This window comes from Primulina eburnea, chromosome 10, assembly GCF_022965805.1.
Source record: "Primulina eburnea isolate SZY01 chromosome 10, ASM2296580v1, whole genome shotgun sequence".
Lineage (NCBI taxonomy): Eukaryota > Viridiplantae > Streptophyta > Magnoliopsida > Lamiales > Gesneriaceae > Primulina > Primulina eburnea.
In genome coordinates this window covers 6205293-6276574 of record NC_133110.1, presented here as the reverse complement: position 1 = coordinate 6276574, position 71282 = coordinate 6205293, and the positions used below count along the sequence as shown (strand labels likewise).

Below are 71282 nucleotides of genomic sequence, written 5' to 3'. Positions count from 1 at the left end.
CAGTCACATAATATCAAATTGCGTCTATAATTATTTGACAAAATAATTAACATTATAAAATATATATAATAAATAATAAAATTTAAACTAACATATACAGAAACTTTAACACTCAAAAAATTACTGCTAATAAATTATTAGTGAAATTGATAATATGCAATTAATTATCACTCTAACTTATAATTTAAGTCAAAGAAAAAGTAACTCCTGCCTGTCCTTTAGGTTCTTTCCTTGATAATAGTTTGACAAAAAAAATTGAATTATATAAAATAATTATAATATTGAATTTTTTATATTTATTACACTTTTTTTATTTCAATGTCAAACGGATAATATTATTAATTAATGATTCAATAAATATTTCCATTGAATTTTGATACATTCTGATAAGAGAATTAAAATTATAAATAGGAATATTTATTTAAACTACACTTCCCCACAATTAATGTTCTAAAGATGGATCGCTAGTTGCCACCAATATTTTTAAATTATAATCAAATAATCAGTGGTTAATTTTAAAAAATATCGGTGATAAATTTAGTGAATTCGAAGATTTTTTTATACCTTTAAAAAAAAATTATTATACAAATACATTTGAGATATTTCAATATTCTTGTATATATTTATATTAATTTAATTATTATAAAAATAAACTCCAATATAAATATAATTTTTAAAAAATCTGCAATATAGAATGGTGCTCAGAGATTGTAACTTTTTTTAGAACATTTTATTGGTATCTACATGCATCGTACATACTTCATATTTAGTTATTTTTAAAATTTGAGACAGATATCAGATGCAACGAAGATATATAATAATTTCATGCGTTATTTTTCGCACCAAAAGGTTAAATTGCAATCACAAAAACCATAAAATCCAGGACACCCGGGGATCACAAAAACATATTGTTCATTTCTAATTATCAACTAGAGTTAAAAGTTGTCTACAAATTCAAAGGCGATGGTTATGATTTATGAGCCTCCACCATTTTCCTTGTCAAAAAATACAAAATAAGTTTCGAAAAATTTAAGTTCGTGCTTACTATAAATTTGAACGAGACGAATTGAAGTTACAAATTATTTTATCTTCTCTTTTTTTTTTACAATGGGATTTTTTTTAGTAAATTATATATATCACACTGTAAAATCTCGATATTACTAAAAACCTAACAAAATCTATTAAATCTTCATGTTTTTTCCATGGCTCGCGTCGCAGCGACATTGTCCGTGTCAGAACGACTTGAGCAATGGATTACTCAATATAATGGTGTTTATAGAACCAAAGAAGAGAAGGCGTTGCGATTTAAGATTTTTAAAGAAAACGTCGAGTTCGTCAAGGCATTTGCTGATCAAACTAACGAGGAGTTCAAGTCGCTAGAAATGGACTGAAGATGCAACATTTGGCAAAGGGGGAATCGTACACTGAAACGACCTTAGATACGAAAATGTAAAGTGTTGGGCCACCTATTATGGATTGGAGAAAGGGGCTGTCACACCAGTCAAGGATCAAGGCCAATGTGGTAGTCATTTTCAATGCTTCATTTGCTTTCCCAAGTTTATCATTGCCAAAAAAAAAAAAAAAAATCCCAAATTGTATTCTTTAAAATATTTGTGGGTTTATTGTGACATATCACTAAATATAAAATAATAATCGTTGACTGCAATAATTTTTTCTACTGAGTAAAAAGATCGAATTATGACGTTTGAGTTGTTATATAGTCTAAAATATTTGAGTTGTATTATGACCACTGACTATAATTTTTGTTAAAACGACAAACGTTCGATTCTACAATGATCAGTATTCTAAAAATCCCGTTTAAGTGCGCTTACGTTTGAAGCTCGAAAAAAACGCCTCGCTTCGGAGAAAAGCGAAAAAAGCGGTTAAACTGTAGTTTGACCGAATTATGCGTAATTAAGACGTTTAATTAAGTGTGCTTAAGCACAATTAATCTCATCTATTTATTTTTACATTTTTTTATTTTGAACATATGTCTTTTTATTTTAAAATAATAAATTAAGTTTATAATTTAGATATCTATTTTTAAATTTTAATTATGATTAAGCATGTCTGATAACGATTTGACAAATATTTAGTATTTTTTCATGTGGTCTAGTTGGAAAAACAAATAAATATTGTAATTTTGATATTTTTATGCTTTTATAAATATGAGAATTAATGTATCAGACTTAAATTTATCATATTTATGTATTATTTTGTTTATTAATTAGTTTGAGATAATTACAATTACACTAAAGATAAAAAAGACTTTTTCACGCTTAAACATATGTTAATCTCGCTTAAGTTTGAAAAGTTTAGAGCTCGACATCCGCGCTTCGGGACGCTTCACGCTTTTTAGAACATTGACAATGATAATAATAACCACTAGAAATACAATGTTTATTGTGAGAATCATTGTAGTATAGAAAATTACATCGTGTGTATTTTTTTTTTAAAAAAATACAGTAATTAAAAGTGCTTGATTTTTAAATATGATAGATATATTAGTCTATTAATATATTTAAAGGGTTTAATGTCTTTAGACTTTTCACTCGGTCCGGTGCAATTAGCCTCTTAAGTCTTAACATTACATGACTTATCGACTATGATTTTAATGGATTGGTGTGATTGATAAGAAACATAAGTTATCTTGAAATGTTTTCTCTAATACAAAGTGTAAATGTGATTATGTGATTGTAGGGTTCTATGAATGAGCTATATATTGTTTTGTCGGGCCGACTTGTATGCACCCGGATTCCACACCATATACATGCATGTACAATTGTCTTGAAAGAAATATACATGTTAATGTTGATCACGAAGTGCAGGAAGTTGCTGGGCATTTTCGGCCATTGCAGCCACAGAAGGCATCAACAAGATATCAACAAGCAAACTAATCTCCCTCTCCGAGCAAGAAATAGCACTGCGACAAAACAAGCAGCGACCCTAATGTGGATACATGGAAGATGCCTTTGAATTCATTGGGACAGACCTAGATAATGGTGTGACATCCGTTGGATATGGGAAGACGAGTGATGGAACTAAACATTGGCTAGTTGAGAATTATTGGGGGGACTAGTTGGGGTGTGGAAGAGTACATTATGATGGAGAAGGATATTAGGCTAAAGAAGGGATCTGTGGGATAGTTATGGATTCCTCATATCATATTGCTTGATCGTACGACGCCACGCCTCATCACCAAGAGTTCAACTTATACTAATAAACTTGATTTGCATCAGTGGGATTTGGATAATTTTCACTAAGCTGTACTTGGTATCGATTCAATGTATACTTCTTCTCAGATGCGCGTATACATGAATGCGATTGTGGCGTATTTGTAGTTTCTTTTGTATGATCTTGTTTGAAGCTTTCAAGGTTATGTGCTCAATTTATGTTGCTCGAGTAATTTCTATCAATTTTCTGTAAAACACAGTAAATAGAGCAAATTTTATTAGAGAACATAAAAACTCATACAAGCTCCGATTATTTGTCCCAACTGGGGTCTCCCCTAAGTCCCTAAACCCCAAATTTCTTTCACTAAACCCCAAATTTCTTTCATTTCCGATATAAAAAAAAATATTACAAAACTACTTAGACTTGGACCTTAATAGTCCATCTATACATTTCCTCCTCCGGAACTGGTATGCTCAAAGTCACCAATCCTGTTTCAGCTTTGTAGCTAAACTCGACATCCATGTCATCCATAATGCATTTCCGGGGCCGCTGAGAACAGTAGACTCCAAAGAGTCCACTTCCCCTGACTTTAAGTGTGACAGTTGCTGCTGCTGGTGAATCACATTCAGGTGCTTCCTGGAAATCAAACTGCTCCACAGCACCAGTAGAGTTGAACATATCCAGCAAGCCAATTGGTGCAAATGAAATGTCTGTTGCGATAGTCTGTGTCACGAAAAGAGCTAATTAGCAGTGAGGCATAGCAGATGATAATGTTTTTTTTAGTTTGTGCTAGAGCAGCTCTCACCTTTATGGGACAGAAGTGGAAGAGCTCATATTCAAGAACTTTGAGTGTCACTGGCAGAGATGCGCCTTTTGGCAAACGGATAATTTCTCCTGATTTATGGGCATAGACTATTGCATCTCCTTTCCAATCCGATCCAGCAATTTGAGATAGAGCATCGACATCAGTGGCTCGAACAGAGCTGGTCAGAGTTCCAGGGGAAGCATCATGAATGCGTGTCTTCTTTGCTGTCTTGCACCAGCCAGCACCTTGGCAGTTGAAGACTCCTACTAATCCGGAACACTTGTTCACATTCCAGATTTTGAGTAAGCTGCACAATAAAAGGTGGGCAGAGGTAAAATTTTAGTTATGGTAGGATATTTAGGAGAGATTTCAGACATTTGGCTGGGAGGTGAAGTCACAAACCTTGTTCCATCTCTAGCTGGATCAACAAAGAGACAGTCCAATGTCGGTCGTCCAGGCAATTGAGCACGAAGAACGGACCCATCAGGGAGAACTAACTTTTTCAAAAGCTCAAAGTTGTGGTTACCAGGTTTGTCACTGATGGACAGAAAGCATTTGAAATTTAAGAATGAATTTCAAAAAAGGTATCGAGAAGATAATCAGGTTAAAAATGAGATTTACCTAACATAAATTGCACATCCTCCAACTGCTCGAGCTGCGGCATGGTACTCCGCAGCTGGGTGCAGGCTCTGTAACATAAGTGCACAAATAAATATTCACACACTATACAAATTAAGATATAAAATACACTCGAATTCCTTTTAACAAGGTTAAAGAAATTCATTTAAACTCACGTGGAACATATCCCAATCCGGCTGCATAAATTCTCCCAAGAATATGGTATTGTAAGCTACGGAAGAAATGTGGATGGTATGTGAAGCAGGATCACGAGGGTAGAAATCATCAGAAGCTCGAACAACTGCAGTCTGCTTGGCACTATAGATACCATCCGTATTATGACACATGCATGCGATGCATCCATTATCAGGAAAGTTCCGTGAGATGGAGGCTTCAAGGGCCTGGTGATAGCTACGAGTGAGAGACACTCTGCCACCATGACCAGCACCGAGAGTCTCGATGATGTTCTGTACGTCAACTTTGACTCCATCTACTCCACATGCCGCTAAATAGGCATGAAGCTCATTGTAAAAATTGAAGACCTTCTTAGGGTGAACCAACCCTAAGCCGTGAACGGCAAGACTATCCATAACCACATCTGGTTGGTTGCCTAGTACACCAGGAGACTGCACCGGATAGGCCAAAGCAGAGTCGTAGTGTTCCATACCAGGTCCTGCAGGCTGCACTCCGCCCCAGTAACCAGCTAAGGCATGCCATACATAAACATACCTGAAGATTTAAGTGACGACATAAAAGATTCAACACCACCTCCATTGTGTGACTATTTGTACATTAGGTAAATAACAATAGAAAATGGCAAGAAGATTATGTCCCCTAGAAATAAATACATTGTCGGGATTCAAAAACGTAAAAAAATTGCTTTGAATAACAACGTATGCAAAATCACGCGCTGTGAGTAGGGAGACTAAGTTGGAGAACTTACTTAACATTGTGATGCTGCTTGGCATCTTTCACAACAAGCTTGAGACCTGGTTCTGTTTCTTTGTTTTGCCCGTTTTTCTGAAATTTTGTGTTCTCTTTAATTCCTGTAAGCCTGTTTGCAAACCTGCAAAATTAACATAAAGACATCGCCCCAGAAATGTTAAAGCGAGCAAATTCCATCTTCTCAAATCATAACATAACTTGCATACGGAAAAATCATTCAGTTAATTGTAATAACTTATAAAGAAAGCACAAATCTTCTTCACACGATTGATAATTTGAAAAAATGTCTTACTGAGCTCCTTCTTGTACAACACAATTTGAGTCGTCCTTGACTTCACTTCCAATCTGTTGCCAGCCATCGTCTATGATCAAAAAACGAGGAGGAGTTCCTCCCTTGGACAAGCTGCGACAATAAACAAGAAAACAAATTTATTGTTTAGAAATAATCCATCAAAATATGCTGTACGAAGGACAGAGAAATATAACCAGATTGACCTGTTTAGTCCTTCTTCAACACCCTCTGCAGTGACATCGGTGTAAAAAGCATCCCATGTGCACCATCCTAGCCAGTCAAGGAAGGAGGGTAGCTACAAAAGGTCCAGATATGCAAGCATAAGTTGTACTGCTAGAATCTCGATCTCGATCCAAAAAATAAGTTCTAAATAAAGCAGCATAGCATAATCTCACCTTCTTCTTTTCACGATGTTGAAAGGTTTGCAAGTATTTCTCCACAGCTCTGATTCACGCAAAAATTGTTTTCCTCAGGTAATGAACAAAGGGTGGGCTAATGGTCATACAAAGAGAAAATGACTTACTTCACTGCCTGGTTAATAACTTCAAAAGGATTTGTACCAGCATGCATGTAAACAAGGTGCAGTCCTTGGTTTGTTTCCACAGCATTATCACCTGCATCAAATGACACGACAAAAAAAGTTGTTTTGCTTCTTTCTACTTGTTTTTCTCTAGTTATCTCCCCCACAACCCCAATGAACTCCATTAAGACATGCATGTGATAACAGGGAGCGATTTCTCCATCTCAGTGGTGTTTGCCTTGTTGCCAACTCCACTACATATACAGCACCATTGATGAATAGATCTTAAGGCCTAATGTGAATTGGGAAAGCAGAAAGTATTTCTCCGCGGGATATGCACCAAGTTTCATGTATGCATATGCTGACACATCCAATGCTTTCTGGTTCCATGAACTACTCACCACTCTCAAGGCAGATTTCCAGCTCATTATTCTCATTGCCCTGAAGAACAGCACGAAATTGCCCTTCAAGGAGAGGAAGGAAAACAGTGTAAATAGTTGGAGCATCTTCACGCTCGCCTTCGCTCGCGTCTTTGCTTTCAACCAGCATGAATTGAGTCTCCAAAGGTACGTCCTTCCCACAAGTACCCATTCTTTGAGTCATCCACCAGAGCTTGAAACGAAACAAGCACATAAAACGGACTCCCCTGTGACAGAAGAAGTCGAGAATTAATTTTGTTCGAACTCTTATATATATCACATGAAAGGAATAAAAACATATTCAAGTTTTTTCTTTAAAATCATCTGACAAGCCATGTTTCCTTTATTTAATTACATTTTTTTTGTTTTTTGAAAAACTACTTAAAGCGCATTGTATGTCGTATATGGCCAATTACAAATGAAAATGCCAGTCTACCGATAGAACATCACCAAAAAGATACTATATAGTTTGCGGAACAAATATTAGAATAAATGATGATATTGGATAAATATGCTCACTCTAAGGCACCAACGGGGAAGACATGGAGGCTTTTGCTGTGAGAAGTCGTCGCACCAATGAACGCCCCTGCAACAAGTCCAACGCCTGTCCCCGGGGTAAGCACGATATTGTCAGGCACTCCTGTGAGAACGGTTTTCCCATGAACCACAAGGTTCCCGTCGTTGACAGATATCTTCGGTGTGACCGTCATCTTTTGTACCTTCTAGGACTGCTTAAGAATATACTGCATAGCCAGAGAGAAGATCACATAAATTATCATACAAACCATTGCCATCTTTGAGCTAACAACACTGAACACCTTCTGAAATTTGATAATCAAATAAAAAACAGAGAAAGCAGAGGTCGAATAATCAAAATGATCCTTCAATCGACTCAAAGGTACAACACAAGCTTGACGCACCACCACCACACTCCTCCCACAATGCATACGCGTTATCAGAGACCGACAGCAGGCAAAGCTAAAGCTCGCTGTGCAATCATTCCGAAGTTTTAATCTTATATACTACCAAAAACAAAAAAAGAACATCGAGATACACAAAAATCAAGTCTCCAGTAACAAAATCCTGAGAAGACGGCCTCAGATGAGAAAATCAACTACAGCCCAGAGCAATATACTTCAAAAAATCCACACTTCCACAAACTCCAAGTAAATTTTTCAATCCAAACGAAATTAAAATCTTGAAAAACACCAAAGTTTTACCTATTAGTATCCTTTAACCTCCACAAGAAGCGGCTTCAGAAGCCTCAATTCTCTGAAACAAACAGCGAGAAAGTATGGAATCAAATGAGTTTCACAGAAAACTTCCCGAAAGATTAAAGGATAGCGAGCGAAATGATCGTTCAACAGTTGGTGCGAGTTTGAGGTCGCTGAAAGCCAAGGTTTATATAGTCAGTTCGGTGGTTAAACATCGAACCATTTCCCTACCCCGACAAGTAGTTTTACGACACGTGGATTAGATCTGCCCAACACTTACCTCCAAACGTGTGACTATTCAAAGCCCAAATATATGTATGTATAAGGTTTTTCAGAAATTTATTTTTTTTCCGGGATAATACCTATTTTCGTCCTTCTCGTTAACCGCTTTTCCCATTTCAGTCCCTTGTGATTTTTGACTGCTTAATTAATCCTTCATGTTTTCAAAATATTCCCGAATTGATCCTTACCGTTAGTTTGGCGTTAGGGGTAACGTTGACTTGACATTAACGACGGTTTTATAAAAACCGTCGCTAAGTAGCGACGGATTTTCAAAATATTAGCGACGGTTTAATATTTTCATTAAAAAAAATAATTTTAATAATTTTTAAAAAAAAACTTAGAATCGGACTATGCTAACAATATTAATAATCTTAACACACACTTAAAAATTTACAAAAAATTAAAGCGAAAATGTTAACTTAAGTCGAAACTAAAATCGTGTGAGAGAAAAAAAATTTAAGTGTTGTAAAGTGATGTGTATGAAAATGGAAAGAGAGTATATTTATAGACAGTTTGCGACGGGTTTTGGTAACACCGTCGCTAATAGTGACGGTAATATTATTAACCTTGAAGTATAGACGGTTTTGCAATCACCGTCGCTATTTTACCAAAAGCATAAAGCAAACTGTCTATAAATATACTCTCTTTCCATTTTCATTCACATCACTTTACAACACTTAAAATTTTTTTCTCTCACATGATTTTAGTTTCGACTTAAGATAAACTTTTTCACCTTAATTTTTTGTAAATTTTTAAGTGTTAGTTAAGATTATTAATATTGTTATCATAGTCCGATTCTAATTTTTTTTTTAAAAAAATTAATAAAATTAATTTTTTTATTTTATGGAAATAGTAAACCGTCGCTAATGAGGGACGAGTTAAAACATTGTCGCTAATTAGCGACGGTTTTTTAAATGCCGTCGCTAAATAGCGACGGTTTAAAAACTCCGTCGCTAAGTAGCGACGGTTTCTCATAACGCCGTCGTTAATTAGCGACGGTTTAATATTTTCATAAAATAAAAAATTACTTTTATTAATTTTTTTTTAAAAAAAAACTTAAAATTTATTTTATGGAAATAGAAGCGACGCTAATTAGCGACTGCTTTTGAAAAACCGTCGCTAATTTCTACCATTTTTCACAAGTCAACGTTAACCTTAACGTCAGGATAACGGTAGGGATCAATTCGGGAATATTTTGAAAACATAAAGGATTAATTAAGCAGTCAAAAATCATGAGGGACGGAAATGAGAAAAGCGGTTAACGAAAAGGACGAAAATGGGCATTATCCTTTTTTTTCCTCACAAAAACCTACTTTTTTTTTTTTTGCTTTCCATCCTCACAAAAACCTATTTATTTTTTCTTTCCAAAAAGAAAATAAATTTCTGCCTTTCCACAAAAAAAAAAACTTGATACATACATATATTTGGGCTTTGAATAGTCATACATCGGTTTCACGAATTTTTATCTGTGATATGGGTCAACCCTACCGATATTCACAATAAAAAGTAATACTCTTAACATAAAAAGTAATATTTTTTTATGGATGACCCAAATAAGATATTCGTCTCACAAAATACGACCCATGATACCATCTCACACAAGTTTTTACCAAAAAAAAACTTTTAAAATTTTCAAACTTTGTGATATTTACAATGAAAAACTATTTAAAAAGCTTAGAGAAAAAAATTAGGTTTAAAATGTCCTAATTTGTCAAATGATAAAATCATGAAATTATAATTTTACAGACATTTATGATCTCGATCTCGATTTATTTGCACATTCTATCCAATTATTTCATTAATTGTGAATAATTCATCCATACTTAATCTTGAAACACATCCCTACTTTTCAAAAACATCTCTTTTTAACTTATATAAATTGAAGCTTTGTTTTTCCACATAAATAATTAGATATCTCTATTCAAATAAAAGTAGGTTTGTTACGTGACCATCTCATTAATCTATATTAATGAGACGGGTCGATCCGACATTAATCTATCATAAAAAAATAATATTTTTGACATAAAAAATAATATATTTCTATGAGTTGAGTCGAATTAGAGATCTGCCTAATTAAATTGATTTGTGAGACGATCTCATAAAAGTTTTTGCGTTCGAATATTTTATTTTTACAATATATTTTCTTCGCGTGTGCTTTAAATAGATTAGAAGAAACAAAACCTCTAATTTCTTTATAAGATAAACATGGATATTTGAACCAAATCGTTTAAATATATATATGATCAAAATTATAATATTTCCTATATTCAAATCCAACGAACTAGCAAAAATTGTGCACCACTCAACTTGTATAATATGTGGTGTATTATACAACTCGATCAGATTTGGATATACTTTATGTTTTGAAGTATGCCAATAATTTTTAAGGACGCCCAAAGGCCAAAAGTGTGCGCGGCCATTTGTGTCGGGTGAAACTATTTGTTATGTTCCCAACAAAAGCTTTTTATATTATGGAATCATTAACTCTATTGATCAAACAAATACTTTAGAATTGTAATTCTTTATTGATCAAACAAATACTTTAGAATTGTAATTCTTCCTCCATATTTTGTTAGTAGTTTTCTTGTTAGACGGAGAAATATATATCATGAAACAGATCTATTTCGTCTATGTTTATAGTTATAAGTAATATTTTTAGCATAAAATATGGGTCAGATCGAATATCGTGTCACAAAATAAGTAGATCTCACACACGGTATTACGGATCTTTATTCAGGTCAATAATGTTAATATTTACAATAATAAGTAATATTTTTGACATAAAAAGAAATTTTTTTCATGAGTGATCCAAATAGAATATATGTCTGATCAAATTAACTAGCGAAATCGTCTTTGCTTGTTTTGAATTAGTGGCTCATTCAAAGGCTAAGTTGTAGCTTCGTTTTTTTATTTCATTTCATATGCGTCTCTATGTTGCGTGCAATTAACGTACGACTTAAAAAAAAAGTCGATAGCTTGTGTTAGTTAGTTCCAAAAATTATATCATTAATATGATTGATTATATTTTGTGCACTCTCAAATTATATTTTTTATTTATTCATCGACATTTACCATCATCTAGTATATTTTTAAAAAAATGACAATTTTTTTTTCTCTATTTAACTGTAACCTTACGCTAAACTCTAATATTTGGATTTATGTCAATAATTGCGTAAAAAATAAACTAAGTGACAGTTTTTTCTCTATTTAACTGTTACCTAATGCTAAACTCTACTATTTGGATTCATGTCAATAATTACGTACACTTGCTCCGAGTGGCGACACTGTCGTCTTTGCTTACACATCTCGATGTATATTCGATCATATTATAAGAAGAAAAATATTTCAAATATATCATATAATTACTTGAACTTTAAAAAATGAATGTCACGTTATATTTTAATCTCCTGTTTTATTAAAATTAAAATGTTGTGGAAATATATAGTGAGAGAGAGGCACTTGCTCTCCGGGGAGAATCATTTGACAGGTGTTATTGATTAATCACTTTGCAAATGGTCCCTCTATTATACTTATAAATTATAATTAACGAGGTCCATCTGTGTTGCCACTTACCAAAGATTCCCATTACGTATATGTTTTTTTTATTCCAATCATAGTGTCATTTTTAGTATTAAAAAAAAGGAAATTAGTCTAAGATCCAACGTTTAACATTTTTTACAAAAATTATAGTTGATGATAACGATATAAATTAAATATCTTAAATAATACATTAGTTCAAATATCACGTTCTGATTGTTCTAACCAGCATGAACAGTTATTGAACACATCTTCTTTACAATAGTTGCATTTCTTGCAATCAATAGACTCGAACATGTGACATTGACTCTAATATCAATTTTAAGATTGAGCATTTGAGATTTTATCAAAAGTTATAATTTATAATAACGATACAACTTAAATCTTTGAAATTATATAACAACTTATGATACTCACGGGAAATTTAGGTCCGCTTCCAGCAAGTGTCACTAGTACAGACGCAGGGTTTTGAAATTGTCTTGAGCCTGAAATCACGAAAAAGACCGTTAAAATGGGGTCAGGAGGGTGTCCTGACGTAGCCACTCCGACGCTCAAGTCAGTGACTGAAGATATAGATGAAGATCATCTAAAGGTGCTGCTGAAAGTAATATAGTGAATGAATCATAATACGCTCAAACATGATATTTATAGGAGAATACATGGCTTGTCATGTGTCCCTCACCTGTGGACCTTAAATATGAGCAGAGAGTTTGGACCGGATCTTGATGGGCTTATACTTGGGGTATCAGCTTATATACCATGTTTTTCGATTAACATTCTCAACAAAAATAATTATTGTAATCGAAGAGAAATCGTGTCCAACTCAAACGAATCAATCAAGTTAATTTTATGCTTCAAAGTATTAATTAAATAATGTGTTTGGATTGAACATATAAAAAAATTATTTAAGTAAGTGTACGATAAAATAAAGATTTTTTTGGGAAGGCAACAGCTGGGATGAAGTTATATTAAAATATTATTAATGATTATTCTGTGCAATAATTAAACAGTAGCTTTCAATTTTTATTATTAGTCGTAAAAGGAGTGGTGGATGAGCGACTCAATTCCTTCATCACACATTTGTCTTTTTTTTGTCTTAGAAATTTCGACTTCTCCTCTTCTATGTCAGTTTAACCTAATAAAAGCGTACCACAGGTGGGCAGATTCTTTATTATTATCAGCTACTTTGTACATACGATGTATACGTGTAAATTTTTTTTTAATTATAGAATGATGAAATTGAAATTTGACAAATTATCAAAAGATTAAAGTGTTATTTGAATTGTTGTAATTATAAAATAAAATAAAAACAAAAGTGTAATATTAGTATAACATAAGAACAAAATGACACAAACTTGTGTGAGACGATTCTCACAGGTCGTATTTGTGAGACAGATCTCTTATCTGGGTCATCCGTGAAAAAGTATTATTTTTTATGCTAAGAGTATTACTTTTTCTTGTGAATATGAGTAGGATTGATTCGTCTCACATATTAGGATCTGTGAGACAGTCTCACATGAGACTCACTCGAACAAAATTGGAAGAGCAAAAAATAGGCCAATACACTATTTTTGTCTCTATTATAAAGATTCTTAATAATAGTTTATTATATTGTATATATTTATGTGATATCGATGTAATGTTATTCATATGTGATAAAATATAAAAAAATTGTGTATCTAATATGTGAGTGTCAATTTATTGATGCTTATATAAGTGTGCATGATGGATGTACAGTATATCAGAACTATTATTATTAATATAGTATGTATTTGCATATTTATATAATTATTTTTGTTATTAATTTGATTTATATTAAAATATGATTAATATTATAATTGTAAAATTGATGAAGATTATATTGCAATAGAGGAGAAGTAATATCATCCTACCATTTTGGGTGGTCTAAGGCCTTGAGCTATATAGACATAGATAAAGTTTAGGGGTTTGAATAAATAAAACATCCTATAAAATGAAGAGTCGAGAAAAAAAGAGGGAAATTATCGTTCGAACTCATTTTCTCAAAATCAATCAAACCAATCTGTCATTTGCTCATATTGATGAATTTCATTTGTTTTTATTTGAAATCCACGTTTTAAATTATCTAACGTGATATCGAGTCAGTTTGAAAGTTATGGCTTGCTTGGATTGTTGTATTTGATTTCGTGGCAGAGATTTGATTATGAGAATGATTTGATCGATGAATTTCAAATATCAATCATCTCGTGTGTGTATATCTGGAAGTCATTGAGAGATCATTTAAACGAATGATTTGAAATGACTTCATTTTTTGGATTAATTTGAAATCAACCATAATAACTAAAAATAATAATTAGTTGTGCGAACACAAATTAATTAAAAAAATTGAATTTTGTTCATGTAAACAAGACAATAAATTTGAAATCCATCATCTTCCGTTTATCTCTAAATTAACTTTACAGTTTAAACTATTTGAATTTCGATAACACTTGACATTATCTGATATAAAATAAATAAAAAAATTATAGATAAATTGTATATTTTTGGCCTGGATCAAAAAAAGAAAAGAAATTGCCCGATTGATATTTGAGTCGGCAATCAATCGAAAAATATGTAGTAAGTGAACAAAGTTCAAATGACAAAGCATTTGGTAAAATGTGCGTAGGAAATTTGTCCACGTCATCCTATTTATAATTAATCATGGAACATGTTATTTCGTATATATCACTTCAATAATAGATACCTGAAAGTCCAAAACAATGTTCAATGTTTCCTTGTCACGATTGATTTGAGATTGGAGAATTCTAAATTTTTTATTCTTTGATTTGTTTTAATGTAATATAATTCATTGTGATAAATGAATTACGTCTATTTGTTTCTGTCCGTAGGTTTTTTGAATTTAATACTGAGTCGATTTCATATAATAATTATAATAAGGTAAAAACTTGTGTGAGAATGTCTCACGGGTCATATTTGTGAGACGGATCTCTTATTTGAGTCATCCATGAAAAAGTATTACTTTTCATGTTAAGAATATTACTTTATATTGTGAATATGGATAGGGTTGACCCGTCTCACAGATTAAGATCCGTGAGACGGTCTCACATGAGACCCACTCATAAAATAGAGCTGAACTTGAAATATTGTTTCTCAAATCAAACTTATTTATCTGAATGAGATCTAAATATGAGTAATTACACTTCATATGTCTCAATATATATATATATATATATATATATATATATATATATATATAAAATAGTTTATATAGTTGAGACAGACGAAAAAAGAAACATATATAATTGAGACAAAAGTTGTATAAAAGTTGTAATATTATTTTATAATATGGCGGTCTTATTTCTTAAGTATGTTGACTTGTTTGGTTTTCATATAGATTAAGAAAATTATTGGACAATAAAAAGTAATATTTTTTCATAGATGGTCCAAATAAGATATCTGTCCTCACAAAATATGACATGTGAAACCATCTCACACAAATTTTTGCCTTAAAGTAATTATGTTTAAAATTTTTGTCATACTAAATTAAGATTGTCTTTTAAAATCACCTTTTTTAATTATAATTTTTTTCCCAAATTATAGTAATTAGTATTATTTTGCTCTTATATACCAATTAACATATTTTTATTTTGGATTTCTTCCTAGTCATTGTCACAAGCAACTCACACTCACGTGCGTGATAATTCGCGTTCACAAATTTTTAACGTATTTAATTTTTAAAGAAAAATTATACTTAAATTACTGATTATGATTAAAACATCATTTATTTATTTTTAAAATATACTAAAAATATGTTTGTTATAATAACTTTTATTGGATGAAAGAAAATATATTTCTGTCCATCTATTAAAATAACGAGTATAATTATTCTAAAATATTAACTAATCCATTCATCATGTATTATAAAATTTTATGACACCAAAAATCATTAATTTTCAACCCAAAAAATTTTATCGACCTTAATTAAAATCCCAGCCAACAAATCATTATTTTTTTTAGGGAAAAAAAAACCCCTTTAATTTTTTTTTGTGTGGTGAGGTGAACAAGGTACTATTACTTAATGCAGTTATTTGTTGAGTCACGCGTGACCAAAAGCACAACCCGTGATTGCATGACAGTTGTTTTCTCACGTTCTGTCCTCCCTCAAACTGGTACGTACGTACATGCCACGTCGTTCTGTCATCGACCAATTGAATAACATCCTTCTTCTCTCTTAATTGGGTTTTTCTTTTTTCTTTTTAATAAATTTTTTCGTAAGTCAGTCTCACGAGTCAATTTTATAAAATATATATTTTATTTTATATTATTTATTAAAAATATTATTTTTTATATCAAATATATTACTTATTATTGTAAATATAGACAAAATTAACTAGTCTTATAGATAAAAATCTATGAAATTGGCTTGCAAAAGACATATTTAAATATTTGCATGCCTTTATTGATGGAATGAATCGATTCATTGAATGTGATGTAATACAACAAATCACAATTTTACAGATCACGTGGCCTGCCATAATTTATCAAATATAAAAGCACTTTACACCGGTTAGTTCGATCTTGGGTGTGGGGCAGTGCTCATACCCCATATCAATAGTTGAGATTCCACTTCATGAGAAAAAGAAAATTAAAAAAATTAAAAAATTGGGCCAAAAAAAATTCCAGCTCTTAGATGTACCCCTGTAGGCACTGCCTGCAGGAGTAGGATGAAATAATCCCTTTACACCTATGTTTTACGCGGATCGAAAATCATTTCTCAACTTGTCGGAGTTTCGAACTAGCGACGTTAGGATATCACAGCACGGGATATATCATTCGAAGTTGAGATATTCTAACTTTTAATTTAGTGTCAACATAGAATAGTTGTACTCCAAAAAAAAATTAGGTCGATATGTTTAGCACCACAGATACCTTTATCTCATTATAATATTAGGTAGTTGTTGTAACATATATAAAATTAGGTCGATATGTTTGGGATGTGTTTTAATCACCGACTTTATTTTGTATGATTGTTCTAGTAAAGTGGCGTGGACCAAAATGTTGGGTGATTTTGGTTTACATCGTTTTCAATTGCTCCATAACATGCAAAGTTCTGTTGATTTCTGCTTAGGGGTGTCAATCGGGTCGGGTGGGTAGGGTTTCGGGTCAACCCGGGAATTTTTTTTTAATTTTCTTCAACCCGAATCCAAACCGCACTCGAAACAACCCGAAAACCCCCAACCCGAACACGAACCCGTCTAACCCGCCTAACCCGTCTAACCCGCCTAACCCGAATTTTATTTATTTTATTATTATTTTTTAAAAAATAATGAAAAAAATTCGAAAATAAAAATAATAATAATATTTTAATTTAAACACATAATGACAATATTTTCGATTTAAAATTGAAAGTTTATTCGTAGAAAATTTAAAGTATATTTACTAAATCAAATAAACAATTGTTAAAAAAATAAAAAAATACACAAAATAAATATTAAATGATGAAAATTTATCATATAAATATACAATAAATTTTGTTCAAACACACAATATATAAAAATATAAGTAATATTTACAAAAAAGTTTTCGGGTCAACCCGCGACCCAACCCGAAACCCGTATAACCTGGAACTAACTCGAACACACCCACCGAACTCGACCCGAACCTGAAAAACCCCAACCCGAACCTGATTTTTTTCGTGTTGGATCGTGTCGGATTGACGTATCGTGTCGTATTTTGACACTCCTATTTTTGCTTGACATATGCAAACTAATTTCTAGATTTGATCATGGCAATCAACACCAGCATGGTGATTGATTATGGTTATGCATAAACGTCTAAGTTTTCTATGTTAATTATTTGTCAAAACAATTATATCACGAGTTTTTTTATATTCACATCTCATGTACTTAATATGAGTAGCTCTTTTGTGAGACAGTCTCACAAATCTTTATCATTAAGACGGGTCAACCCTACCGATATTCACAATAAAAAGTAATATTTTTAGTATAAAAAATAATATTTTTTCATAGATGACCCAAATAAGAGATACTTCTCACAAAATAAGACTCGTGAGATCGTCTAACACAAGTTTTTATCACTTAATATATCTGACATTTTGTATCGACATTGACATTCAAGCATTGGAAAAGTGAGAAATTTGATGTACCTTTAGTAAGATTTGAGATTCAAATCTGAATAGTATTCGGCTCGTTGACTTAAGTAGGATTAATTATTAAGTTTGTGATGAGATTTGCCTATGCTATTAGATATTTATTTATTTATTTTAAAAAACATATAATAATTAAATTCCTAAGTTTATTTAATTGCTTTGCTTGATTTGATAGAGATGTCCAAAATATTAAACAGTTCCTCACATAACTAGATTTCCGGGACGTAATGTGCTAAATATCTTAATTCCTTAAATATTATAAATATCTAAAATCATTTTTTTTAGACAAAAACTTGTGTGAGACGGTCTCACGGGTCGTATTTGTGAGATGGATCTCTTATTTGGGTCACCCATTAAAAAGTATTACTTTTTATGCCTAAGGGTACTACTTTTTATTGTGAATATGGATAGGGTTGACCCGTCTCACGAATTATGATCTGTGAGACGGTCTCACATGAGACTCACTCTTTTTTTTTATTCATCTTAATTGGCCTGATTAAAGTTAATGTCACGTCTTAGTTTTTTTTTTTTTTTTAAAAAAACGTCACGCATTTTTAGAAGACGTGACTAACTTAATTTTCTCTTTAAAAAAAAATATAGCTATCAAAGATGACCAAGGACTGTCAAAGATGACCGACAACCTTAACTAATTGTCTCCTTTTCCCCTCTGTTAACCCCTCCACATAAATTTATGAAATAATTTGAAGTTTTATGTATTTATGAAACAATTTTGAAGTTTTATGTGTTTTTGAAGTTTTATGTGTTTTTGTAATTAACATTTTGATTCCAACTTTAATATAAGGTATACTAATATAAATTATTTATGTTAAAAATTAAGTTTATACATGGAATTATTATACATGTTAATATAGTTTTATATGCGTTATGCATCATGCATGTTGATTTTTTAGTTATTATTATTTTCTGTAAAATATTGTAACATTATTTATTATAATGAAATTATAATTATCATTATTTTTTTATGAAAAATGATAAGAAAATTAATTTTATATGTTGATTTTGTTATTATTGTTAATATTCTATATATTTTTTTTTAATTATATGTTACAATAAGAATAATTTAAATTTAACGTGATATTATCATTATACGTTGATAAAAGAGTCTATAGAATATATTTTTTTTTACGCTTTTGAGGTTCACAACAACGAAAAGTTTAAAATTTTAAATTTATTTCGTATAAATAATTATCTCCTTAATATGATGAGAGCAGAGCTCCAACTGCCTCTATCTATTTAAGCACTTCATGAAGAAAGTCTTTCGTATCACATGGATCTAGATGAAAAAATCAAACAGTTCGATAAGAAAGAAGAAACGATGACTTAAATCTTAATCCGACCAAAGACCAACATCTGATCTCTCAATCGATCAGATTCTCAAAGAGGTTTTGCACCAGAGACAAGGTGAACATATTAAGAAAGACTCAGTGACCTCTCACTGTTCAGAAGCTCTTCCTAAAATTTTGCTAGTTACAACAACAAAGATGTTGCAAACTCTGGACATCACGATTATTCATGAAATAACTCCAACATATGTTCTAGATACTGATGCACTGATCACACTGGCATATCAAGGCAATCAGTAGCAATAATTGATATCAAGTCTGGCGTTGCATCCCCGACAGAACAGACATGTGTCTCACCTCCTCAATATATAGATACAACAAAACTCATCAGTCAGCTCGGCTGCTTTCCTATTTCAATCCGACGAATGTAGCATCTTTAACTCAGCTACCATCTATTACATTCGTAGCTGAGTTAAAGCTGCAAAAGCTACCAGCTCAAGAAGAAGAAGAAGAGATACCAACAGAACAGATATCTTATGACCCTAAACCGCATATACCTACATCTATTGAAACAGAACAAGAAGTGCCTGAACTTGAGCTAACACAAAATTCTCCACCAATCTCACCTCCAAAGTTTCAGGACAAGATCAAGGATATAATCCATAATTTCCACAATTTGAAATGCATTTCATTCATCAATCACTGATGAATTTATATAATGACATCACTGGATTTAGGGCAGATCAGATAAAGTCTTCTTTGAATCTTGATATTTCAAGACAAATCTTTCTAAACAGATTACTGAAGTACTCAAGATTATGAATATGCACACTCCAGTCAAATATCTAAATTTAAACATAATCAAACATGCATACTGCTTATCTTATCTGTTTAATTGAGAAGCAATAAGTTGTGCTGACATGACATATTAAAACCCTAAGACTCATATATCTGAGATGATTACATTTTATAAGGTGGAAAGAATGATGTCAAAAAGGGAGAAAATCGAAAAGAACAAAACAAATCTAAACCTTTCTCCTCAATATCTCGTCATAGGAAGCCACATTGTGGAAGTTCTGGTGGTAGTAGTCATGGTCATCATCACAACAAGAAGATCTGTAATTTTTTCATTCCAGTTAGTATTCAAAGAATTTGAAATAACCGATAATATATTGGACAAAACAACAAGGACCCGTGGCTATATTTGCATAAAATCGGCCACCTACTACATTTATGAGTATCAGATATATTTTTTTTCGTTAGGGACCAACACTATAAGTAAAGAATGCATCAAAGCTGAAGAGCTCTCAGAAAAACTACTATTGCTTTATCAATCTTCATTAAGCATTCAAATAACACAGTATCCCTAAAAAGATTCATCATTTAGATGTTCTTGCACACACGCACAATTTCTCGTCAGATCGATTAAATTGTATACTTTATATTCTCATTTATCTTTTTCACACGAGTGTTGTTGTATTATGAGAATCAGTTATAATTGTCAGAATCATGTTTCTGAATTTATCAAGTTGAAGAAAAGAGTGCTAGGAGTTTTAGCTCATTAGTGTTCTGGTATTGAGCTAAAGCGAGTTTGTAAAAGTTATTATGCTGATCAAATTTTCTAGTGGAATTCTTCTGGAAACATAATAAGGAGAGACGTAGAAGTTTAGCATTCAAACTTCTATAAACAACTTCTTTCATATTTATTTGCTACTATTTACTTGTGCTGCTAAGATTATCATCTGTGCTGATAAGTGCGTCGGAGAAAATTGAAATATTGTTTTTAATTTCAAACTCACTAAGTAATCTGAGCAGTTTCCGCACTTAGAACAAGTGTCTAGTAGCTCAAATTACTCTGTCTGATTAAAATATTGGCTTAAATTTTTATTACAGATTAAGCTTAAAATTATCTGACATATCTTGCATAATAGTTCATTCAGCTCTTCTAAATTATTATCTTTGATTCTAATAGTTAACCTAATACATTCGAACATAAGTAACTATTTCAATCATAAACTCAACGTTCAATATGATAACATAGTAATTAGTTATATTAACACAATAAATTAACTTAATTCAAATCAATTCATACATCAAATGTAAGTCCAAAATTGAAATTTTATCCGTAAAAATTTAATGACTACTAAAAAATTAATGTTTTAATTGCATTATTTTCAAGTACAAACTTAATTTATTAAATAATTATCTCATTATTTGAAGTAAAATTAAATTAATTAATATTGAGCTGCTCGAACAATTTAAAAATTTTAGTTACTCGAAGCCTCAAACAATGAAAGAAAATAACATAAATAGTTCGTGCAAAACTTCAACAACAGAATCGAAAGATTCAACCTCCAACAGGAGAACAATACTGAGATGAGATACAAATTAATAGTGCAAAAATTCAATTTTTTTTTTTTCCAAAAAATATTAGTCAAAGTCTTTGCTAAAATATACACGTCATCTTAGATGGCATAATAAATTACATTTTCAAATTATCTACATATCTCTTAATTTAATTATTTATATTTTCTTTCATGATAAACATCGAAAAATCCCAAAACTACTCACATTTTTTTAAGAAAAAAAAAGTCGATTCCCTTAATTAATATCAAGCCATTTCCAATTTCCAACATATTTTTTTTTATGAATAGGTCTCTTGTGAGACGGTCTAGCGAATTTTTACCTGTGAGACAAGTCAACCATACTGATATTCACAATAAAAAGTAATACTTTTTGAATAAAAAGTAATATTTTTTTTATAGATGAAACAAATAAAAGATCTATACACAAAATACGACTCGTGAGACCGTCTCACACAAGTTTTTTCTTTTTTATTTGTAATAAGAAGAATATCTATATGATAATTAACACCATAAATATAATTTTATTTTGTTTTATATATAAATTTTAAAAAATAATCCTTCTTCAAATTGTATGACACGAATATCATTATTTTATATATGGCACATTATAATCATTCAATCATTAGATCATAATTCAAGCTTATGCTTGTTTCTTTAAAAAATACTTCATTCATCGAATCTGAATAATTATTGTAATAATAATATATAAGTGTAACAATATTCAAACGATTACTTGCGATTTAAGTCTTGATATAATCAATTTAAGCCCTTCTTTTTCGGGTTTTTTCAAATTACGTTACATGTGTTAATTTCGAAAATCTTCTCGATTACATTACTTGTCGGAACTAAATTCCTATATATAATTTTAAATTTATATTATCTAAACTTAAAAGTCTTTCTAAAGTTATGGAATATAAGAACTATACACAACAATAAAAAACATATATTTTTATGATATGTTAGACATTGCTACCTGCATCGATAAATCATATTATGACAAATCGTTGAGATGAAATAATTTTCTTGTCAGAAAAATAATTGATTCGTTATAACTATAATTATAACTATAATTATATCTTGCTGTCGTACAATTTAAATATTTGAATTATATTATTATCATAAAATATAGATTTTTATTTATTTCGATCCATTTATATTCTTTTATATTCAGAATGATTGCTTATAGAAAACTAATTATATATTATTGATCAGCATTTAATAATTCAAAATGTATTTGTCATCCACAATCATTGCGAGGCTAACACCCATGATTTATGGTGACTTGACCCACCATTTGGCATTTGTACATGTAACAAAAAAAAAATAAATAAATAAATCCGTCCACATTTGTACTTATCGCAACCTACGCTTTTGAAATTTATCGCTACAAAAATTATATCACGTCCATAAATAAATATAAGAAACTTACACGTACCATTCCATTCAATAATTGATTTGCCAAAGAAGCAAAAATCAATTAGAAATTTACGTAGAATAATGTTGTTTATAAGATGATATATATCGAAAAATCATTGAATTGCAGATATGGATCAGAAATTTGGTGTCATGGGTGATTAAGATCATTTTTATCACTCGTTCGATCCAAATGTATGTGATGTATATGATAAAGTAGTATTTGCAAATGTTTAAAAAATGTTTATGAACTTTTCTTTTGAAAAAAAACACGTATTCTAATTCGCATGTTGACGTAAAATACCAACATCAAGAAATGTTCAAAGTCTCTTGTTTATGCACATTTTGTTAAGATTGGAACTTGAATCTAACACAACCCCAAACGCTAACTCAAGGGGAAGGATTGTACAAGCCCATATATACAATTCACATGTTATCTATACAACTGATGTGAGACAATTAACACACCTCTCTCACGCACATGAATGAAAATCTGGAGCGTAGAGTTTACAAATGATCCAATTATGAGCATTACGAGTGGTCAATTATAGGCAGTCTAATACTTAACGGTGGAACCCGGGCTCTGATATCATGTTAAGATTGGAATTTGGACCTAACTATAAAAAAAAATGATGTTAAAATTCTCTTGTTTATGAACATTTCCATACAACAAGATCAAACTTTGTTCATTGTCAAAAATTTATGATTAGTGTCAAATCTTACCTCACCTGAATATTTGTTAAGATTTAATTGAATAAATTTTCGAAAATCTACAATTTTTTTAATTGGTTATCGAAAATCAATATCAATATTAAAATTAAGGGGAAAACCTATCTTTGTGATCAACAAAATTAACCAACTCGAATGAGGTGGAGTTGTTTTGTGTTATGGTTTGGGTGGTATGAAAAGAAATTTTATGTCGTAAACATGATGCAACAACGTTAAATCGTCCTATTCTGGTTCATCGGGCTCCCATTTTGCTTATGGAATTTCAATTAGCTATTTATGCTTCTTTGACTCTTTTTCGTGTATTTTGGAGTTTGGTTTTATTCTTTTTCGTGGCTACAAGAAGAAGTATTGAACGATATTCGCGACTAATATATTTTTATGAAAACTTACATTTCAATGTCGATCTTATATTGACGATGAATTTCTTATATCATCTTTCACCTCTTTCATTTGTCCAATATTTTCTTATATTGACTTTTGCCAGAGCCGGACCTCTTTTGAGGTCAACCAAGCCATCGTCTCATGGCTTGGCTCGATAAGAGACCCAAAAATGTATTTTGCAACATCAGCTATCGTTTGGCCGAATTATGAGATTAGAGGGGGTGAATGAATTATATTAAATATTATTCAAAACTTGAGTTATAATATATTGTTCTTGAAATATTCAAAAATGAATCGAGTATCGAGAAATTATATTGAGTTTGATTTTAAACTGAGCAAAAGAAACTCAACATAACTCTCTAAAATCGATTAAACTTCTTGTAAAAAATTTGAAAATAATGCAAGTTGAATGTATAAAAATAGTAAATGATTTGTATGCAGTATTTTGGTATTTGAATGAACACGTAAAATGCTTCAACAATGTCTGCCAAAACAACAATAATTATATGCGAAAAATAAAGATGCACAAATTTATTTACGACTTTGTTTAAAGACTATCACTCAACTGTTCTATGAAATACATCTCTTTTCTTTGAATGAAATCTATTATATATATATATATATATATATATATATATATGTATATATATATATAGACAGGTAAATTTAGGATCAACAGGTATTATGATATCTCTAAAAAATTTCCATAAGGACTTTAAAAAGCTATGCATTTGTCTTAAAACAGTCTTCTCCTAGTGATAAAAGCGCTCTTGAACATTCCCAACTGAAGCAGATTGACCATCATATACAAAAATAATATTACATTTTCATATATATCAACTCCTCTAGTTGGTTGTGAGTTATATTTTTTTAATAGTTTATCACATAGTTTATAATACATGTGTTTCTTCATTTTAAGCATTTCAAAGCATTGTGTCTTATTGACATTCTATATATATGTCGTCATTGCGACCTTGATAGCCATAATATCTTACATTTTTTTAATAGTATATATATATAACATAATTCATATCACTACACAATGACAATAAAACAATTTTTTTATTAGAGACATGTGTATTTATAATGAAATCGATAAAAAAAATTGAATCATTAACGCATTAGAGTCATCTGATACGTTTAAATCCGAACTTTCATACATCATGCATGTGAAAATGTATAATTAAAGACAAAGATAGGACATAAAACAATATGAAATATATGTTTTAGATTCTTGTATGAAAAAAATTTGAATATACTATGGAATAAAGTTAACTCATGTTTGTCTATTTTGCTTTTTATCCAAAACTCTTGTGGTTATGAAAACTACTTGCTGCCACCATACCAAGCAAATTGCATAAAACCTCCAAGAAATTTTCAATGCTACATGAATCATCCTTTTATGTTTAAGATATAGACTTTGGAGTCTCAAATTTTCGGAGCACAAAATCAAGTTGATTAGCTAGCCTAATGGAAATTTGACCTATTTTTTTCTCAATTCGCGTTTCTTTTTACCTTTTTTTGTTGCTTAAACTTGACCTCTTCCATCATTGAATTTTTCATAACTTCTTGATTTTCAACATTATTATAAATATCATTTCGAAACTCTCCATCTAACTCACATATCAAGCATTTGTATTATTATTCAAATTATTATGAGCCAGTTGATCCTTTGACGTTGCTATTTGCACCATTTTCAGTTGTTATAAAACCTTTAAATACATATCCCAATAAATATAAATTATAGGGACCCTTAATTTAAATTTTCTATACTCGGGATTTCCTGTATTAAAAAAATAAACAAAAAATGATAAATAATTTAAAATGTATTATAAAAATGATGTATCTTAATATTCTCCCCACACCAATTATTATCAACTTACACAATTATCTCGTTATATTCCCAACCAAGACCACTCTCATTATTTCCAATAAGTTGTGCCCACAATGAGAAATATTTTCTCATAGCATTCCGTTATTTTTTTTAAATTGTTTGTGATTCAAAGACGATGTCACCGATCTATATCCTTGAGACAAGTCGACCCGATCCATATATGAAGTGAAAAGTAATACGTTTGGTTTAAAAAGTAATACATTTTCATGGGTTAGATCGACTAAGAAATCCGTCTCACAAAATTGTTTTATGAAACAGTCTCATATGAATTTTTATATTGATCGATTTACTGCGAATCAAAATTATAGAAGTTGAGATCTTGGATGATTTTGCTAGGCCAATCGTGATTATTACTATTATTGTTGTTGTTGTTGTTGTTGTTGTTTTCTTCTAAAAAAAATAAATTTTAAAATTTTCAACCAGGTGGAATAAGACCAATACTGATAATAAAAGGCCCATCCTAAATATCATTTGGCCATGTCCACTTAGAACATCAAACGGGCTTACCTGGAATCTGGTACTATACTACTATACCGGGCTGGTTGGCCCTGGATCTCCCCGAACCGGGTAGATGTTACTCAATCGAATATGGGTCGATCCTGGGCTTTTCATATTTGCAAAAAAAATATTTTATTGAAACATGCGAATTGCTTTTAAAACCTAGTTAACATATTATCGAGGCATCTTGGGAAACGACGACTTTAAATTTTCACATGTAAGCTACTCGCCTTTTTTTAAAAGAAAAATTTGCAAGGATATATTTTCCAACTTTTATGTTGTATTTGGATTAATCATGATGAGAAACTAATTGATTTGTTTGGCAAAATCCATTTGACGATAAATTTCAAATTTCAATAAGTTATTTTTTGAGTTATTGAGGTGGATTTCAAATTCATTTCACAATGGATTCGTTTCAAATCATCTCTTCAAATGTCTCCCCAAATTCAAATCTTTCGTTCCAAACATAACCTATATTTTTGTTTTACATTTATGTTGCCTTTGGATATGGAGATTGAGATTGATATTTGAAATTTACCTGTAGAGTGGATAAAATTAAAACAAATATATTCTATGAATTTGAAATCATTGACTTCAAATTCATCGAATTAAATGCAATTATTTTATGTTTGATGAATGTTGACTAATTTCACAAACGTATGAAATATTTTAAATTTGTATTAGGGGTTACATTTTATTTAGTTAATGAAGTAATAGGATAATGGAGTGATGCATATTGACTGTTTTTTGCTATGATTTTGCAGGTTGAGAAATAAAATTGGATACTATATAGTAAAGTGTTTGGTTAATTCAATCGATAAAAAAATAGTTTTTGTAAATATTCGGTCACAAAACTCTCCTGAGACGGTTTCATGAGTCAATTTTGTGAGAAACATATTTTAATTGGGTCATCTATTGAAAAATATTACTTTTTATGCAAAAAAATATTACTTTTTAGTGTAAATATGGTATGGTTGATATGTCTATTGAATAATGATCTATGAAACTGTTTCACAGTAGATATACTTATATTCATTTTTGTAATATTTTATTGTGATATTTTATCAAATTATATTTGAATTTTTTATTTTTTCTTTATTTCATGTCCTTCGATAAATTTTAAAATTATGATATGACAAAAATATAAACAATTTAAATAACAATATGATTTTTCATTAATTTTTACAACTATAATATCATCATTATTTGAATATAAATCAAATTAATTTTTTAAAAATATTTTACACAAATGCACCACCACATGCACATGTCTATTAGTTATATATAAAACATAAAAAAGTATCAGAATTTAATTTATAATTTGAGATCTAACCTCCTAAGCTCCGTCATTCCAAGGGGATTCTTCCATTTTCTCTCCCTTGCGATAACCAAGCTAACCCTGAATAATACCGATAAGGATATCTCCCCACCGGTTCGGAGAATTCTCGCTGCATTCGCCAAGGAAAGAAACAGTGTGAGCTGCTGCCAAGCCTGTACCGAAGAAGGAGCCGATGAATTTGAGAACCAGCTTTGTAGTTTACAGTCGTAGGTTTTTAGTTCTGTAATAATAAATAATTGGGAAAATCAAATTGTAATATGTTACAAACAAAAGATATCTGTTATATGACATTCGTGTTAATATTATTGAGGATGATCCAAATGAAAACGACAAAAATTTATGTCAGACGGTGATCTCACGAGTCGTATTTTATGAGACAAATTTCTTATTTGAGTCATCAATGAAAAAATATTACTTTTTATGCTAAAAACATTACTTTTTATTATGAATTTCGATGAGACCGTCTCACAAGATACTTAAAGAAAATGATCTAGAGAATTGTGACAAAATTGACAATTTTTATTATCTTTTCTTTTTTTATAAAGTTTAATTTCATACCTAGAATTTTTTACTTTTTTTTTTTTCAATATTTTACCCTAGCATATCTGCCTTTATTTTATAAATTGATGATTGATGATACATGAATAAATCCCGAAAAATACAATCAAATAAAGGCCAAATTTATGTTATATATTTTATTACATTTTTTTTGGTGAAGACAAACCGAAAGCCGACATGGTCCAAGAATTCCAGGAAGCTTTTTAGTCGACCTCTCTCTCACGCACAAGCAAATATACACACGGTCTCTCGAGTATTTATAGTCGTGGCCTCCCGACATTTTCTTCGCAATTTCTTCACCTTCTTCGATCAATCAAAACTTTTCTCTCTTTTGTTGAACACTCTTTTGTTTTTGTAGTTGAATCAAATCACCGTCTCAAGAAAATCCCCGCCAAAAGGTAAAAGTTTGAGCCCATCATTATTTACGTAAAGTGCCTCTTTTTATTGGTGTTTTTCAGTTTTTATTATATTTAATTCGATAATTTGACCTTGTGGTGGTCGCTAGGTTGAGGTGGGTTTTCTTTCTTCTTCTTGTAATTATGTATGTTTAGGGATGTTGCTTGCTAAAAATTTTATGGGTTGGTTTCATTACTCTGTCGCATGTTCGTCCGAAAATCAAATGCAGTTCTCGCGTTCTTCGTTGAAGTCGGCGCAATGTGTTTTGGGTCGTTTCTTTTTTCAATTTGTTATTTTGTGAGGTATTAGATTCTTTGATTTCGATCTTTTTTTGAGATCGTATCTCGCATTTATTTTTTTGATTTAGGTCATTTGGTATCGATATGTTAATAAAGGTTAATTCGTAAAGGGGGTTGAAGGGTTAAATTTAATATGACCTTTTGATTTTCAGTTGTATTTGAAATTTTTTGTTTGATACGAGCTTCAGATATTAGATTTCTCCTCTGATCTATTGCTTTGTAATTTTACATATTCAGATTCAACCTTGATTGGGTGGATCACCTTTATCAATGGTGAGATGATGTTTCGGATCTTGTTCTTAGTTTTTGAATAGGGAAAGTAGAAGAAAATAACGCTTTTCTTGTTAAAATTTTGTGGCTCGACTTCCCAATGGTCGTTGTAAAACTGTTATTATTGTGATCAGGGAGAGGCTCCAGCTTTCTTCGTAGACGATCTCCAGGCTAATTCCCCAAATGGACATCACTTAAATTGGAAGGACAATGAAACCTCAGTCACCATCGATGACAATAGAACTGTATGTTGCTTGAAATGAATAATGTTCTTAAGTGTGCTGTTTCTTTTCTCTCATGGGGTGACGAGTTCTTAGTTTTGTATTTATTGATATAGTATTTCATTGATGCGACAAAAAATGGAGCTTCTTCGGCAGTTGGAATTCGGGTTTTTGATAGATCTATGGGTGAATGGTATGGTTTTACCGTACATATGGTTATGGAAGTTAGTGTTGTACCCTGTCATTTTAGAGAGGATGGTTTATGCAATCCTCTTTGCAGGCTGATCCCCACTGTTTTAGGGACAAAACCTGAGCCGTCTAAGGGTCACTCGGCTATTCTCTTGGATGAAGAGCGAATCTTGTTTATCAAGGGGAACTCTGCATCTGATGATTGCTTTTGGTTTCTTGAGGTAATGTAGATCATGTTCTTATTGCTATTGTTAGTTGTCGGCCGGATTCTGGAAAATTGAGGGGGCAAAGGGTGGCTAGAGATCTATATTTTTAGAGAAATTACACGTAAATTATTATTTTTTACTTGAGATGCACTCACCCTTATAGGGTCCGTTCCTGGTACCTTGAGAGTAGGAGGATTATACAATTGATGGACTTATTGCAGATAAATCTGTTAATCTTATACATAGTGTGGTAAACTCTGAAATTTTGCAGGTGAATACTCCTTTTGTAAGGGATCAGAAAATGAGATTAGGGACTGAAGTGGTTACCTGGAGTAAAGGAGTGATTGGAGAAACCGAAAAGCCAATTGTTATTAGTGGCCCTTCTGGTGTTGGTAAGGGTACCCTCATTTCCAAATTGATGGAAGAGTTCCCATCAATGTTCGGATTCTCTGTAAGCCACACAACTCGTGCTCCAAGGAGTCACGAGCAGAATGGCGTTCATTACCATTTCACCGAGCGAAGTGTCATGGAGAAAGATATTGAAGATGGAAAATTTCTCGAGTTTGCAGCTGTCCATGGAAATCTCTATGGGACAAGTGTAGAAGCGGTTGAGGTGGTTGCGGACGAAGGAAAGGTATATAAATTCTTGGGGAATTATTGAACTTCGATACTGTGATTTGGTGTTCTATAGGAATTTTAGTGCCTAATTCTTGAGTTTTTGTGCTTCTCATGCTTTAATTTTTCCACCTGAGAACAATATGATTTCATATGCAACTCTTAGTAACCAAAGAACAAATTTTGGAATCAGATTTGATTATTATTCAGATAAATAAAGCCTTAGCCCTATTATATTATATTGTGAATGTAGGTCTTCATGCTCAAATCATGGAAATTATGCGTTGTGTTGCATTTCTCTCCCCAATATCTTTTTTCTACTTTAAAATTCAACAATAACTTTATACATATGGATTTTTTGTATTTCTTTGCAAATGTAAAGATGGTGGTTCGTGTGATTTGATGTAGAGATGTATCCTTGATATTGATGTTCAAGGGGCGAGGTCTGTGAGGGCCAGTTCTCTTGAGGCCATTTTTATCTTTATCTGTCCTCCATCATTCGAGGAGCTTGAGAAACGCCTTCGAGCAAGGTGCTCTATACTTTCAGGCGTTTTGAATAGTCTCTCTGCAGGCCTTTTTACTGATAACAGGTTGTAAAAAATGTGACAGGGAGACTGAGACAGAAGAACAGATCCAGAAACGACTCCGAAATGCTAAGTCGGAGCTTGAGCAGAGAAACTCGCCTGGTCTCTTTGACTATATGTTAGTTAATGATAACCTTGATATGTGTTACGAGAATCTTAAGGTAACGGTTGCATCTTTTTGTTAATGATCCATCCATCAAATAGAAGTTGTCCTAACTTATTCTGGAATCTTCTAGAAACTTTTGGGTCTCGATAGTGGCATCAAGACCACCAAGAAACCATGTAAGTTTGTTCCTCTAGTAAGTCGTTTAGTTCAAGTTGTTTATAATTGATATTTGGAGTTTTGCTTTGTTTCAATCCAGTTTCTGAGACCATTCTTGTGCCACTACAACACAAGACATCAAAAGTAGAAAACAAAATCCTGATAACTCATGCTGCTCCCGAGCAAGAAAATTCAGCTGTTAGCACGTATGTTTACACCTTTTATGTATAATATTTTAAAAACTAATCGTTACGCCCCAAAAATCCATGGATCACCTCGTGTATCATCCGGATTCGCCCTTTTCATCGACGCAAGTCACATAAATTCTGATTCATGCAGCATTCCTTGTAGGTTGGTACTGGATTTATCATCAATCAAAGGTGGGGCACCTGGTCGGACAAGGGGCCTGTACATGAACGTGTTAGTACCATCCAAAATGGCGTAAACGGTACCAAAACGCCGAGTTTTGACACCTCAAATTTATCAACTGACGAATTTTTCTTCCTAAATCTTTTTAATCCATTGTTTGATGCCATTTACTTGGCTCGAAAATGATTGAAATTTCAAGACTGAATCTCAGCATAGCCAGACAATTTGAGGGTATAGATTCTAAAAGGAGAGATTCTCGTGAATGTTGCGGCTGTGTAGGTTGGTTGGTTGAGCTAACATGCTATTCCTAATTGTTGTCTGATGGAGACACTATCACCCTCCCTTGGAATATCATAAATTAGAGAAATTTCATTTGCATTTTCTTGTCTCTCTCTCTCTCTCTCTCTCTCTCTATATATATATATATTATATATATATTTATATATATATATATATATATATTCTTATTCAGGATGACTTCTTCCACTTTCCATTCTCAACAACTCTTTGGAAAACAGATTTTACAAACAAATTTAATATCAACAACGGATTCCAAATCTCTTGATTTCAATTTTTTTGTAATAGACAAAATTCAAATGAACTTCAAATCCACTGTATATCAAGGTAAACTGTTTTTATAGTAATACGTGGTGGATTCATATATATATATATATATATATATATATAAATGTTGAAGTTAGTACCATGCATGTCTGTGTAAAGTTGCGGTCCAGCTACATTGAATTTGCATATATAATAAATGTAGTGGCAATGTAAATGACATGAAAATTGATTTGAGTACACGTTTTATTTCTACTTTCTACCAAATCGATTATATTCTTATATTCACTGGCGTCAGAAAAATAGACCAAACAATAATAAAAATAATAATAATAATAATAATAATAATAATAATAATAATAATAAAAGAATTGTATTTTTTACTGAAGAAAGAAGAGAGAGAGTCGATATTTTTGACAATTCAAGAAACTCGAGAATAATATCAACCCCACATTTTCTGAGAACTATATTGTTAATTATTTAGGGACAAATGTATTTTTGGTTCAATATGTGTTATTTCGGGATTTTGGTAGTCTGTTTCTTAAATTTCAATTTCAATAATGTATCTTTAGTTTTTGATGGTTTTAGTTTTGTTTTTTTATTAATTAAAAGCGTTGATGTTACGTTACCTACATCAGCGTCGGCCAGGTAAACGTCACGTCGAGAAAAAACTAATTTTTTTTTAAAAAAAATATGACGGCCTAAGATTGAAATTTGACAAAAATAGAAGCTCAAAATCACAAATTGGAAAATAAATTGGAAAAAAAAATGTAATTTTCTAAATTATTTAAAAGCCTAGCATGATATTAACTGAACAAATTGAATCAAATATTAAAAAATTAAAACAAGTTAAATACTTTGCTTTGAGCTCGAGCAAACTCTGAACACCAAAAAAAAAAAAAAATTTCTCGAGTTTAAGCCTCACTCTTAATATTCGATCATGATCTCAAACTATTTAACTATTGTTTAAAAATAAAATTTTGAAATATGTTTATTTAATATATAATATTAATAAACTATTAAAGTCCGCCAGCATATGTTAAAATTTAAAATATTCTTTTACAATAATATTTTATAGCAGTGATGATATAATAATTTAAAAGTTCAAAATTATATATAAAGTAAAAAAGAAATTTTTTTTGATATGTTAAACACAAATAAAATATAAATTTTCTAAAATAGTTTTGTATCATATTTTTAAATAATTGAAGATTAAATCTTTATGTAATTTTATAGAGTGTTTTTTATTTATAAAAAATTATATCATAAGCCTAAAGTACTATGTATATATAAGATTGAGCCCACCGGCCAATTTCCAAAAAAAATAAAATAAAATATATATATATATATATATATATATATATATATATATATATATATATATATATATATATATATATATATATATATAGTTTTGATATGCTACACACCTACCGTACACACTTATGTGAGCACCGACGATGTGTCACTCACTCATTGGAGGTGATGAAATATAAAAAAATTGCGCATCCAATGGGTGAGTGACACCTCATCGGTGCTCACATAGGTGTGCAGCATATCAAAATTGTATATATATATATATATATATATATATATATATATATATATATATATATATATATATATATATATGAGCAAAAACTCGTGTGAGACAGTCTCACAAGTTGTATTTTGTGAGACAAATATCTTATTTGAGTCATCAATGAAAAAATATTACTTTTTATACTAAGAATATTAGTTTTTATTGTGAATATCGGTAGGATTGACCTGTCTATAAAGATTCGTGAGATCTTCTTACAAAAAAAACCTAATATATTTATATAATATATATATATATATATATATATATATATATATATATATATATATATTTGTATTGATAATATCACTAAGGAATTGAATGATGTCCCAAAATAGAACCAAATTATTGTAGAACATACTATATTTAATCGTGACGATGAAGTTGTTGCTTTGTCTCTTTATTCTGTCCCCATTCTGCCACTTGAACCTAAAATAAAAATAATAGAAAGATTCTACCAATAAAATAATCCTAAAATTTAAACTATATTCTATCATATTTCCATCCACTTGTGTCCCCTTCAATTGACTTTTTTGTGTGGTTGTAGCAAGGGGTTTTTTTTTTAAAGTAATATAAAATTTAAAATTAATTTCAAAACTAATTTTAAAAAAAAAGTGTTGTAAAACTAATGCAATCCGGAGTAGCGTCCGTGTTTCGTAAGCGCGAACGCTGCATATGTGGAGTCACGTTTGCGCGACGGAATTTTAGCGACGAAATATATTCACAAAACCGTCGCTAAAATCAAATTAGCAACGGTTTTGATAACCGTCGCTCAAATTGAATCTGCGACGGGTCTTAACCGTCGCTAACATTAGCGATGGTTTAGAAACCCGTCGCGATTTCGAAAATTTGAAATAGTCTCCCTTGTCTTATTTTCTGAAAATTCATGTTATTTTATTTTCTCAAAAAGAGATTATTTCGATGATAAAAATGATTGTGTTTCGAAGGTAATTATTCTATAGATATAAGTTATAAGTTTCATATTTAAAAACTTAAATTTTTTTAAGTAATAATAATAAGAAACATAATAAAGTTCGTACATAATATCTCTACAGCAGGTTCTTGTGAGACGGTCTTACGAATCTTTATCTGTGAGACTCGTCAACCCTATCGATATTTTAATAAAAAATAATACTATTAGCATAAAAAATAATATTTTTTTTATTTTTAATCGATGACCCAAATAAGATAGATGTCTCAGAAAATAAGACTCGTGAGACTGTTTCACATGAATTTTTGTCATATCTCTTATGAGGATGGGAAAAAATGTGGGTTCGAGGGGTTAGCGATATTAATTGTTTGCTCTAAAAGCTCGAGAAAGATAAAGACTATTCAGAATACAATTGGATAAGTTATTTAAAAATGTAATATTTTATAAATAAAAAATATATAAAGTATCTGTTTGAATAAAGTTTTAATAAAAAAATGGTTTTTTTTTTTTTAAATTTTCTCTGTATATATAGTTTTTAAAGAACAATTGAGATATGTTTTTTTGATATTTTAAAAAATAAAACAATTATAGAAATCAGTACATATTATTTTTAAAAGCATGGACCTTTTGTTTATTCATTTTTTTAAAAATTAACTTTCAAACATTTAGTAAATATTTATTTGGATCATAATGCGAGGATCGATGAAGGTATTTACAGAGGTGAATAAATATTTTATAAAATTTTAACTCTTTTGCAACACTTGTGATTTTAGCGAATGTCAATATCGCAAAGTATTGTTGGCTAACTCAAAAGATAAATAAGCGCTGAAAGTAGTCTGCTGGTCTAATTGAATAATAATGACAATAAAAAGTTTGTCTTTTTTTCTAAAAACATTCTTTGAATTGTTAAGTCTTGTTGAATAACATTTCTCGTAATTTAAGTAGAATTTAGTCAAGTTCGAGCAACCCTTTTTGTTTCAACCAAAAATAAATAACCTGGTGAGATCGATCGAGTCTGCAGAGTTCTTCAAGTCTTGTTGAAGTTTAGTTCTTAGTTAATTTATTTCTTTTTTTAGTTTGGTTCTACAATGTTAATTCATCCAAACTTAATTGTCTACACATATATTTCTAAAAAAATATTAAAAATCATTATCAAATTAAAGTCGAATTTTGTAATTTTCCATAAGACTAAGATTAGAGTTATCGTCTAACCAACAAAGACAATGTTAAGTTATTCGCTCATCCGTCAAATCTAATTTATTTGTTCGGAGGAAACCGTGGCATGAGGGATCCAACAGTTTTGATACTGCGATCTTGAAGAATAAAAGTGGATTTCGCTGTACCCGTATTTCCAACATGAAATCCAGTTGAACGTATCAAGAATGATTCAGCGTCCATCATCATCACCATCTCCAATCAAATTACAGATATCAGAGCACTCGGAAAGACTGCTGACAAGATAAAATGAATAAGATTTAACTATTCACATGCATAGGCTCACAAGTAACTGAAGAATGTTAGCGTTATCAGGGGGAACCCAAGGGGAGAAGGGGACTCTCTCTCTCTCTCTCTCTCTCTCTCTCTCTCTCTCTCTCTCTCTCTCTCTCTCACACGCACACGCACACACACATTGACATAGCCATCAACCATGAAGCCCATTGACATAGCATATGGTTTCGAAGGACATAGGTCCTGCCGATGTGTTTGTGTGTCAAATATGATTCAGAACCAGGTCACTTAATTACAGCAATTTTTTGGCAACTTTATGAAGTTCAATCCCATGACATGTATTGTATTGAAAGAACTGCTACATCTACTATCAAATGATTGGGGTAAAATTTGAAAATGTAGAAAGCATTAAGCAATGTCATGTAAGACAACGACTGAAATATTACAATGTAAAGGGTGAAAAAAAGGAATATACCAATATTTACGACTCCGGAATCCGTCCTTGAAAACAACCAGAGGTCTGTATATAAATGAAAAACATTATAATCAATATATGTATTGAATATCAAGCTATAGAAAACTAAACATCATGCATTTGCAAAGCTCCCTTCAGATATTTGTGCATTTAAAGATTGAAGAGACAGAAGAACTTGAACCATATAAAATGGCATGCATATGATCCGTATCAATATCGACATTGAACCTATGTCACATTCAATCTCTGGCTGCCAAAAAATCTCATTCACAAAGAGCTAGAAACGATGCGGTCATGCAGACATTACTATTTGAGAGGTCACGATGCTGCTCTGTATGTTTGCCCCCTCACTCTATTTCCATCATGCATTACACCAAAAACTCCCTCTTCTTGACTTCTACTCTTATGAGATTCTCAAATAATTCTTTTCTGTCTTCTTACCCATTTCCAAAGAGTGTAATATAATTCAAAAACATGTGATCTTCGTGTTTCAAGGTGTGGTCCGTAGAGATCCTGTTGCATTGAGATATTATCTATGATCAGATGAAATTATTCATTAGTTACATGTTTTTTGCATGCCTTGATCATTATATTTTTCTGTGGTTCTCCAATTTTGCCTCGGTTCATATCAATTTTTCGAATGGAAACATCATCATATGCTATCGTCTTAGACTAGACTAACTAATGATACATAGTGACTTTATTCTGAACTCATTTGCTAAATTGGGAGGCTATACTACCACTCCAAGAAAGCAAGGTTTTTTCTATGTACAACTGACATGCAAGAATGGCCAAATCAAGTATGAAAACAAGCATTGTCCAATCTGAACTTCGAAGATAAAGTGAGTAATTTACCACGGCAAAGCATCCATTTAAATCAGACTTCATCTATTCAAGACTCAGAAGGTTGCTGCCACTATGCTCGTTTATTAGTTTGAAGGACTATCTATAGTCAATCAACTTGAACTTTCATCTCCATGAAAGTCTAAATTTTCGCCTTTCACGGTCAAGCTTTTACAAATCGACTAAGGAAATGAATGTGCTGTAAACTTCGAAGTGTAAACAATATAGTTATAAATGCAATCCTATAATGCAATCCCCTTCCGCGAATCACTTGTACAACAAAAAGGCACTAATCACGCGTGGCGGGACCGCAAACACAATAGAGAAGAACAAAGAAACATATTACGAGATGATAAAACCTGAAATTTCAGAAAAAGTACATACAAAATTTACTCTTTTGAATTAACCATCCTTGTAGTTAGTCTCCACAAGTCCATCTAAGCGTTAATGCATGTATATATCTTTCAATCGCATTTAATGTGAACTATCAATTCATGATCATGGCTAAATCCTACATCTCTAAGGCAGGATAAAAAGGATAAAGGAAACATTTTTACCTCCTAATACTGAAAGGGCCTTCGCCAGGAGAACCAAACCCACCCTGCATGCAAACGGTCGTACATTTACTGGTGCAACTCTCGGCTTTTCTTGACTTGGGCCTTTGGATTTTATACTTCCTTTTGCAATCCTTCGGTTCAGTAGTGCACTCGCCGGACAAAGTTTGCGGTATGTTCGACAGAGTTTCCTCCTGCTGTTGCGGGCCCGCCACCTCACCTTTGCCCGCAGACAAAACCAATGCGGTGGTGGCGACTGCAGCTATGGCGGCAGCTATTTGCTTGCCTGTGGCGACGCTTGTGTAAGCTAAAGAAATAGACTTGCTTCTTGTAATTGGCAATTTACCTCCGATGGGGCATATCACCGACCATATGGTGGACGTCGAGCCAAAGAGTAGCATCCCTGTTCTTGAAAATATTTCTCAGTTTTATCCTAAAATTTTGCATTCCTCCATTTACAGCCCCATGTTCTGGTGGGGCCTTCTCCAATCGCTAAACCCGAAACAAGACGAGGGAAGAACACGGTTGCATATGCATACATACTACAAGAGTGTACGTGTGCTATACATGAAAAACTAAATTGTTGAAAATATATTTACGAAATTCTAATAATATTTAAATAAATTAAAATATAGTTAGTAGAATTTATCGATGGAAACAAACAAAACCACCAAAAATAAAAAAAATATGACTATAAGCAGCGCAAGAATCAGAATTGAGCTTTCAACTCATAGGCTCGGACGAAAACGTAAAAAAGAAAAACATAGAGAACAAAAAGAGACGGCCGTTTTGGGAAAGAAAAGCAGCGAGAGACGAGAAGACACACTAGAAGATGAATTGGAGCGTAAAGATCAATCATGAAGATGAAGAACGATGAATCTGGGGACCGAGACGTCATTTCTGATTTGCCATCTAATCTTTGTCTTTTTTATTTCTTGTGTTAAGATGTCTAGACTTTCAAACATGTAGTGTTTTTGTTTAAATTTCATTATGTACTAACTTTTCCATTCTAGAGGACGATGTAGCCATATGAATCGCAGAAGTTATCTTATCCACATGACATTTTTTAATATACTTCTCGTTTGATTTCGAAAACTTAACAAATCTTTGTCGTAGTTTGTTATAATATGCATATAACCATTTTTGTATACTCAGCAAGTATCGTATCGTTTTTAACATCTATTATGCAATTTACAATCATCATCTGGGCTCTGACATGCTCGTAGTTTGCTTCTCAATCACGACATTTTTTTGGTTTTCTACATTATTTTTATCAGGTAATCTTATTTTTCCGACTATTTTTTTTGTTGTTGAATGATTTTTCAATTTTTTACAATCATCAACTATAACTCCTAAGAAAAATGCTTTTAGTCGTGATATGTTTTTACTTGTATGTAGAACTTATATATTCTTCAACAACATAACCAATGAATGATGTTGCACATTCTTCAAATATCGTGGTATTTGTGATATCATTAGATTTAATATCAATATTATCAACATATAGTTATAAAGTTAATAAATTTTTAACAATTATTGTGAGAAAAAATACTTGAAAATCTCTCTTCAAATGATTATATCTTAGAACTGTGTCCTCGTTTAATTTGACACAATTCAAGAAAGTCATCTCGTTTATCATTTTTTTAGAAGCTTTGGAACAATTATTGCGTGCATCATATCATGAGGTTGATATAGTTTCAATCTTATTTGTTGTGTCTAGAACATAATATTGTATTATTCATTGAGACAAAACAAATTTTCTTCTATCGAGTTTAAATTTTGTTTTATAATATTTTATATCTTGTGGAACGACATACAAAATTAATTATTGTATTTTAAAAATCTTGAGAAGAGACACGAAAAACGTAATTAAGATATGCATATAAGATATCATTCAAATATATGTCAAAGCATTTGTTTTATTCAATATCTCATATAATAATACAACTGTTTAGATTTCATGAGCATTTTATGATGATCAAAATTAATTTGATGAAAAATTATAGAATTCTATTAGAATTTCAATATTTGGCTAGTGAAATTATTTGACGATGAATTTTCTATGTTACCATCATATATCTTATGAATTAGCTGCGTAGCCACTTTGACTAAAAAAGGACAAAAACAACCTCTTAGTCACCTTGAAATATATTGAGATAATATTGGAAGAAATGAAGTGATATTGGCTTAATGTATCAATTTATTAAAATGCACAAAATTAATCTATTGTGCCCACATTACTTTAGAATTGTTGCATACCATTATAAATGTGAGAATAATGCACAGTTTGTTTTTCATTTTTTTTTTCTGAACGAAGAATTCTTTGAAAAATGATTTTATTCATTGAAAAATATTTATATTTTATATAATATCCATATGTTGCAAACCATGAAATAGTAACATAATCATTATATAAGACTTTAACAGTTTACAAATACAATTCTTCAATTTCTTCTTATTTTGCTTCATTGAAATTTAAATATGGATAGAATAAATTAAATGCTCACAATCCACCTGGTATGACCAAGAACCTAAAGATAACATGAAATTTTCCGTAGAGAACCTTGGTAAATTTGTCGTGATAAAATATATGTGGTGGATAGATTATAAACATACAAAGAGACTTTATTGACCAAAAAATGAAGTCACTCAACAAGTAGGATACTATTTATACAATCGTTTTGTAGTAATTTGCAAATCGCGCTGATCAGATAAACATGTCATCTGTGGCAGGCTCAAACTGAGAAGACAAAGTTATGGAAGAATTGAACATATGACAACTTGGGTAGATGTCCGTCATATCCTACCATCTTAACTATCCCGAAGGACTTTCTCCTTGATACAAGATTAAAGGTTGGTTCAACTTTCACGTGATTATTATTATGCATGATTGATTTAGATGTTTTTTTATCCTTAATAAAGTAAGTTTCTAACATGTGATATCATCAAGATTGATATATAGAGTTGATCATACAAATCGGTAGTGTTCTAAAATGTTATCGATGATTATTCGAAGATATGTTGGTTATGAATAAAGTTAAAGATAATATAACAAGAATGGTTTCGTTGATCAACAGTCGAAATGCAGACACGGGAGTAACGAGGGGAGCAAGTCTTTATTTACATCAAGAAAGATTTGAAAATCAGCTATGTCCAAATCGAGATTCTGGTGGGGACCATCAACATTTACTCCGTCCTCGAATCCGCCGTGGTGGGGCGGAGCTCTGGTTGGATTGGGCAGCACTACACCATTGTCTTCGCCTGCTGCAATCTTCTTTGTAGGAGCAATACAAATGGGCTTCGCCACTGACTATGCCTGATGGTGGGCAGATTTGCTGCTGGCATCGGGGTTGGCTAAGCACTCATGATTGCACCGGTGTATGATGCGGAGGTGGCACCCACCTCCTGCCGTAGATCCCTCATTTCTTTCTCTGAAATCTTCATCAACTTCGGTATGTACTCTGACTTGGCCATTTCAGTTTAGGAATATTGCTCGGACGGAAAAAGAAAAATTAAATGAGTCAAATTCTAATTTGCTGCAAAGATTAGAGCATGAGTAAAATTTAGAAGGGTACGTCCAGACAGGGTACTCTCACCCGACCAGGGTCCTCTAGTAGGGACAGGGTCCTCTCACCCGGACAGAGTACTCTCACTCGACCAGGATACTTTCGTGTATTTTATCCCGACCAGGATCCTCTAGCAGGGACAAGGTCTTCTCCCCTGATCACGGTCCTTTCGCCCGATCACGGTCCTTTCGCCCGAACAGGGTTTAGGTCACTTGACCAGTATGGATCACCATGCATCATTAGCATGATAATCAGTGCCCATGACAAGACCCGAACAATATGGGTCGCCAAGCCTATTGACAGAGGACAGGGCATGGGCAGTTGTCAGATGACATGACATGTGCAGTTGTCAGAAGACATGGCGTGTGCATATATCTAATCAAGAATAATGTACGTGCACTGTAACCAAGGTCATCTTATAAATACTTAGATTTGCGCATTTGAGAAACATTGCAATTTACTGCATTCAATAAATTATCTCTCTACTTGGTGAACTTTGTACTGACTTGAGCGTCGGAGTGGCTACATCAGAAACCCTTCTGGCGCCCCACTGACATTATCTTGTTGAGTGTGTGTAGATTGTCTGACTCGAGGTCATCCCACCAGGACAGACCATACCACTCGAGGTTGTAATAGCCGAGCCCGGTGTACGGTATGGTTTAAGATTTTGTATGATTATTGGCTATTTGGGTAAGTTTAAGTATAGTTTGGATGTTAAGAGTTTCGAGTTATGATTTATAGTATGGTTGGTTATAGATGATGTGCAGTGTTATTGTAGCGGCGTTACGATTAAATTCATGATAAATGGTATATTGATCCAAATGAGGTGAGGCCAATTGGAGTGGTTAGATAAGACATAAGGCTATAACTTCCTTATTTTGAGTTTTGTTCAAATCATTGCGGAAGGTAAGCCAAAAGTATCCCGAAGAGTGTTGTGTGTTTCGACGTTCCTCCAGTGACACAGGTTGGGAGATTTAGCATAACTTTTTACTCAGACCTCCAAATGATCTGAAATTTTGAGGGAGTCAAGATAAGACATAGAGCTACAACTTTGTAGTTTACCACTTTTTCCAATTCGGATGGGAAGAGGCGTTTCTGAGGCGATCTTTGTAGAAGCTGTGCGCAGAGTAAGATTTGGTCCGAAGGTAGAGCGCACCCGCGGTCTCAGTGGTTCAGAAAATGGTTTTTGGTCGTAGGCTTGGCGCACCCGCGGTCCTTGGAGTGCCGCACCCGCGGTCTTGCTTTTTGGAGGTATGGTCGAGATTTAAAGTAACTTTTTGGATGATTTGACTTCATTTCTCTTCTTCTTTCCCCTTCAATCTCGTTTTTCTCTCTAAGGAGCAAGGGTTTTCTTCCATTTCATCCATTTCCTACCTTTGATTCTTGGATCTAGTTCGATTTTCGACTTGAGATCGAGGTTCTCCTTGGTGCTAGGAAGCTTAGGTAAGTTTTTGGTTGAGTTCTATCATGGTTTTTGGTAATGAGATGCTATAGGTTGATGTATTGGTTGGTTTAATGGATTATTTGACTTGTATTTTTGGATATTGAGTTGATGTTGGTGTTATTTATGGATTATTGTTGTAGGTGGTGAACCAAGAGCTAAGTTTGAGGTGTTCTATTGGGTTGTAAGTGGAATTTCATCCTTTTTGCTCACATGATATTATATGTATTGTGTTTTAAAGATTTTAAAGTGATATTCCCTTCAATTGATTCATTGTTATGTATTGATTCCATTGATTATCTATTGGAGGCATTGATGTCTCACTATTGTTAATAAGGGAATACAAAAGAAAATATGAGATTGTGAAAGGACGGCTTTAAATGCTATTCAGAGTTCAAATGTTTCTATTGGATTGATAAATATATAGCCAGAGAATTGCATGCAATTAGTTGATCAACGCCCATAGGCTTGTATTCCTCAGAGTTATCGGTTTATATCGATTTGGGATACGAGTACCACAGACAGAGATACTATTGATATCAATCCAACCAGAGAAAAGAGAAATACCATCGTATTGCTATCTATTGCTATTGCTATTGCTACAGTTATTGCTACAGTATTCATGTTTCAGAGTTGATGGTATTTATGATTTCAAAGTCATGTTTTACAGAGTATACTATGTATCATTGTTATGTAAGAGTTCCACTTGCTGAGATTTATTCTCATTTCAGTTATTTCATGTGATGCAGATCAGAGTGGCGGCCCGGGACGTTGACTGTGGACTGGGGGTCATATGCATACACCGTTGGAAGGAAGATTTTGGCATGATCATAGGAATGATGTTTTGTATTTTGTTTTGTCATTCGAATGATCATGTGTTACTATTTTGTAAAGATGTTTAAAGAAATGTATTTTGAAACTCCTTCCATATTTTAAAGAAATATTTATTTCCGCTGTGCATTTTATTTAAAGAGGTCAGAGGTGTCACAGAGGTCATCCCACAAGGCGGGCAGACCAGGCCAATCACCCGGGCAGACTAGGACAGAGCACTCGGGAGACCAGGCCAGACCACTCGGGATCATCCCATCTGATCAGGGCATACTAATCTCATCATGTTAAAATCTTTACAGGGAGAGCACTCTTCTCAGCTCGGTAGATTGGTCACCCAAGCTCACCCTATCTTCCCGAGCATTATCAAATATGCTGTGTTAGGAGGAATACTTTCTGCATCAGTTAGCGATCGTTACGAAATATTAGTCGCGGAAGCATTAGATCACTTTTTTCACTCATACAACTATAATCTAATTAAGGATATATGTTGATTAATTTAGCTATATGAACAGGGTTCTGCACATCGCTACCTGAGACACATGGCAGAACCTCGGAGGAAATGGAGGCTTTGTATGTATGCGTGTTGTCGTGGTTTAGTCGTTCCAACCACTCGCTTTCTTCGTTTTGTGGGTGCAACATCGAGGCTAGCTTCATATTTTATGTCGAAAACTAGAAGTTCAAGATGCAGCACAAACTTCAAACAGAAGCTTCTAGTGCTTTGGGTAGTTTGATTGTAAAGTGAACCATCTATTGTTGGTTCATTGATATGTAAGTTCGAATCAAACACGAGTTCGACCCTGATTTGAACCAAATACGAATAATTTATCAAGTTTTGAGGCAACTGAAAGCATTCGAGCTCTAGTTCGAATCTTAAAATATAAATAGTATTTAGCACCTCCAGGATATATATCGTGCTAGACCGAAGTGTTTCTCAAGGTTCAACCTGTGAATGTAAACAGTAAAGGATGGAGATGTAAGAGGAAACCAACCGCTTAAAAATCAGACAATAAGATGCATAAACATGCTAAAGGAATATCTTACTGGCAAAAATTTGGAGAAAAAAAAATTGAAAAACAAAATTGCAAGTTCTTACAACAGGATAATGAAATGAAAGTGTAATAGGCTCCTCTGATGTACAAAAAAGACGCAAAGCTATATCCCCATTCATCACAGGACAAACTAAGTCCACTTCATGGCCGGGTGCATGTCTTAGCTCGTTCTAAACGAGCTAAAAGTCATTCACACCTCTCTCGAACCTGAAACCACATACATCTTGGAAAATTGCATACACAATTCATGATCTCGTCTATCCCCCCACCCTCCCCAACCCCGAAAACCAGCTTTATAACCAGGTTGGTTATTGTATACGTGTATTCCCCTATTTGATACAATATTTGGAACTCTATCCTCTTCTTCCACTTCGAAATTCACAGAACCATCATGAACACATGCCGTTTGCTGGCCCTGTCCTTGATGCAATCCGCATTTCCCAAAGTGAACGGCACTTGTCCTAGGTCCCCGTAAGGAGTACACGGGTCCTCCAAAAGAAGGATACACGGCAGCCCACATTGTTATATCCCAATTATAATCATCAAAAGAGCAAAACTCTCTAGCTTTCCTATGTATCTTTCTCCATACAGTTCGGTTGAAGGCATATCCCACATTTCCCATCCTCTCTGCAATCAGTATCTTCAACCTTTCTCCTCTTACCTTCACATCAGAGGGTGCAAGATTTGCAGCATAGCAAAGTGGGCATTTTTTATGCTTCAACTCCGTGAGTAACATCAAATTTTGATATGCATTAGGATATATAAAGTGATCCTCTTCGATGAAGAGAATATGACCAGAATGCTGGCTGGTCTCCCTTAAACCATCCCACACAGTGTTCATCATCCACCACCAATGATGTTTCAATGACACAATCTTCGGTGAACGGTGGTTGCCATACTGATCCGGATTCCCTTTACACTTAATCTTGGTAGGATCCTCTTTAACCTCACAATCTCCAGGCGAAACACCAGGAAAACTACTATCAAAGACATGGGGCGAATACGGGGCAAAAATTTGTTTCACTTGGCAAAACTTGATACTCCTTATGATCTTATTCATATCCTCAAAAAAACCATCGTGACTAACTATTAGCAGCGTTTCGCTAATCCCTACAACATGGGAAAGGCTATCAATGACCACTTGAAGATATTTAGGCCGGTTGTGAACATACAACACTATGACTATATGATTCTTGGCTAACTTAGGATATAAATCTATGTTCTTCGGTGGCATCTGATTACGATCCTCTAGTAAAATCGAAAGCTCGTTTTGTTTAGGAAGCTCAAAATTCTTGGAAAATCCCAAAGTAAAGTTGTCAGAAGTCGATCCAAAAGAATCATCATCACTCTCAAAGGTGTATCTGTTGATTAAATCTACAATAGCATTTGTTCTTAACACCAAAACCAATAAAAAAGATCCCAGCATAAAGATCAAAACTTCACGCCTAAAAGACGCATCTTTTACTCGCGCTTTTCTGAACAAAGCCGCCATGTCTATTATCTCTACCCACTAATACTGCTCAGTAAATGTCTTTTTCCTTTTTTTTTCAAGCAAAATCTTTTCGAACAAAATAATCAGAAGCTAGGAGACTAGGACAAAGTGGTGAACAATAAGAATCTCGAAGAAAAGGGTATACGGAATGGGGAGTACGCAGACCATCCCCCCTCTCAATGGTAGATTGGTGAATGCTGGAAACCCCTTGAACGATACCAGTTAAAGCTGAAGAAATGGGCAAGAACAGCGATTCCTTATCGGGGGAGAAATTCAAAGAACTAGTTTCAGATATTGGAAGAGGATGATGGAATGAACGGGGAGAATAATTTGTTCTTGTTTTCGGGAAGAAATACGAAATATTATTGTAATTTGTGAAGTGTATGTGTATTGTTTTTAACGCCTAAACTAAACTAACTACCATTTGTTCTTGGCGGCTTTTAGCTAAGCTAGTTGCCCAAATCATATTTTTTTCTAAAAAAGAAAAATAATAAAATCCAAAATCTTTCCTTAAAAATAAGAATCTCAAACTCATAAAATATATTAAAATACATACTTTATAAAATTTTCTCAACTCAATTATATTATTCTTCATAAAATGAGATACCTATTTATAAAAATTCTTTGGAAATAATCAAAAAATAAATACATCATTAAATACATCGTTACACACTGATTTTCAATATTTACAACTCTTATTTTTAACATTCAATAATTTCAACTCTTATTTTCAACACCTTTCAAATACAAATCTAAACCTAAAACCCTATTTTTTAAAAAGAAAAAGAAATTCAATTGTAAGATTTTCAATTTGTTGCTAAACCCCATCCAAAAAAAAAGTTCAAGAAGAAGTCATGAAAAATAAAAAATAAAAAGAAACTTCGAAGAGGTCCCAAGTTAATACATATGTATATATGTAAATATCAAAAGTTATTATTGCAGTCAATTTTATAAGATAAATTAATATTATTTTTTATATTAAAAATATTATATTTCACTGTCAATATCATTTTTTGTTATTTGTGTTGAGAAAAAATAATATGTAAAATATATTAATTGAATTAAAAATATTAATTTTTATGTCATACTAAATTAGTCATATTTAAATAGAATCAACCTCTAAGTAGATGTGTAAGGCCCGAGAAATTTATCCGGATTAATCTGAAAAGATTTGGCAATAATTATTATAATCTGAAATGAATTATTTATTAATTGAGATGATTATAGACGGAACAGATTAGACCGGAAAAGACGGAAGAAAACACGAAATATGTGCGAGGACAGAACACCTCGCGCATATGCGCGCCAAGGGCAGAAGACCTCGCGCATATGCGCGAGACGTGTGCGCGCATATGCGCGAGATGTCCAGTAGCTAAACATGATGTCCAGAGAAGTGGGCGCATATGCGCCGATTGAGGCGCGCATATGCGCGAAAGGTAAAATGCCAAGACAGTAGGTCTCGCGCATATCAGATTTGTGTTATCATTGAGATTATGAGTTATACCGGTATTGATTATGAATTCTGGTATTATATCTGTGATGTTCAGATTGACGGGGTTATTCAGATTGTATTGTTATGTCGTCGAAACATCAGTAAATTGATATTGATCAGATTCAGTATTAATTGAGATTGTATTATTATGTCGTTGACAGTGATCAGATTTTGTATTGATTTGAGTATTGATCATAACAGATTCTGAACTGAGATATATACTGATATTGTATTTATGTGATTGTCATTACCAGACTGGGTATGGACAGATTGGAATACAAGACCTCGTCTTCGTCAGATCAAGAAGATAAAGGTATAAATAAATGTTGATTCGGGATTGCACAACTCGAGTTAGGTTTGACTTGAGTTTCCCTAAATCACATACTTTATTTTATTGCATTGATATTTGCAGATTATCAGATTGATATGTTTAGTCTATTGAATGATAGCAGAGCCAGAGTTTGAATCTAGGGAAGAACAGCCTAGCTAGGGCAGAAACGCCAAGTCTTGGACAGAACTGCTAAGACCCTAGACTTGTGGTATATCGATGAGCTTAGATGTAGATCGACTTCTATTGTAGACACTCGATATAGCATGCCCAAGTCTAAGTCTTTGTCAGAACTGCTCAGACCCTAGACTTACGGTGTATCGATGAGCTTAAATGTAGATCGGCATCTATTGTAGACACTCGATACAGCATACCAAAAGTCTAATTTAGATCGGGATCCCTAGATTAGAATGAAAGATGAGTCGAGTCTTAGATATTGAGACTAGAGTTTGATTTACAGATCCGTATTTAATGTATGTTTCGTAGATTACGATTCATGTTTTATTTATAGACCGGTATTGATACATGTTGTTTGATTATGCTACATGTGATAAGATATAATTCATGCTTTTATGTTAATTCAGTTAACTGCATGTATGCATTGTTTATACTGGGATATTTATATCTCACCGGAGTTATCCGGCTGTTGTCTTGTTTGTATGTGTGCATGACAACAGGTGGGACAGGATCAGGGTCGAGAAGATGATGAGAGATCGAGATTAGAGTGGTGATTCCGGACTTGGATATAGATAGGTTTTATTACTTGATTATAGTAGTTTAACCTTAGTTGAACTAGATGCATGTTGTACAAGATTTGTATTATTATACTGATTGGTATAATAGCATGATTTCATTACCTTCCGCACTTGCAATTTAAAAAGAAAAATTTTTAGACCCTATTTATCTTAATTGATAATTAAATCTAAAAAAATGATTAAGAAAAATGATTAGCGTCCAGGTCCCCACAAGATGCATTCAACATTAAATATCTTTTACCATTATAAAGTAAGTTAGTAAATAAAAAACATTTTAATATTTTTAAGTGATTTTCCATTTGTTACTCTTTAAATTACAAGTGGAATGAAGTTAAACTTCTATTTACATTATAAGATAAAATGAAAATTCTTTCTGTCAAATAAAAACCATAACTTATTTTCACAAAAGTCGTGAGAATGTATCGTGTATACGTATAAATATACGTGTGCGTAATCACTAGTTAAAGGTATATTTATCCCAATACATCATTATTCACTCACTTATAAAATATTTTCAGCAGGTCTCTTGTGAGACGGTCTCACGAATCTTTATCCATGAGACGGGTCAACCTTACCGATATTCACAATAAAAAGTAATACTCTTAGCATAAAAATAATATTTTTTCATGATTGACCCAAATAAGATATCTGTCTCACGAATACGACATGTGAGACCGTCTCACACAAGTTTTTGCCAAATAGAGTGAGTCTCATATGAGACCATCTCACGGATCATAATGTGAGACGGGTCAACCCTATCCATATTCACAATAAAAAGTAATACTCTTAGCATAAAAAATAATATTTTTTCATGGGTGACCCAAATAAGAGATCTGTCTCACAAATACGACCCGTAAGACCGTCTCACACAAATTTTTGCCTTTTCCGAAATGGCAAAATTCCATTAAAATCATCAACAATTTTTTTTATTTTTTATTTTTAAAAAAATCTAAAATTTATACACAAGAATATACAAGTCAATCAACGTAGTGTGGTGAGGGTAAGATAAAGGTGAACATGAATGGAGGCCGTGAAATTGATGAGTAAAAACATGTGAATTACACAGACAAAATGACTCGTGAACTATAAAAATTTTTGTGAGGTGCATTTGTATGTAACACACACTAAACTCACATTTGACTCATTCCAATGTGGCCAACTTGTAGGGGATCCGAGGAACCAACGATTCACTACAAAAAAAAAAAAAAAAAAAAAAAATCAATTCAAATTTCAAGAACAATATACATAAAAATTAATTAATACAATAAAATAAAATACATTAGATTGTCATATTTGAACGTGATTCTTTGCATCCCTAATGTAAAAACCCAAAACTTGTTCTTTTATTTTCGGAAAGAAGGTGTGGAGTAATGTTATTAAACTAAAATATACTCTTTCTAAAAGATAGTTAAGAGCTTTGGATCACCGTGCATTCATATTTCTCACGTGCTTGCATGGCTGCATTCCTATTTCCCACATTAACCCACGAAGAGACGGGTTGAGATATTTCCATTCGGGCTCGAATTCGACATGGACACGACGACACACCATGCTTTTGACATATGCATTGGCTTTGTAGATAAAAGATTCAGGGATGAACTGGTACCAAAACTCACCCGAAGGATGCCTGTGTGACCTGCCTACGTTGTTCGGCTACATTGTAATGACATATTCAACACAGAGTATTTAAACTTTTCTTATCCTATCTTTTTAATTAAAAAATATTAAAAATCAGATTTTATTTTTTATTCTAGAACAAAATATTTACTCTCACTAGAGTAAAAATTGCTAGTAATAGTAGCAGTAACCAGCAACACAACGGTCACAGAGGGGCTTCAAATATTTATCCAAACGTGAACACATTTAAAACAAAATACGCTCGCGGACTATACATACATATCCCGCGCCATCCCCACTCCCATCTTTAATCAGTGCCTAAATCTTTCACTTTCCTAACTCAACTCTCCTCACCAAACATATTTTTTTTTCCCAATGGAAAACTGCCGAAAATCTCCTCTCAAACCATGGAAGAAAGGCCCAGCAAGAGGCAAAGGCGGACCACAGAATGCCACTTGCGAGTATCGTGGTGTTCGGCAAAGGACCTGGGGGAAATGGGTGGCGGAGATCAGAGAACCCAAAAAGAGAACAAGACTCTGGCTCGGCTCTTTTCCAACGGCAGAAGAGGCGGCTATGGCCTATGATGAAGCTGCAAGAAGACTATACGGACCAGAGGCTTACCTTAATCTGCCTCATTTGAGGTCGAATTTCAATCCTTTGAACAAATCACAGAAGTTCAAGTGGATGCCTTCGGGAAACTTCAGCTCCATGTTTCCTAGTACCGGGCTGCTGAATTTGAATGCACAACCTAGCGTGCATGTCATTCATCAACGGCTACAAGAACTCAAAAAAACGGGGGTTCTTGGTAAGGCAGGTTCATCATTGACTGACCCTAAAAATGGCAAGCAGCATGTGATGAATCTTCATCATCAGACCCCAGCAGAGGACCGTGAAGTTGATGAAAAAGACAATGATAAGAAACTAATCGAATTTGAGAAGCCTCAAATTGATCTCAACGAGTTTCTTGAACAAATGGGAGTATTCAAAAGAGATGATCAGCCATGCCGAAGTAAAGAGTCCAGTAGTTTTGTCGAGCTAGAATCGTCACACGAAAAAAATGATGGATTCACTACATTTGTAGATAAAACATTTAACTGGGATACATTGGGTGATATAGCTGGAGCTGAGATTCATCTAGGAGAAGAGTCCAGTACCTTCCATGCACCGGATAGTAGTGAAGGGCTGTTTTTCCCTCCATCTATCTGGAATTTCTAGAGAGTTAGAAAAGAAAATCTCAAGTTGTGAGCACAAAGTCAATACCATAGAAATGTACCTCATACTAGTACTGGCCATCTATAAAAACCGCGATTTTTGTTTTTGATTAGACCACAAATGAATAAGACAGGGCCAGGTTCCAATAGGAACAGAAGACAACCATACAGTTGGCATGTTGGTTTACCAGTGGACATTGCAATGTCTCTGCATTCATTTGGTTTAGGCATACGCATTCAAGAAAAAAATTGATTTTTTTTATCTAAGTTGAATTAGAAGGAAAAGGATGTTTTTAAAATACCACACACACACACACACGGGTGAAAATATGAAGGGATGCATTACGTACGAACACAATCGATGATCCCGGGGCAGAAACTGAGGAAAATGGGTCGATTAAAATAAATGGACATTAAATCAATCTCTTAGAAAAAATGAAAACACAAAGTAATTAACATGTGTAATATAATGAGAAAAAATTGTCCATAGAAAATTAAAATAAGAAAATACATGACTAAAGCTATTTTCTTTTCAGATGAAATAAAATGTTATCTTCAATCAAGAAATATTACACAACTGAATCGAAAACATGAGGTGATTCAAATTATATATTCTCCACACAGCAATCTGCCAAAGGATGATTCTTCATGTCTGCAGAGAGCCTCTAGCATGGATATCTTATTTAAGCATTTCCATACTCTGAGGCACTTAAGTATTCTCCATGTTCCTCAAAGTATTCAACCAAACGTTTCAAAAATTTATCACCGATAACAGTCTCAGTGTCACATATGATGCAACATTGTCTCCTTGCTCGTGTCACAGCAACATTCATTCTCCTACGGTCGCTTAAAAAGCCAACCTGACCACAAATCACGTATATCATCAGAATGTTTTTATCAAAAGAGTTCCACAATCTATACAGGAAGGTATCATTTGGTGATAGTAATTAGCACACCTCCTTCTTTGAGTTTGACCGGACCATTGAAATTATAATTGCTTCTTTCTCACGCCCTTGGAAACCATCTACGGTAGACACTTCCATATCTTTTAGCTTGTTTTCATTGCCTCTTAACATTTTCAGTAAGACAACCTGAAACAGCAGTTTCAGTAGACTATGGTAAACCTGATTTCATTTATTATCTTCGCATATAAAACTATACCTGTGCTGCATACGGGGTGATAATTCCAACATCTGCAGCTTGGACTCCACTGTCCACGAGTCTTCTAGCATGTGCTATAGCCACTGCTGCTTCACCCTCATTCAGGGTGCTGCTATCTTCTTCATCTTTCTTCTCTTCCATGTCACAGCTGTGAATGAATCTTTATATTAAAACAAGACAACCAGGCTTGTCAAGGGCCCCAAAACAAAAGGGAAGCATGCATAAGAAAGAGTCATGATCTACTCATAAACACCAGTAGGACAAGTAGGGCCATTAGTCATGTACACGCTTAGTTGCAGGACAAGTAGGGCCGTTAGTCATGTACACGCTTAGTTGCAGGACAAGTAGGGCCATTAGTCATGTACACGCTTAGTTGCATGACAAGTGAAATATCAATGGCATACCCAGCAATGTCTATTAAAATATCAATGGCATACCCAGCAATGTCTATTAGAAGAAGTGTTGGTTCAGTTGAAGACGACTTCTTCACATCCTCAAGTTCATATAAAGTATGAGCCGCAACGCTTGGATGGGCTTTGATCTGTTATTGAGAAGAATTAAGAGAATGGCAAACAGAACATCTGCAGAGCTTAATAACATCTTATGTTATATATATCGGCTCTAAACTGAGGTTTCCGGATGAAAGAAAAACAAGATGTACATAAATCTGAGCACCTTGCTGCTATATAGCTCCTCAGATGACCAATTCATGATAAGTTCATGCATTCGGTACTGAACGGTGAGCATAGACATGACATCATCTCCATACAAGTCTGCAAGACGTTCAAAAAGGGTTCGCCCCAGACCTTTCTTCTCGGCTACAACACTCTGAATAGTTGGAGGAAGCTGAAGGTGGTCACCTGCTAGTATACACCTTGGACCCTAAACATACATATATTAGTACTGGATCAGCATAAAACCGTGTTTGGATGACAATAGTAAGGCCAAAACTTTTAATAAAGTTCATAGCCTTTTTCGTAACACCCTCCACTCAAATGTTGACAATCATATAAGAATGAGAAAACGGTGATTTGCCTCCTGAAAATGTTTTACCAGACATTTTCATGGCAACTTAAAATTATCTCGCCTATGGCAACTTAAAAATTATCTCGCCTATCTGTGATTGCTAAACTCCCATTGACCACAAGTTCACATGCTGTTACCAAGGTTTTCGCAAAAATAATTTTATATTAAGTAATTTAAAAAATAGTTCTTGACAAAGTAACCACTGTATCTCCTTAAGTTATAGTCAACAAGAAATTGTGAGGGACTTCAAACAGATACTTCTTTATAAACTTCCATTTCATCCCACCCCACAACCAGGATACCCCGAAAAAAGAAAAAACCAGAAATAATTTTTTTCACACATGGAATAAATATGAACTATGGTTTCATTTAATTTTTGCCTGCAAATAATCTGTTTCAACAAGATACACAATGATTGAACTGAATACCAATTTCCAGAGAGAATGACGTCGTCTGCGGTAAAGTTTAGCACAAATGATTCTAGTTTTACCTTCAAAAGAGCAATCCAGCAAGCTATTTCTAGCGCCTGAGCAGCTTCATCGATAATAACCAAATCAAATGAAAAGCCTTCCAATTTTTTAGACAGTGCACCAGTTAAAGTTGTTAATACTACATCAGCATTCTTGATCACATCTGTCACTGCCAGCTGCTGCCTTTTGCGTTCTTCTTTGGAAAGACTCTTAAGCTCCTTTCTAATCTCCCGCTTAGTGTTTTTGTCTTTGGCTTTTAACAGTCTGCCATTCAAAAGCTGCAGAAATTCAGTATAAGATTAAAAAACCATCAAACTGTGCCTGATGATGCTCAGGATTCATAGATACATATATAACCAAACTTGTGAAATAGGAGTTCTTGCATGTAAATAGGAAAGATAACCTCGATGATCAAATTCAAAGATCAAAATTTCATGATAGTAATTATGGGTAACAAATCAACCCAAGTGTTCAAACAATACTTTACTAGGACTATCAGACTGTTCAAACGGGAAACCAGAGTTCTTGCACGTAAATGGGAAAGATAACCCTGAAGATGAAAAAGGTGAAGATCAAAGTTTCATGATCCCAATTATGGGTGACAAAAACAACCCAAGAGTTCAAACAATAACTCTACCAGCCCTATCAGACAGTTCAAATGGACACGTGCAAATCACATCTGGAGGGAAGATTTTGGGTCTCTGACTTTTGGTGGATCAATATTCATCTCTATCATCCCAGTTCCCACCAGAACCATCTCATGCCCAACCATTAAACATCGAAAATGTCTATATGACCAAAACATAGCTCCCAACATGTTTTGTCTACTGTAGCCATAAAGTATGACGCAAACAACTTATACAAGACTATATTTCGGTAAGGAAAATAACAGGTCAAGTAAAGGCTATGTTTCAAAACAAGAAGGTGCTAGAATAATTTCTATTACATACCTTCATTTCCTTGTGGATGTTTTAAAACAAGGTGATTGAATATTTTTTATTGCATACCTTCATTTCCTTGCGGATGTCATTAGCTAGGGCACTATTATCCCCACGCAGTACCTGTCGAACATCAAGAAAACAGTAACACTACCAGTTAAACAAAATTGTATCACAAAAAGCAATAATCAACAATGTCCACTCATGTAGCACAAACAAATGCCAAACCAAATGACTTAGTTGTCTCGTGTAAAACAAGCATGTATCTTGAAAAGTAGATACTATGTGACGTGAGGCATAGAGGACAAGAACAACGAAGTGTGGACACCTTAGGAAAATGAGGGAAGAGAGTAATTATTAGGATTAGATATAAAAGATCAGCTAAACTTTTCAAAAAGTGTTAAAAGATGAAAGGAAAGAAAGCAGATAAAAGGAGTGAAGGAGCAAAAGGAACTTGGAGACAAGTGGAACAAGTACAAATGGTAGAATCAAATAAGGCATCAATATATCGGACAAGATTGTTACCACAAGCAGAATTCGCACATCCATAAAATGACATTCTAAAATTCTTATTTGACCATATAGCAGTAAAGAGCATCACCTGTGCATCCAAAGCACTTTCCAATACTTGAGGAAGCAAGCGTGCTGGATGCCCTACCCTTACCAACTTTACTCTGCTACAGCCCAAAACAAAAGGTGAGTTTGACAAGTTGTAAATTATGTGGCATAAAATTTGTAAACTCAAGCGAGGTGGATGCATTTATAATTTTCAAAGGGGAGGTTTCCTGAATTCGAATCCATGGGATGAAAATGTAATTTGCACAACCCCAAATGGAAGCTAGGAAAAAGAGAAGTCAAGCGTAGGATGGAATTATCGCAGTGGCAAAAAAATTGAAAAATCTCGTATGGTTCTTTCGCCAGAGAATATTTGCTGGGAATAAAACTAGAATTTAAAAAAGTAACTTACCTATGAGGTACAAGTCTCTCCACAATGTTATCAACTGCAATATTGGAAGCAGCACAAGCAAGAATCTTTGAACCCCGCTTTACTTCTTGTAAGATAATCTCGACTACAGTAGTGGTTTTCCCAGTTCCAGGGGGTCCATGCAACAAAAAAAGGTCCTTGGAAGACAGAGCCTTTGAGATAGCATCTTTCTTAAGGAAATGAAAAGGGAAAGAAGGTAATCTGATTTAGCTAGTAATATAGTTCAGACAGGAAAGACGTTAATGAGAAAATAGTTACCCTATGTTCGTTATTAAAGATAACCTTTTACGTACATGTTACCAAAAAAAAGGATACCAAGTGAACTAATATTATCAGCCCATATATCAGTCAAATATTCCAAAGACAATTACTCACCATGTAGCAGATATTAGAAATAAAAACTTGAATAGAATGAGATCATGATCACACAAGAATATTTACCAGACAGTATTTTCTCCCTCAAAATTAGGAAAAATAAGAGCAGGATTGGAAGTAAACCAATAAGTTATGGGGCGACCCCAATGTGCCAGCTATGAGCCTATGACGTTATAAATCTCCCACTAATGAAAGTTGAAAGGTTCAAAACTATATTTGGTTTTTCCTTGTGTCTACTATTCTTTGAAGTCTTTGGGGAGATGGTTTTTTTTAGATAGTCTTTGGATAATGCCGTCTGAATATTTATGTGATTGATAATAATCGATATTGTATAGTGATTGTGTTATGTTTGTTGCAAAAGATAGAGAAGAAAAAAAGAATAACAAAAGATTGGAAACAAGAAATTTTATGTAGTTTCAAAAGGTGAAAAAATTCAGAGATAACAGTGAGAAAATGAAAGTTCATAAAAACATCTCAAGATGAAACAATCAATCAATTTTAGAACCAAGCACAGCCCACCTTATTCTCCTGCAACTGTAATATTTCTGACATGATTATATACATATAGGATGGCAGAAGCTATACATTTTATGCGATCAATGTTAGGTAGCACACTTTAGATCAATCGTGATACAAGCTGTGGGCTATCAAATACATCATGTAAGATAGTTTTGGGACAAGACCTGTGAGGAATCAAGATTAGAATTCAGGAGAGTGAACTTGATATCCTTCTTGGATACTGTTGGCGGTCTCTCACCAAATAAGACAGGAACCAGATCAGCGGCAGGACCCTTCTGCACACCTTTACTTAGTTGAATCAACGTGTCCTTCATCCGTCGATATGTCACCTACAAATGAATTACAGAATTCTAAAAAATAATTAAGTTCAAGTCAGATAAAAACTTAATTCAACTAAACTCAAAACTTGTAAACTCGTTAGGAAACATTAAATAAATCTAAAAGCATACATTCCTCCAATCTTAAAAGAAGAAAGACTTTTTCAAATTCTTATTGAAGTTGTAGAGGCTACAACAATTTGTCTACTGTTTTAACCTATTTCGGTAGACATTGTGCCCATAATTTTTCCTTCAAAAAGGAAATCGTTTAATCTTGAAAATTGAAACACTCTGGATTAAACTACAAGTTAAAAGTCATGAGGTCGCCGGCAGATTTATGAGTAACTTTGATCGAGTGCAGCCGAGTAATTTAGCAAAGGGAGTCGATCAAGTCTTGAATCAAGATTCGAATATCCTCCAATCCATTAAATTTTTGGGGTAGCAGATATTTTATATTTTACAAGAGGCAGAGGTTTGATACTGGAAAATGAGAGTTATCTGTGTATGATCTGGCTCATTCTCATATTGGAAACTTATTAACACCAATTGATAATTGACTTTCTTAGGTAAAAGGTGGGAATTTCAATTAAAATGCTTTACGGTAATGCATCCTATAATTCATCGTGTAACCAGATCATTATCAATGAAATGGGTGACATACCTCGTTTGCCACCTTTTCAAGGCGCAAGGGAATATTTAAACCCTCTTCCGGGATGTCATCAAAAGCAACTGTAATCGATGAATCCTGCTCCATATGAAAATTTATTTTATTATTTTACACTTAAAAAAATTTACGTAAAATGTGTAGCATGATGTTAATTTCCAAAACTTAGAAGTAAAATAAATGCCTTGCTTTGGAGAAAACAGATGTACCTTTATTCTGTAAACAACACCCTGCCCAAGTGGAGGGGACCCCAAATCAGCCTTGTTTGGTTTCAAAACCACAACATCATGATTTCCAAACTGGGAAGCATTAAGAATTGTTGAGGAAAGAAAACAAAACAAATGCAATGGAGAAAATTTTCATAGTCCAAACATGGAAAACTTGGATAATTTGAAGAATACAAAAGAGGTAGAAAAGAAGGAAAAAAAAAGAAAAAGAAATCATCGTACTACTTCAAAAACAAATATATTGCAGATTGTCTACTATAACAATCATGTCATAAGGCACATAATAACTAGTTCAAAGCACCAGGGAACCTCCAAATGAAGCAATAAAAGGTAATCGACAAAATACAGAATACAGAGTACTATGTGCTTTTTCTCCTTTTTGCTGAACACTGGCGCATGCTTCAAAGAGTACCATGCTTTGTAGGTAACTGTATTATATCCACTTAATACCTTGTGAGGAGGTAGTACATCTCCCTTATTAGAGTGGAATTCCATAAGTGATTTTCCCATTAACCCTGTCTACACAAATGCAGCACTTAGAAGCAGCTAAAGGACATTTAATCCAAATTACGACTAATATTACCAGCGCACACACATAAAATATAAAGTTAAGATAGTAACCTGAGCATCTACACACTTCAAATTCAGAATAGTGGACCCTTTCTTTTGAGCAATGTCCAAACTCCTCATCGCCCCCGAGTTCATTGAAACAGATATCTCAGCTTCCTAAGACAATCAGATATTACCCATTTAGTCACTCCTAACAATAGCCAGACCAAAAAAAAATTGCTTCTTTCACGAATCACATATTATCCGAATACCTCATTCATTATTTTCCTTTACATCCCGTAATTAGCATAAAAGGCTGAAGCTTGCAAATGAAACTAAGATAATACAAACCCAACCACAAAACCTCGAAATGATGCAAAAAATTGAAAGAAAATATTTAAACTTACTTTTTCGATCAAAATGCATACGAAGAGACATTGGAAACACATAAGAATTAGAACGCGTACTTTTTCCATGTCGATGAGAGGCGCCATGGTAGATACAAACTGTTCGAGCGTAATTTTGTCAGCCGAAGACTTGTTTCTCGAGTTCTTTCTTCCGTACTCCATGGCTTCACACTTCACTCTTCCAATGTGCTTCGCTGAGTTTCAGGGTATGTGGAAACAAGACTAGCAGCAGTATTTATGTGCAGACTTAAAATCGCGTTTCCTGCGAGAGCTGGCCTGTATTAATTGAAATCCTTTCTCGTGTTTGAAGAAAGATGCGATCTTCGTTCCATAAGGTATAAATGAAATCCTATTATTTTATTTGAAGATTTTTCTTTTCCCTGGTAATTTTCGGTTCGATCGACCCTATCTTTGTGAGCACTGTCCGCAGGAGTCGATCCAACGCTCGAATTTTTTCGAGTCAATTTTTTTTTTAGAGATGGTGCCGGATTACTCATGTGGAGTGATACAGACCGTTCATTGCCTGTACGAGCAGGGTGAAACAAACCGTAATTTTATCATATTTTTATTTTCCTTTTTTCCGTCTAACTTTTATAATTTATACCACTCTCTTTTTTAAGAAGGATTATCAATTAAATCATTTATAATAATTTATATATCAATTAATTCATTTATCAATAATTTGTAAGCTAAAATATATTTTACTCTATAATTATATATAATCATATTCGCTGTATCCGACACATTTTATGTATTATTTTCTTATTTTTAGATATGACATGAGTACAAATACATTTTTCTTTGGCAAAAACTTGTGTGAGACAGCTTAAAAGGTCATATTTTGTGAGACGGATCTCTTATTTGGGTCATGAAAAAGTATTATTTTTTATGCTAAAAATATTTTTTTTATTGTGAATATCGATAATGTTGACTCGTCTCACAGACCAAAATTCGTGAGACTCTCTCACAAGATACCTACTTTTTTTTTTCTTTCAGCAAGATACCACCGATAAACAATAGTTATTTATATATACTAACAATGCTAAGACGTGTGCAACATTATACACAAATGTTACGAATGACATAAATATAATATATTTATAATCTTAAAGTTTTTGCCACACTTTGTTTGATATTACAAAATCGAGAAATTAATTTCATTAATGAAAAGACGTGTTATTCATGTAATTAACCAAATAAATTGTATAATATCATGACGCAAAACGATTGTTCTAGGATGTGGAACTATTATAATAAGAAGATAAATTTAACATATTAAAGATATACATAAAATTCGGGAAAAATAATATAATCATTCATTCAATGGCCAGCCAACAATACTTTAGTTAATTTATCAAAAATGGGGAGAGACGAATCATCGTGACACAAATGTGTAATCTTTGAATACAAAATGTAGATTGTGATATCTTTGTCCCACATTTTAAAAACTAAAGATTTAAAATGAGTTTATAACGGACCACAATGGACTTCTATAGTAACTTGGGTTAATCATTTTCATAAAACGAGGACGAATACGAAGTAGTTGCTATAGGGATCTATTGTGCAGTCACGTAGACGCGGTCCCAGGCTCGAGACGTGGCATAGATAAACCGCTTAAAGATACTATAAATGCAAAAATCATTACACAAATTCCATTTCATGTCACCAAATTAAGTTACCTGTTTTCAATAAACGATAAAATTAAAAAAGCCATTCGGCAGGGCAGAGCAGAAATACCACCATCCTGAGAAAGGTTCATGTTCAGTCTTAAAGAAAAGAAGATTGATTTTCACCGAGATTTCAAAGAGCTGCCATACCGAATTCTCATTTGTATATAAGGGCATCGCGTCCCGGTCCAACACCAATGTAGTGGATAGGAACACCGATGAGTTCTTCTATCCGTTCGACATACTTACGAGCAGTCTCTGGAAGTTTGGAGTACTCTCTGACTGACGATATATCACATTGCCACCCGGGTAAGACTTCATATTCAACCTAAACAGTTGTAGAAATGTAAATAACTGGTATATCAAAAGAGGGAGGAGCTGAGATGATAATTTTCGCGGTGAAGAGAAATCCTTGAAGATTTAATTTCTCATATTCTACAGGTTATATTTACTTGCATTTGTGTTGCCACTGGAACGAGACGATGCATCCACTAGATTAGCTTCCTAAAGAGGTACTACTGAGGAAATGGAGATGGGAGATATAGGGAATTAGGGAACGTGGCTGATCCCAAATCTTAAATAAAATGAAAAGAAAATAGGCCGAAAATGTATAGTCCAATATAATAATGGATGTAGATATTTATAATACATTAACTGATTTAAATTTAAAATCTCACTCTTACACACTAAAGCCCAAAACGGGGATAAATTGTGGAGGAGGTTGAAATATGGGGTAAACAAATAAACTAAAATGAACCTGTATTTGCTCCAAGGTCCGGAGGTCAGAAGGAAATGATAGGACTTGAGTGCCATCTATCTGCTTGTACCTAACACCCAACTGAATTTCTGATAGATCCGACAATACATCAAGCTTGGTGAGGTTCAAAGAAGAGAATCCATTTATCTGACAGCAGTATTTCAGCGCAACTATGTCAAGCCAGCCACAACGACGAGGTCGGCCAGTTGTTGTGCCAAACTCCTGTCCAGCGAACCTAAGCAGATCACCACCTTTACCCAAGATTTCTGTTGGAAAAGGACCTGAGCCCACTCGTGTAGTGTATGCTTTGACCTACATAACGATTGAGAAAAATAAATGCCATTCACAATTGTACGATATGCAAATAGGATTTAGGATGATCCGATGCTATGAATATGAACATGTGTATGCGACAACTGAAACTCAATTTTCGGTTACACCTCTAGAGACTACTAGATATTCCTACAGGCTACAAGTTATCCTTGAATTTCAGGAAAATACGCGTAGGACTGAGTACTTGTCGGAGAACCAACCAAAACTATAATTAGCGGTAATGGTAAAATTCATTCCAATCATAGAACAAATTTCCATGCTATCTACATGAACAACCACACAAGACAATAGGGACAATCGTTGCTCCCAAACAAAAATATCAATCATTTTCAAATGGACGGTAGCTAAGAAATGCAATATGAGCAATATTGAAAAAAGCCCACTTACCACCCCTACAAGATCACCAACTACTCTAGGAGCAATACCAAGACCAGTGCAGATTCCTCCAGCAGAAGGACTAGAGGAAGTGACAAAGGGGTAAGTCCCAAAGTCAATATCCAACATGGTTGCCTGACCACCTTCAACCAAAATCTTTTGCTTCTGCAATATAGCATCATTCATGAAATACACTGTATCTGTGATGAAGGGCTCCAACCTGTCAGCATACTTCTTGTACTGCTCCACTTCTTCCCTGAGCATGTCAGGGCCATAGTTAAAACCTCGAAATCTCGATGCAGCATCGGTTAGTAAAAGGTCGAGCTTCTGAGGAAAAGTGTCCATATGCCTCAAGTCACTAACTCTTATACCATTCCGATTAGCCTTGCTTGAATAGCAAGGTCCAATTCCTCTCCTTGTAGTACCAATAAAGGATTTAGCAAGTTCAGCTTCTCTAAGCCCATCCACCTCTTGATGAAAATCAAATAACAAGTGAGCCCGATCAGATACCAAGATCCTTCCTTTGCAAGAGACTCCGTTAGATTCAAGACCATCGATTTCTTTGAATAATCCAGGCAGATGCACTACTACTCCATTACCGATTACACAAATAGTTCCCTCGTTAAGGATGCCGGAGGGGACAAGGTGAAGTGCAAATTTCTTGCCTTCTGAATTGTAAATAGTGTGCCCAGCATTAGCTCCACCCTGACATTGAATGGTGATGAAAGTTGAAGAACAAGCAAACCACAACAATGAAAACTGAGGCCTACTTTGGTACAGTTTGTATGCGATTTATTTTATGAGAATAGAAAAAAAAAATCCCCCTTAACTAACTACAGGTTTCTCACCTCCCCAGTACATAACAAAATCTTGTCGATCCAGACAGATTTTGTAGGAGGTAGAAAATGAAAAGGAAAGCAATATCATACAGCCAAGCGCAACATACAAAGTAATTGACACATTTCAAGTTGATAGTCATGCCTTCCATCTCTTTTCTCCCAAAGAAATCACTCAAAGATGGGGTGAAGAAAGCACGCATCCAGTATTAGAGTTAGCTATCAAGTTATTCAAGGGAAACACCTTGGCTGTATAACCTGTATCAACGTATTCTTCCCAACAACCATTTTAACAAATTCAAAAAATTAGGAGCTAAATGTTTCTAGAGTGGAACATTGTTGCCAAAACAATACTCTCCGAGGCAGAGATATGAAGGGAGAATATAAATCTTTTCTGCGTAAGTTTTCCAAAAAGATAAATTTCAATCGCCCAAGAAAGACCATTCCATCGGCATAAAATTATTCCTACACATTCATTTAAAGTTCCTGAGTAAGATTTCTCTGGAACTAGAATTCCATAATTTCCGGTGTTTCTACAGAAAACGTGGTTGAACAGCATGCATAAGCTACATAATTGTCCATTTTACATCATTATTTACCATTTTTATTGCAATTTAAATACGGTTTATAAAGAAGCACAAATCTAAAAAAATAATCTTTTCACTTTCATCCACTACAAGTCTATCAATAATATGCGTACCTGACAACGAGCAACAATATCGAAGTGTTTAGCCAAGATATCAACGAGCTTTCCTTTCCCTTCGTCTCCCCACTGACAGCCGAGCACGCCGGAGACCTGACTCAGTGATCCAATCCGACTCAGCGCAGAGTCTAACTCGCTGGTGCATTGTTCTATTACAGCTGATCCACTGTTCCCAGTGGAGCACACAATCGAAGAACCAATCGATTTGTGCTGCTTAAATGGAAGAGAAAGTTGCGGGAGGTGACCGCAGAATTTCACCGAGCTGGGCACGGATGGGGTGGAGTAGATGGAAAAGGAGGTGGAGTCCAGCATGATGGGTGAGGAGAGGTTCATGGCCGCGGCGACGGCGGCTGTATAATTGTGTGATTCCGCCGGTTAACAGTAGCAGAAGTGGAGTCAGAAGAAAATGAGATACCGAGGGTTGAGGGAATACTGAGATGAGAAGTCTAAGGTACCATAATTTATTTTAAAAACATATAAATTATTTATAATAAAAAAATTTATCAATTAATAATATTAGGACAACAAAAATTTATTACTTTAATAATTTATTATTTTAAAAAATAATTTTTCTATCATATTTATTTATTTAATATAAAAATAAAATTCATTATACAAAATATAATAAAATAATGTAATATTATATTGACTTATTAAATAAAATTCACTATTAATGTGAGGATAAGTACTTCGACAACCTAATATCGTGAAAGTAAAAATTTGTGTGAGAATGTCTCATGGATCGAATTTTGTGAGACAGATCTCTTATTTGGGTCATTCATAAAAAAATATTACTTTTAATGCTAAAAGTATTATCTTTTATTGTAAATATCGGTAGGATTGATCTGTCTCACAAATAAAGATTTCTGAGACCGTCTCACAAGAGACTTACTCATATACGAAATAAGTAATAACAATTCTTTGTGTATTTTTTTTTTTTTTTTTTCAGTTCGAAAATGCAATATCAGAACTTCTGGATATGATGAGAAAAAATTTAGAGATGAAATAAAATTGAATTTAATTTTAAATTAAAAAAATTCATTTTTTTTACTAAATTGCTTGGTTGTGTTTGTATTAATTTTAGACCATTTTTGGTAAAATTATGGTTATTTCATGAATTATTAAACTATACGATTTTGTATGGAAGAATATTATGGTTATTGATGTCGGATCAAAATTTTAAAACTCTGAAGTCCGTGGTAAAAGATTTGTGCGACTTAAATTCAATATTTATTGTAACCAAAAAGAGGAAAAAATTATAATGAAATATTTCTAGGAAGAAAATAGTAATATTCGATTTTATTATGGAAAGTAGATCATATATATATATGTGTCGAAATGTATACATATTTTAAGATTGCAGTTATAATTTTATTTTTAAAAATAGAACCAGAAAAAAATTAAAATAGTATAATAGTTGTTCACTTTTAATTACATTTCATTATAGTTTTAATTTGATAAATAATCATTAACTTAGCAAAAGAAAAATTTATCCGAGAAATATTATTAATTTATCGAATATTAATTTAGAGATATTTTATTGTCTCTCTTTATAGTCGTAAAAAAATCATTCTAAATATATGGCAATATCAATTTGAATATGGATATTTTGATATTTAGAATCCTGATATACTTGATGTTCCAAACTATGTTATATTTTGTTCAAACAAATCTCGTTTAAAAAATTATTAAAAAGTAAATGTATTAAACACCATGCAAGAAGAAAATAGAATACATAACAGATAAAACATTCATTTTATATATTTTTTTTAAAAAAATCAGTAATAAATTATATCTCAAGCAATTTAAATGATTAAAACAATATATTGATGATTTTTTTAATTAATAAAATAGATGAATTAAATGTTTTGTCGACGATTTATTATATGTTTCAAGCATGATGTTTAATGCATTTATTTTTAATAATTTTTGCAAATGAAACTTGTTTGAGTAAAATATAATACAACATGATCCCTTAAAATCCACATTGAAAGTAGAAGCAAACAAAATATCAAAAGTATTTTAAAACAAATATCAAAATTAAATATGTATTTTCAAGTTTGAATTTGTTCATTTGGAATCTCCGTAACTAGTCATTCATAATATCAAATAAATTATTTTCGTCTTTGGTTCGTGTGATTCGAGGGGAAAGGTCTTTTATTTTTAAATGTGTCCATTTGTCGTCAAATATGGATATTTCGAAGATATATCAAAATTAATTTTACCCACTTTCCAGAAAACTAAAAATAAAAAGACATTAATGATTCAACCCTCGATACTTTGAAGATATATCAAAATTTCATTCTTTTTTTGATGTTTTGAATCCACGTTGGAAGCCCAAAACACTGCATTAGGAGCCGATTGAGATGCTTTTTCCATTATGAATAATAAGCCTATATTTTTTCAGGAACAAGCACACTGACATCAGCATCCAACGTTACAAAAGGACTCGTCCAGTGACATAATTCTCTCCCGATTGTGAGAGAGATTCGAATATGAAGACAACAAAAAGCCACTTCCCCAGTTATAATGAAACAAAACTCGTTAAACTCAGGAAGCAGCACATTATAAGCTTTTAGCAGCAATAAAGTGAGTAACTTGGTTGTCAGAACACCTACAACCAAGCTAGATACCAAATACTTGTGAATTATGATTTAACAGCGAGAACATTGAAATACAAATAAGAAAAATGCATATTTAGCACAATGCTCCGGACTTTGTCCTTGCAACTTTTTTTCACAAAACATACAACTTTGTAATGATGTTTGAACTTGGGCAACAGTTGTTGGACCCTTTTTCTTTTGTAAATTGGAGTTTCTGAATATATATCAATGAACTTGTTATTCCCGCAATTCGAATACTTGACAAAATTGAGGATCCATGCTAAGAAGCCTCATTGGGTAACAAGAAATGACCCAATCCTTTGAATTAGTTTTTCTTGTATGGAGTGGGAGAGTGGCCATCGGCTATGTTGTAATCAAGCACTCTCTGGGTAAACCAAAGTCCTTTTTCGAAGCAGAAAACTGCCGTCTCCAAGGGTCATTATGTAACTTGTAATGCAACACCTGACGAATAAGAGAAACAATTATCAAGATTCGTGCATAAACAAATAAAATTGACAACTTTATCCAATATAACTGCAAATAGCAGTCAAGGGTGGATCCAGCAGGGACCCCTTGGATCTATTAAGTTGCCCCCGTCAAAGAAATCCGTTAAATAGCTCAAATAGATTACTAGGTCCACCCTTGATAGCAGTTCAAACAGATTCTCAAGTACCAAAAGCGGATGGGAACGCCAGGCAACATATACAGTGTTCAAGTTGTCTGATATCTCGGAGTTAACAAGAATACAATGTCTCAGTTACCTGTATGAGTGTGTTGAAGACATCATCTTCTTTAAGTTCTGAAAACACTCGAGCCCACTGTTCAACAAGACCAAGTGTATTGTTTTGCCTCTCAGCTTCTAGCAGGATAGAATCGCGATACAAGAACCGCTGCCAAATCTTTTTCACATTTGCCAGTTTGAATTGTATTTCTGTCACGTTGATCCTCTGGTAAAATATAGCCCAAGATCAGTCAAGGTATGCGGATCCATATGCTATCAAATATAATAGACGCTGAAACTCCATGAAGGAGGTAGCGCTTACCCTGAGAATATTTATCATATTGGGGATTTCATCTTCACGAATACGAACTGCAAAGCTTTCATAGTTAAGGACATTCTCATATGGCAGGTAGATTCCATCCTGAAAGAAACGGACTCCAGGATTAAAGCATTGAGAATAAAAATGCATTTGAGTTATATTTATACTATAAAAACTCAAGCGATTAACAGATATGGATCTAGCATGGGTCCGAGGTGGAAAATCGCCCCTCAAATTTATGTAAATTTTCTAAAAAGCTCACAAGATTGATGATCCCCGCCTCCACCAACATCCCCCACCCCAACCCCCAAGACCATGAGACCCCCTCAATCAGTCCCACCACCCATAGCTAGAAGTTCAGGGTCAACCACTGCAAGGACAACATTAATTCCAAGAAAATACGGCATCCAAGGGAAAAATTCGTACAAATATAATTAGAATTCACTAAGCACACAAAAGGATATGTTTTGCAAGCCATAAGAACCCCAGGCTAGGAGACGTACGGCTTTTGATGTATGAGAGGTGACCAATATACTCAAATTATAATACCTGAATGATCACAGGAATGCATCCTTGAAGAACACTATCTTCCATGCGTCCACTCCACCCATCTCCAGGCATAACCCCACAGAAGACGGAACTAGCCAACTCTCCATAATAGTTATCTGAACGTTCTGGAGTTACGATCACATCTTCTGCATGCTGATTCCCCAGTTTTCCTTCTTTATTGGGGCTCGATCCAAACTCTTTAGCCAACTTTTGCCTTATTCCCATGCTATACCTGTAAACATTACCATCTTCACATTCCGGCACTCCGATAATAAACTGAACAACTCTTTAGGTACTAGGAGTTTGTTTCAGGAGTGCAAATAATCAGAATCGAGCAGAATATTGCCGTTATTTTCATGTTTGGGCTCAAGATGAAGTTTTTTGGTTGGCACAAAGCTCAAACAAACTATCTGTTTCAGGGGCATGAATTTGATTCAAAGTCAAACTTGAGCTCCATTCATTTGATTCAAATGCAATTAATTATCTACAGAGAAGATGCATGAATTATGGCTTGAGCACGAGAGCTCATTTAATTTTAAGCAGCTCATTTAATTTTAAGCATATTTATAGAATACAAATATATTAAACGTTAGCACGAGCTACCAAAAAATAATTTGGTTCAAAAATATATCCGAGCAAATCATAACTCAATTCGAAATCAGTACTTTGAAATACAAGTCAAATAATATTAGAGCTAACTCGAAAAACTTGCGAGTCAACTCGATTCACCCTAATATGTTGTATGGAACATCATGCTCACTTTATCACTGCCATTTATGTTAGATAGGTATATTGAATAAAGAACATATTTCATGGGGTAGCATCCACACTTAAGATCATTTTAACTTACATAGCTTCGGGTCTGCCATATTCATAAGCTGGTCCTAAATTTCCATTGAAGTAGAAAAGCGTTTTTCTCTTCTCATGAGTCCTGAAACGATGTTAAATCATGCGTATTATCTTTACATGCAAATATGAAAAATGGGGGGAAAACGAGAATAGAACAATTTAAAGTGATACGCACCTGTCCCAGAGTTTGCCAAACATATACCGCTCCTCGGGTCTCTTCCAGGCAGGAAGCACGACATCTTTGTCTGGGTCAAAGCACGAGTGATTTCCCCTTCTATCAGAAGAAATGCTATTCCAATTATCAGCCCAATATGCTGTTGTTGAATAATTGTGCTTCGAATTAGTGTTGCCCCAGTGGACGAGCATCGTGCTGTTCCATATTTCTTTAGGTGCATAGCAAGCACCTTCATCCCATGAAAAGAACTGTCTTCAGATACAGACAATTTAATTAGCTAAGAGGATAAGGTTGTTATAATAGAGTCAAGCGTTACATCAAATAGGGACAGTGTACCCATATGTGATCTTTTCCAGATGACTGATTCCAGTAAGGATACTGTGTCATAATGTGCCCGTATGCCTTTTTATAGAAATCTAGAGTTAATGAACTCCTCAATCCATGATGATCCTGAATTGAATCGGAAAAAAGATAGAAGCATATTTATCGAATATCATTCATAGGTAAATTAAAGATATAATGATGCAAAAGATATGTATGGTTCTACAGGTATACGAGGAATAAGACAGTCAAGTACACTATCATCTCATTTTTACCTCCATGCTCAAGTGGGGAGCATCATCAGCACGGGTTATAATACATGAATCAAGCACTGGAACAAAGAAATAATCAGCTTCATCGCCGTTTAATGTCCGGTGAGGGCTGGCTAGTATACTTTCATAGATTGCCATCTGTGAAAAAGAAGTACGTTAGAATATATTTTTCTGTCAAACATAAATTAATCTTTTACTGTGAGTCGAAAGCTTTAGATACTAGATCTCTGTAAGCTTGTTAATTTTCTATCGTATAGTATACCTTGTCCATGGATGGTAGATAATCTGAAGTTTGGACTCTTCTTATTATTCGATTCTAGATTATAATTATGAGACCTATGGGTTATGGGGCCACCATGCTTTTGCTCCAGTATAACTAGAAAATATTTGCACCGTATGTCTCAACTATATAAGGCATGTAATTAACCTCTTCTAATTATTAAATATTCTTCTCCACAAAGTATTAAATTGAAGCAATTTAAACATAAAGATACGAAAAATATGAAATGGAATCAAATATAGTTTTTACCTGGGCGCCATATAGTTGCTCTGTCCACTGTGTAACATTTCTGTCATCATATATTCTGTTTACACACTGATACTTGAAATGTCGTCCCTACATTTTCAAGACAGTCGACACAAAATATGATTATTTTCTCCACGAATAAAAAGACAACAGGATAAGATTACAGATTACGTACCTCAAGGAGAAGGCTATTGAACTCAGCAGGCAAATCATAAACATAAATAAGAGGCCTTCTCTTGTGAACTACAGCATTGAGATTAGCAAAATGTTTTATGAGTTGTGCACTATCTGAAACATTAATCCGCGCAGGTCGAAGCCACTTAGGCCACTCCATAATTGATGATGAAACAGATGGAATACTACAATCTACCCCATACCAGCCGCTTTTGCACTGCATAAAAGCAGTTACATTCATGTTAAGCGTAATATGAAGACAAATTCAAAAGGTATTCAATTTCCTTCTTGTCAGAGTGATAGAAATTTCATAATCAGAGAGGCGATTTGCAAATATGACAAATTATTTGACAACCAACCAGCAATATCAAAATGTAATGGCATGTTTTACCTCACAGAAGCCACCACGGCAATGGCCACGGCCTGTGCATTGATTAATACAC

General features: G+C 33.4%; 8 protein-coding genes across 19 annotated transcripts in view; 2 read left to right on the top strand and 6 right to left on the bottom strand.

Annotated features, from left to right (window-relative positions):
- Positions 1 to 3433: 3433 nt before the first annotated feature.
- LOC140842827 (probable galactinol--sucrose galactosyltransferase 2) lies at positions 3434 to 8231 on the bottom strand. Its single transcript, XM_073211008.1, has 13 exons — positions 7994 to 8231; positions 7293 to 7516; positions 6756 to 7000; positions 6358 to 6448; positions 6230 to 6278; positions 6038 to 6129; positions 5835 to 5945; positions 5541 to 5663; positions 4774 to 5326; positions 4601 to 4668; positions 4382 to 4516; positions 3980 to 4286; positions 3434 to 3897 (listed from the first exon to the last, which is right to left on the bottom strand). Exons 2-13 carry the CDS (start codon positions 7481 to 7483, stop codon positions 3592 to 3594), a joined length of 2271 nt encoding a protein of 756 aa, XP_073067109.1. The 5' UTR covers positions 7484 to 7516; positions 7994 to 8231; the 3' UTR covers positions 3434 to 3591.
- Positions 8232 to 28659: 20428 nt separating this feature from the next.
- LOC140842824 (guanylate kinase 2) lies at positions 28660 to 32225 on the top strand. Of its 5 annotated transcripts, none has more exons than XM_073211000.1 (11): positions 28660 to 28834; positions 29369 to 29404; positions 29536 to 29646; positions 29739 to 29815; positions 29903 to 30032; positions 30289 to 30651; positions 31041 to 31162; positions 31242 to 31377; positions 31453 to 31498; positions 31579 to 31684; positions 31830 to 32225. In XM_073211000.1, the coding sequence occupies exons 2-11, from the start codon at positions 29402 to 29404 to the stop codon at positions 31921 to 31923; spliced, it is 1188 nt and encodes a 395-aa protein (XP_073067101.1). In that variant the 5' UTR covers positions 28660 to 28834; positions 29369 to 29401; the 3' UTR covers positions 31924 to 32225. The 5 variants fall into 5 exon arrangements, with proteins under 5 accessions (XP_073067101.1, XP_073067100.1, XP_073067099.1 ...); XM_073210999.1 differs by having other exon boundaries at positions 28660 to 28862; XM_073210998.1 differs by having other exon boundaries at positions 28660 to 28947.
- A 3842-nt stretch (positions 32226 to 36067) lies between these two features.
- Positions 36068 to 39104, bottom strand: LOC140842826 (uncharacterized). 5 transcript variants are annotated; one of them, XM_073211006.1, is made up of 3 exons: positions 38243 to 39039; positions 36843 to 36887; positions 36068 to 36369 (listed from the first exon to the last, which is right to left on the bottom strand). In XM_073211006.1, the coding sequence occupies exons 1-3, from the start codon at positions 38638 to 38640 to the stop codon at positions 36306 to 36308; spliced, it is 507 nt and encodes a 168-aa protein (XP_073067107.1). In that variant the 5' UTR covers positions 38641 to 39039; the 3' UTR covers positions 36068 to 36305. The 5 variants fall into 5 exon arrangements, 4 of the variants coding, with proteins under 4 accessions (XP_073067107.1, XP_073067108.1, XP_073067104.1 ...); XM_073211007.1 differs by having other exon boundaries at positions 36068 to 36366; positions 38243 to 38912; XM_073211003.1 differs by lacking the exon at positions 36068 to 36369 and adding an exon at positions 36416 to 36610 and having other exon boundaries at positions 38243 to 39058.
- A 5198-nt stretch (positions 39105 to 44302) lies between these two features.
- On the bottom strand, positions 44303 to 47012 carry LOC140803612 (alpha-1,6-mannosyl-glycoprotein 2-beta-N-acetylglucosaminyltransferase-like). The gene has a single exon (XM_073159514.1). The coding sequence runs from the start codon at positions 46616 to 46618 to the stop codon at positions 45317 to 45319; it is 1302 nt and encodes a 433-aa protein (XP_073015615.1). The 5' UTR covers positions 46619 to 47012; the 3' UTR covers positions 44303 to 45316.
- Positions 47013 to 51019: 4007 nt separating this feature from the next.
- On the top strand, positions 51020 to 52250 carry LOC140803773 (dehydration-responsive element-binding protein 2F). Its single transcript, XM_073159654.1, has one exon. It carries the CDS (start codon positions 51186 to 51188, stop codon positions 52023 to 52025), a length of 840 nt encoding a protein of 279 aa, XP_073015755.1. The 5' UTR covers positions 51020 to 51185; the 3' UTR covers positions 52026 to 52250.
- Positions 52251 to 52451: 201 nt separating this feature from the next.
- LOC140842823 (uncharacterized) lies at positions 52452 to 59909 on the bottom strand. Of its 4 annotated transcripts, none has more exons than XM_073210996.1 (15): positions 59720 to 59909; positions 59325 to 59429; positions 59154 to 59222; positions 58686 to 58775; positions 58486 to 58557; positions 57660 to 57824; positions 56584 to 56771; positions 56218 to 56293; positions 55686 to 55739; positions 54699 to 54956; positions 53858 to 54064; positions 53620 to 53723; positions 53183 to 53330; positions 52978 to 53112; positions 52452 to 52881 (listed from the first exon to the last, which is right to left on the bottom strand). In XM_073210996.1, the coding sequence occupies exons 1-15, from the start codon at positions 59819 to 59821 to the stop codon at positions 52705 to 52707; spliced, it is 1950 nt and encodes a 649-aa protein (XP_073067097.1). In that variant the 5' UTR covers positions 59822 to 59909; the 3' UTR covers positions 52452 to 52704. The 4 variants fall into 4 exon arrangements, with proteins under 4 accessions (XP_073067097.1, XP_073067095.1, XP_073067096.1 ...); XM_073210994.1 differs by having other exon boundaries at positions 58474 to 58557; positions 59720 to 59908; XM_073210995.1 differs by having other exon boundaries at positions 56218 to 56290; positions 58474 to 58557; positions 59720 to 59905.
- Positions 59910 to 61287: 1378 nt separating this feature from the next.
- On the bottom strand, positions 61288 to 64782 carry LOC140842822 (adenylosuccinate synthetase 2, chloroplastic). The gene is made up of 4 exons (XM_073210993.1): positions 64328 to 64782; positions 62804 to 63496; positions 62084 to 62395; positions 61288 to 61654 (listed from the first exon to the last, which is right to left on the bottom strand). Exons 1-4 carry the CDS (start codon positions 64661 to 64663, stop codon positions 61484 to 61486), a joined length of 1512 nt encoding a protein of 503 aa, XP_073067094.1. The 5' UTR covers positions 64664 to 64782; the 3' UTR covers positions 61288 to 61483.
- A 2223-nt stretch (positions 64783 to 67005) lies between these two features.
- LOC140842821 (uncharacterized) overlaps positions 67006 to 71282 on the bottom strand; it is a 12791-nt gene continuing 8514 nt past the window's right edge. Inside the window, exons 4-14 of the mRNA XM_073210992.1 lie at positions 71231 to 71282; positions 70841 to 71056; positions 70669 to 70755; positions 70143 to 70277; positions 69883 to 69996; positions 69547 to 69794; positions 69373 to 69453; positions 68523 to 68754; positions 67977 to 68075; positions 67695 to 67880; positions 67006 to 67395 (exon numbers count right to left, since the gene is read on the bottom strand). The exon at positions 71231 to 71282 is cut by the window's right edge and continues 204 nt beyond it. Of these exons, the coding sequence (XP_073067093.1) occupies positions 67297 to 67395; positions 67695 to 67880; positions 67977 to 68075; positions 68523 to 68754; positions 69373 to 69453; positions 69547 to 69794; positions 69883 to 69996; positions 70143 to 70277; positions 70669 to 70755; positions 70841 to 71056; positions 71231 to 71282 (1549 nt within the window). The 3' untranslated portion in view covers positions 67006 to 67296. The remainder of the gene's footprint in view (positions 67396 to 67694; positions 67881 to 67976; positions 68076 to 68522; positions 68755 to 69372; positions 69454 to 69546; positions 69795 to 69882; positions 69997 to 70142; positions 70278 to 70668; positions 70756 to 70840; positions 71057 to 71230) is intronic.

Coding starts and splice junctions, on each gene's coding strand:
- LOC140842827 (XM_073211008.1), bottom strand. CDS start 7,483: ATGACGGTCACACCGAAGATATCTGTCAACGACGGGAACCTTGTGGTT. Junction 4,669..4,773: donor CGGATTGGGATATGTTCCAC/GTGAGTTTAAAT, acceptor CTTATGTTACAG/AGCCTGCACCCAGCTGCGGA. Junction 4,517..4,600: donor GGATGTGCAATTTATGTTAG/GTAAATCTCATT, acceptor TCTGTCCATCAG/TGACAAACCTGGTAACCACA.
- LOC140842824 (XM_073211000.1), top strand. Junction 29,647..29,738: donor CCATCGATGACAATAGAACT/GTATGTTGCTTG, acceptor TTATTGATATAG/TATTTCATTGATGCGACAAA. Junction 31,499..31,578: donor CAAGACCACCAAGAAACCAT/GTAAGTTTGTTC, acceptor GTTTCAATCCAG/TTTCTGAGACCATTCTTGTG.
- LOC140842826 (XM_073211003.1), bottom strand. CDS start 38,640: ATGCTACTCTTTGGCTCGACGTCCACCATATGGTCGGTGATATGCCCC. Junction 36,888..38,242: donor GGCCCTTTCAGTATTAGGAG/GTAAAAATGTTT, acceptor ATTTATATACAG/ACCTCTGGTTGTTTTCAAGG. Junction 36,611..36,842: donor TTCCGGAGTCGTAAATATTG/GTATATTCCTTT, acceptor ACACATCGGCAG/GACCTATGTCCTTCGAAACC.
- LOC140803612 (XM_073159514.1), bottom strand. CDS start 46,618: ATGGCGGCTTTGTTCAGAAAAGCGCGAGTAAAAGATGCGTCTTTTAGG.
- LOC140803773 (XM_073159654.1), top strand. CDS start 51,186: ATGGAAAACTGCCGAAAATCTCCTCTCAAACCATGGAAGAAAGGCCCA.
- LOC140842823 (XM_073210994.1), bottom strand. CDS start 59,821: ATGGAGTACGGAAGAAAGAACTCGAGAAACAAGTCTTCGGCTGACAAA. Junction 59,223..59,324: donor TGAAGTGTGTAGATGCTCAG/GTTACTATCTTA, acceptor GCATTTGTGTAG/ACAGGGTTAATGGGAAAATC. Junction 58,558..58,685: donor GTGTTGTTTACAGAATAAAG/GTACATCTGTTT, acceptor CATATGGAGCAG/GATTCATCGATTACAGTTGC.
- LOC140842822 (XM_073210993.1), bottom strand. CDS start 64,663: ATGAACCTCTCCTCACCCATCATGCTGGACTCCACCTCCTTTTCCATC. Junction 62,396..62,803: donor TTGGTGATCTTGTAGGGGTG/GTAAGTGGGCTT, acceptor ATCGTTATGTAG/GTCAAAGCATACACTACACG. Junction 61,655..62,083: donor GGACCTTGGAGCAAATACAG/GTTCATTTTAGT, acceptor ACAACTGTTTAG/GTTGAATATGAAGTCTTACC.